Source organism: Oncorhynchus clarkii, chromosome 5 (assembly GCF_045791955.1).
Source record: "Oncorhynchus clarkii lewisi isolate Uvic-CL-2024 chromosome 5, UVic_Ocla_1.0, whole genome shotgun sequence".
Classification (NCBI taxonomy): Eukaryota; Metazoa; Chordata; class Actinopteri; order Salmoniformes; family Salmonidae; genus Oncorhynchus; species Oncorhynchus clarkii.
Window position 1 is genome coordinate 18,328,232 of NC_092151.1, and position 72,089 is coordinate 18,400,320.

General features: G+C 43.2%; 1 protein-coding gene across 3 annotated transcripts; it reads right to left on the reverse strand.

The window, feature by feature from the left end:
* Positions 1–29,609: 29,609 nt before the first annotated feature.
* On the reverse strand, positions 29,610–55,227 carry LOC139408479 (noelin-like). Of its 3 annotated transcripts, none has more exons than XM_071152422.1 (6): positions 54,799–55,227; positions 44,394–44,543; positions 43,906–44,061; positions 40,492–40,711; positions 35,850–35,956; positions 29,610–32,280 (listed from the first exon to the last, which is right to left on the reverse strand). In XM_071152422.1, the coding sequence occupies exons 1-6, from the start codon at positions 54,862–54,864 to the stop codon at positions 31,606–31,608; spliced, it is 1,374 nt and encodes a 457-aa protein (XP_071008523.1). In that variant the 5' UTR covers positions 54,865–55,227; the 3' UTR covers positions 29,610–31,605. The 3 variants fall into 3 exon arrangements, with proteins under 3 accessions (XP_071008523.1, XP_071008522.1, XP_071008521.1); XM_071152421.1 differs by lacking the exon at positions 54,799–55,227 and adding an exon at positions 46,762–47,251; XM_071152420.1 differs by lacking the exon at positions 54,799–55,227 and adding an exon at positions 46,283–46,492.
* Positions 55,228–72,089: the final 16,862 nt, after the last annotated feature.

Sequence of the window (72,089 nt, forward strand, 5' to 3'; positions counted from 1 at the left end):
TGGGATGGCCAGTCCTCTTCTGGCTGTGCCTGGTGGAGATTATAACAGAACATGGCCAAGATGTTCAAATGTTCATAAATGACCAGCATGGTCGAATAATAATAAGGCAGAACAGTTGAAACTGGAGCAGCAGCACAGCCAGGTGGACTGGGGACAGCAAGGAGTCATCATGTCAGGTAGTCCTGGGGCATGGTCCTAGGGCTCAGGTCCTCCGAGAGAGAGAAAGAGAGAAGGAGAGAATTAGAGAACGCACACTTAGATTCACACAGGACACCGAATAGGACAGGAGAAGTACTCCAGATATAACAAACTGACCCTAGCCCCCCGACACATAAACTACTGCAGCATAAATACTGGAGGCTGAGACAGGAGGGGTCAGGAGACACTGTGGCCCACTCCGAGGACACCCCCGGACAGGGCCAAACAGGAAGGATATAACCCCACCCACTTTGCCAAAGCACAGCCCCCACAACACTAGAGGGATATCTTCAACCACCAACTTACCATCCTGAGACAAGGCTGAGTATAGCCCACAAAGACCTCCGCCACGGCACAACCCAAGGGGGGGGGTTCTTCTTCACAAAAAATAAATTTGAGGAGGCAGGTGAAGTGGAGGGCTGAATGTATCCCTGCCCTAAGGATTCAGAGACATATGTTTCCATAGCCTCCGTCTCCTCCTGTGACAGAGGATACACGTGACTTTGGGACGTGCTGCCTCTACCAGGAGATTTATCGCACAATCCCCCCGTCGATGAGGTGGTAATTTAGTCGCCCTCTTCTTACAGAAGGCAAGAGCCAAATCAACATATTCTGAGGGGATGGGCATGGTGGAGACCTGGTCTGGACTTTCCACCGTAGTCGCACCGATGGAAACCCCCACACACCAACCTGAGCACTCTTGTGAACACCCCTTGAGAGCCCTCTGTTGCCACGAAATAGTGGGGTCATGACAGGCCAACCAGGGTAGGCCCAGCACCACAGGAAACACAGGAGAATCAATAAGGAAGAGACTGATTCTCTCCTTATGACCCTCCTGCGTAACCATGTCTAGTGGCGCGGTGGCCTCCCTAATCAGCCCTGACCCTAATGGTCGACTTTCTAGGGCGTGCACAGGGAAGGGCATATCCACAGGAACAAGGGGGATCCCTAAACTATGGGCAAATGAACGGTCAATAAAATTCCCAGCTGCACCTGAATCTAGGAGCGCCTTATGCTGGGAATGCGGGGAAAACTCAGGAAATGAAATAAACACATACATGTGAGCAACAGGGGGTTCTGGGTGAGCCTGGTGCCAACCCACCTGGGGTGACACGATAGTGCCCTGCCTGCTGCCTCGACTCCCTGAGGAACCCCCCCCAGCACTGACCAGCAGTGTGCCCTCTGCGGCCACAGATGGTGCAGGGAATGGTCCCTACTACAGTCGCCCTAAGTGCAGCACCTCCCAGCTCCATGGGCATCGGAGCGGAGGTGCTGGGGGATGGAACTGACAGGCCCTGATCCGGACATCCGTGGGCAGTCAGCAGGTTGTCCAGCCGGATGGACATGTCCACAAGCTGGTCCAATGTGAGGGTGGTGTCTCGGCAGGCCAAATCCCGACGGACGTCCTCGCGCAGACTGCACTGGTAGTGATCGATCAGGGCCCTGTCGTTCCATCCCACGCTGACTGCCAGGGTCCGGAGGTTCAATGCAAAATCCTGCGCACTCCTCGTCCCCTGCCTTAGGTGGAACAGTCGTTCACCCGCTGCTCGACCCTCAGGCGGGTGGTCGAAAACTGCCTGAATGTGGCGGGTGAACTCTGGTTAATGGTCCAAAGCTCTCCCTCACTCCATACGGCGTTGGCCCACTCCAGGGCTTTGCCTGAGATGCAGGAGACGAGGGCGGACACGCTCTCACGTCCAGAAGGAGTCAGGTGGAAGGTTGCCAGGTAGAACTCAAACTGGAGTAGGAACTCCTGGCATCCGGCAGCGGGCCCATCATACTCCCTCTGGAGCGCGATCCGAATCCCGCTGGAACGGGTGAAGGAGGGGTGGACAGTGGGACCTGCTGTAGTGGGGCTGGTGGAGGCGCTGGACGACCTCCTCCTCTCTCCCAATGATCCATCTTCCGCAGCATGCGATCGATGGTGGTGCCCAGATTTTGCAATATGGTCGCGTGCTGCTGGACACGCGCCTCTATCTCCACAGGGAGGGCGTCTGCTCCTGCTGACTGCATTATTTTTGGTGAGTGATTCTGTAATGTAGTCTGTGTGTAGCTGGTGTAGAGGAGTCAGGCGCAGGACAGCAGATATGAGTAAATAAACGTATTTTACTCAAAATAGACAAATGCAATACAAAATAAGCGAGTCCACATAAACGGACCGTATTACATAAAAACAATCACTCACAAACAAACTTGGGGGAACAGAGAGTTAAACAATGAACAAGTAATTGGGAATTGAAACCAGGTGTGTAAGACAAAGATAAAACAAATGGAAAATGAAAAGTGGATCGGCGATGGCTAGAAGGCCGGTGATGTCGACCGCCGAACACCGCCCGAACAAAGAGAGGGACCGACCTCGGAAGTTGTGACAATTCCTACCTTTGGTCGCCTTTCCTTCCAGTTCCAATGACTGGATCGAACTGCAAAAATCTCTGAAGCTGGAGACTCATGTCTCCCTCACTAGCTTTAAGCACCAGCTGTCAGAGCAGCTCACAGATCACTGCACATGTACATAGCCCATCTGTAATATAGCCCATCCAACTACCTCATTCCTATACTGTATGCATTTATTTATCTTGCTTCTTTGCACCCCAGTATCTCTACTTGCACATTCATCTTCTGCACATCAATCACTACAGTGTATAATTGGTATATTGTAATTACTTCGCCACCATGGCCTATTTATTGACTTAGCTCATTTGCACACACTGTATATACATTTTTTTCTACTGTATTATTGACTGTATGTTTGTTTATTCCACGTGTAACTGTGTTGTTGTATGTGTCGAACTGCTTTGCTTTATTCTTGGCCAGGTCTCAGTTGTAAACGAGAACTTGTTCTCAACTAGCCTATCTGGTTAAATAAAGGTGAAATAAATAAAAACAAAACACAATATCTTATCACAGCACTGGCAAACCATGGTTGACCAACTCCCTGACCAAAATGGCTGAGCCTTATCCCATCATAAGAAGGTTCATGTAAGGCAAATACTACATTGAATATATTACCTGAAAGAGGTATGTTAGGACATCTACAGTTGAAGTCGGAAGATTACATACACCTTAGCCAAATATATTTAAGCTCAGTTTTTCACAATTCCCGACATGTCATCCTAGTAAAAATTCCCTGTTTTAGGTCAGTTAGGATCACCACTTTATTTTAAGAATGTGAAATGTCAGAATAATAGTGAAGAGAATTATTTATTTCAGCTTTTATTTCTTTCATCACATTCCCAGTGGGTCAGAAGTTTACACACTCAATTAGTATTTGGTAGCATTGCCTTTAAATTTTTTAAAACCTGTCTAGGACTGGCGTTCCGTATCGCTGATTCATTATGCAAACTAGGGTTTGTGCAGATATCCAAGGGTTTGTGACGTTCAGCAATGAGAACTGATGAGGTAATAATACAATTAATAACATTAATAAAAGACTGTACTCAATAAGATATGAAAATATCGGAAGAGTGGAATCGGGAAATTAACCTTTCTAGGGCGCTAGCGGAACCCCCCGACAACATTCCGCTGAAAAGGCAGTGCGCGAAATTCAACAATATTTTTTATAAATATGTAACTTTCACACATTAACAAGTCCAATACAACAAATGAAAGATAAACATCTTGTTAATCTACCCTTGGTGTCCGATTAAAAAAATTATTTACAGCGAAAACACCACATATGATTATGTTAAGTCATAGTCAAGGGCTTTAGGTCAAGTTAGGTCATAGTCAAAACAAACACAGCCATTTTCCAGCGAAAGAGAGTCACAAAAAGCAGAAATATAGATAAAATGAATCACTAACCTTTGATGATCTTCATCAGATGACACTCATATGACATCATGTTACAAATACATGTATGTTTTGTTCGATAATGTGCATATTTATATCCAACAATTCCAGTTTACACTGGCACGTTACGTGTAGTAATATTTTGATTCCAAAACATCCGGTGATTTTCCCAGAAATACTCATAATAAACATTGATAAAAGATGCAAGTGTTATTCACAAAATTAAAGATAGACTGATCCTCTATGCAACCGCTGTGCCAGATTTCAAACAAACTTTACGGAAAAAGCATAATCTGAGAACGGCGCTCAGTACCTGCTTATAAACAACTAGACAATTCCGCCATCTTGGAGTCAACATTAGTTCGAAAAAACACTACAGTGCCTTGCGAAAGTATTCGGCCCCCTTGAACTTTGCGACCTTTTGCCACATTTCAGGCTTCAAACATAAATATATAAAACTGTATTTTTTTGTGAAGAATCAACAACAAGTGGGACACAATCATGAAGTGGAACGACATTTATTGGATATTTCAAACTTTTTTAACAAATCAAAAACTGAAAAATTGGGCGTGCAAAATTATTCAGCCCCTTTACTTTCAGTGCAGCAAACTCTCTCCAGAAGTTCAGTGAGGATCTCTGAATGATCCAATGTTGACCTAAATGACCAATGATGATAAATACAATCCACCTGTGTGTAATCAAGTCTCCGTATAAATGCACCTGCACTGTGATACATCTACAGGTACACCTCCAGTTGACTCAAAGGATGTAAATTAGCCTATCAGAAGCTTCTAATGTCATGACATCATTTTCTGGAATTTTCCAAGCGGTTTAAAGGTACAGTTGTTGGAAAAACTACTTGTGTCATGTAGAAAATAGATGTCCTAACTGACAAAACCATAGTTTGTTCACAAGAAATTTGTGGAGTGGTTGAAAACGAGTTTGAATGACAACGTAAGTGTATGTAAACTTCTGACTTCAACTGTATACAGTTAATTTGGAAAGTATGCAGACCCATTGACTTTTTTCACATTTTGTGAGATTACAATCTTATTCTAAAATGTATTAAATACATGTTTTTCCTCATCAATCCACACACAATACCCCATAATTACAAAGTAAAAACTGTTTTTTTATTGTCTGCAAAGGTGTTACAAATAGAAACAGAAATACCTTATTTACATAAGTATTCAGCCCCTTTGCTATGAGACTCAACATTTAGCTCAAGTGCATCCTGTTGCCATAGATCATCCTTGAGATGTTTATACAACTTGATTGGAGTCCACTTGTGGTAAATTCAATTGATTGGACATTTGGAAAGGCAGACACCTGTCTATATAAGGTCCCGTAGTTGACAGTGCATGTCAGAGCAAAAACCAAGCCATGAGGCTGAAGGAATTGTCCGTTGAGCTCCGAGACAGGATTGTGTCGAGGCACAGATCTGGGGAAGGGTACCAAAGCATTTCTGCAGCATTGAAGGTCTACAACAAGACAGTAGCCTCCATCATTCTTAAATGGAAGACTCTTCATAGAGCTGGCCACCAGGCCAAACATGATCAATCGGGAGAGAATGGCCTTGGTCAGGGAGGTGACCAAGAACCCTATGGTCATTCTGACAGAGCTCCAGAGTTCCTCTGTGGAGATGGGAAAACCTTCCAGAAGGATAGCCATCTCTGCAGCACTCCACCAATCAGGCCTTTATAGTAGAGTGGCCAGACGGAAGCCACTTCTCAGTAAAAGGCACATGACAGCCCGCTTGGAGCTTGCGAAAAGGCACCTAAAGAACTCTCAGACCATGAGAAACAAGATTATCTGGTCTGATGAAACCAAAATTGAAATCTTTCGCCTGAATGCCAAGCGTCACGTCTGGAGGAAACCTGGCACCATCCCTACGGTAAAGCATGGTGGTGGTAGCATCATGCTGTGGGGATGTTTTTCTTTTCAGTGGCAGTGATTGGGGGACTAGTCAGGATTGAGGGAAAGATGAACAAAGCAAAGCACAGAGCGATCCTTGATGAAAACCTGCTCCAGAGAACTCAGGACCTCAGACTGGGATGAAGGTTCACCTTCCAACTGGATAATTAATCTAAGCACACAGCCAAGACAACACAGGAGTGGCTTCGGGACAAGTCTCTGAATGTCCTTGAGTGGCCCAGCCAGAGCCTGGACTTGAACCCAATTGAACATCTCTGGAGAGACCTGGAAATTGTTGTGCAGCGACACTCCCCATCCAACCTGACAGAGCTAAACTTCACAAATACAGGTGAGCCAAGCTTGTAGCGTCATCCCCAAGAAGACATGAGACTGTAATCTCTAGCTCTTAAATATAATGGAAAAATGTAGATTTCCGCCTAAATAGACATCCCCAAAAATAACTGCTATTCATGTGTAATTACATGATTCTGACATGCAAACACTTGGTATATTTGGGAAGAGGACATCTGGGAGATTATGAGGAAATTATCAGAAGATAGATAGGAGTTACATAGTTCAGAATACACAAGATCAAGCACACACAAAATAACAATTACAAAAAAATTGTATTGTTTTTTATTTATTTTTCTTTCATTAACAAATTATACATGAATTAGTGATGACAGGAGCTGGAAACACATCAGATGGCTTCCACAACAAGTGAACAAAATCATAAAAAGTTTGGGATTGATAGACCTAACAACTAGAAAAGGGCAGATGTTTTAGTAAGTGGTGTCAGGTGTGATCACTGAATGTTTCCAAGTCTCTGAGCCAGGTAGCAATAGTTTGCATTACACATAAAAGGTTCTAGGCCCAGGTCAACTCCATATCCCTTATCTTATTAGCTACAAGACTGTCAAGGTGCCATAGTAGCCAATCCCCTTTGTAATGGATGCCTACAGCGTATAAGCAGGCAATATCACATTTTTTATGTGCAAAGATATAGTCACTCAGTGGACATTCGATGTTGCCATTAAGTCATGCATCATCAGATAACATTGGCAATATGCTAGATTTGTTACCAACCTAATTATTAATTTCCTGTTTGGTGAAAACGTGTAAAATAAACATTTTGACTCTTGGGGCTGGTGATCAATAACGGTAGGTCACAGGCAGACAAATAAGATATCATATCCTCATGATCTGTGGAGTCCCGGCTTTCGGTGTGTATCAATGTATTTCGTGTTTATTTTTTTAATGCTTCACAGCACTAACCGAAATGTAGGTAGCAGCCATCTTGAAATGAGGTCATCTGCTCGGCCTGCCCTTATAAATCCTTATGCCCATATTATGGTAGTAAGTCACACCACAGATTTGAAGGCACCGATCAATAGCCAAGATACTCCGCTTTCCTTAGACACCCTGCTTTTGCAGATAGAGGCTACTGTTCTCATACCAGATTGCATTGAATAACAAAAATCAAATAAGGTCCCCAAATATGGGGACTTAACATTTAAGAGGTTTTAAGAAAGTACTTAACATTTATTTAAATGATATTTCAGGTTTTAATACATTTGAAAATGTACTGTTTTTGCTTTGTCGTTATGGGGTAAATGGTCAATTCAGAATGAAGCCTAACAATATTCGATTGATAGGCTGTTTTCATCTTTACAATAAAAAAATAAGGTGACACCGGAAAGGAAAGCCAGATGGAGAATTCTGTAAATTAGAAGCACCTTCAGTCCTTTATAACTGTAGCATAGGCTCTGCTGCAGAAAATGTAAGCCTACCTGTCACAAGTAGAAAAAGATGCGCTGTCTGTTCCTACCCTGAGCATTGATGATTGGTCATGCAGATCTCAGAGAGAAGGCCGTAGAGAAGCTAGATTTAAACATTGCATATCATTTAACAGTTCAAGTGTTTCTCGCAGTTAGTTAATTCAAAAATGGAGTGGTTTTGGGCGGTAAATGTCAGTAATTCTTGGTAACCGCTATTCAACCCTAGCGTAACTCATAATAACCAACATGGTGATGTGTCATAACTCATTCATAGCTCATGTGTCCATAACTTAATGAAAGACCAAATGTTCAGTTCAGAGTGTTAAATAATCTTCATCGTTGATCCTGTACCATTAAATTACTTGCTTTTATTTCTTCAAGTTAGCAGCACCTGAGATACTAAAAAGAGGGTCAATGGAGCTAACCTGATCTAAAGGGTCAATGGTGCTAACCTTGTCTAAAGGGCCAATGGAGCTAACCTGATCTAAAGGGTCAATGGAGCTAACCTGATCTAAAGGGTCAATGCAGCTAACCTTGTCTAAAGGGTTAATGGAGTTAACCTTGTCTAAAGCCTCAATGGCGCTAACCTTATCTAAAGGGTCAATGGAGCTCACCTTGTCTAAAGGGTTAATGGTGCTAACCTTGTCTAAAGGGTTAATGGTGCTAACCTTGTCTAAAGGGTTAATGGTGCTAACCTTGTCTAAAGGGTCAATGGTACTAACCTTGTCTAAAGGGTCAATGGAGCTAACCTGATCTAAAGCCTCAATGGCGCTAACCTTGTCTAAAGTCTCAATGGTGCTAACCTTGTCTAAACGGTCAATGGAGCTCACCTTGTCTAAAGCCTCAATGGCGCTAACCTTGTCTAAAGTCTCAATGGAGCTAACCTTGTCTAAAGGGTTAATGGTGCTAACCTGATGTAAAGGGTCAATGGAGCTACCTTGTCTAAAGGGTTAATGGTGCTAACCTGATCTAAAGGGTCAATGGCGCTAACCTTGTCTAAAGGGTTAATGGTGCTAACCTTGTCTAAAGGGTTAATGGTGCTAACCTGATCTAAAGGGTCAATGGAGCTAACCTGATCTAAAGGGTCAGTAGTGCTAACCTTTTCTAAAGGGTCAATGCAGCTAACCTTGTCTAAAGCCTCAATGGAGCTAACCTTGTCTAAAGGTTCAATGGAGCTAACCTTGTCTAAAGGGTTAATGGAGCTAACCTGATCTAAAGGGTCAATGGAGCTTACCTGATCTAAAGGGTCAATGGAGCTTACCTGATCTAAAGGGTCAATGGCGCTAACCTTGTCTAAAGGGTCAATGGAGCTCACCTGATCTAAAGGGTCAGTGGTGCTAACCTTGTCTAAAGCCTCAATGGTGCTAACCTTGTCTAAAGGGTCAATGGAGCTAACCTTGTCTAAAGGGTCAATGCAGCTAACCTTGTCTAAAGGGTCAATGCAGCTAACCTTGTCTAAAGTCTCAATGGCGCTAACATTGTCTAAAGTCTCAATGGTAGTAACCTTGTCTAAAGGGTCAATGTAGCTAACCTTGTCTAAATGGTTAATGGTGCTAACCTGATCTAAAGGGTCAGTAGTGCTAACCTTTTCTAAAGGGTCAATGCAGCTAACCTTGTCTAAAGCCTCAATGGTGCTAACCTTGTCTAAAGGGTCAATGGAGCTAACCTTGTCTAAAGGGTCAATGGAGCTAACCTTGTCTAAAGGGTCAATGCAGCTAACCTTGTCTAAAGGGTCAATGCAGCTAACCTTGTCTAAAGCCTCAATGGTGCTAACCTTGTCTAAAGCCTCAATGGCGCTAACCTTGTCTAAAGCCTCAATGGTGCTAACCTTGTCTAAAGGTTCAATGGAGCTAACCTTGTCTAAAGGGTTAATGGAGCTAACCTGATCTAAAGGGTCAATGGAGCTTACCTGATCTAAAGGGTCAATGGAGCTTATCTGATCTAAAGGGTCAATGGCGCTAACCTTGTCTAAAGGGTCAGTGGTGCTAACCTTGTCTAAAGGGTCTATGGAGCTCACCTGATCTAAAGAGTCAGTGGTGCTAATCTTGTCTTAAGTCTCAATGGAGCTAACCCTGTCTAAAGTCTCAATGGTACTAACCTTGTCTAAAGGTTCAATGGAGCTAACCTTGTCTAAAGGGTCAATGGAGCTCACCTGATCTAAAGGGTCAGTGGTGCTAACCTTGTCTAAAGGGTCAATGCAGCTAACCTTGTCTAAAGCCTCAATGGTGCTAACCTTGTCTAAAGCCTCAATGGCGCTAACCTTGTCTAAAGCCTCAATGGTGCTAACCTTGTCTAAAGGTTCAATGGAGCTAACCTTGTCTAAAGGGTTAATGGAGCTAACCTGATCTAAAGGGTCAATGGAGCTTACCTGATCTAAAGGGTCAATGGAGCTTATCTGATCTAAAGGGTCAATGGCGCTAACCTTGTCTAAAGGGTCAGTGGTGCTAACCTTGTCTAAAGGGTCTATGGAGCTCACCTGATCTAAAGAGTCAGTGGTGCTAATCTTGTCTTAAGTCTCAATGGAGCTAACCCTGTCTAAAGTCTCAATGGTACTAACCTTGTCTAAAGGTTCAATGGAGCTAACCTTGTCTAAAGGGTCAATGGAGCTCACCTGATCTAAAGGGTCAGTGGTGCTAACCTTGTCTAAAGGGTCAATGCAGCTAACCTTGTCTAAAGGGTCAATGCAGCTAACCTTGTCTAAAGTCTCAATGGAGCTAACCTTGTCTAAAGTCTCAATGGCGCTAACATTGTCTAAAGTCTCAATGGTACTAACCTTGTCTAAAGGGTCAATGGAGCTAACCTTGTCTCAATGGTTAATGGTGCTAACCTTGTCTAAAGGGTCAATGGAGCTAACCTGATCTAAAGGGTCAATGGAGCTAACCTGATCTAAAGGGTCAATGCAGCTAACCTTGTCTAAAGGGTCAATGGTACTAACCTTGTCTAAAGGTTCAATGGTACTAACCTTGTCTAAAGCCTCAATGGCGCTAACTTTGCTAAAGGGTCAATGGAGCTAACCTTGTCTAAAGGGTTAATGGTGCTAACCTTGTCTAAAGGGTCAATGGTACTAACCTTGTCTAAAGGTTCAATGGTACTAACCTTGTCTAAAGGGTTAATGGAGTTAACCTTGTCTAAAGCCTCAATGGCGCTAACCTTGTCTAAAGGGTCAATGGAGCTCACCTTGTCTAAAGGGTTAATGGTGCTAACCTTGTCTAAAGGGTCAATGGTACTAACCTTGTCTAAAGGGTTAATGGTGCTAACCTTGTCTAAAGGGTCAATATAGCTTACCTGATCTAAAGGGTCAATGGAGCTTACCTGATCTAAAGGGTCAATGGCGCTAACCTTGTCTAAAGGGTCAATGGAGCTCACCTGATCTAAAGGGTCAGTGGTGCTAACCTTGTCTAAAGGGTTAATGGTACTAACCTTGTCTAAAGCCTCAATGGTACTAACCTTGTCAAAAGTCTCAATGGTGCTAACCTTGTCAAAAGTCTCAATGGTGCTAACCTTGTCTAAAGTCTCAATGGTACTAACCTTGTCTAAAGCGTCAATGGAGCTAAGCTTGTCAAAAGTCTCAATGGTTCTAACCTTGTCAAAAGTCTCAATGGTGCTAACCTTGTCTAAAGTCTCAATGGTACTAACCTTGTCTAAAGCCTCAATGGAGCTAACCTTGTATAAAGGTTCAATGGTACTAACCTTGTCTAAAGTCTCAATGGTACTAACCTTGTCTAAAGCCTCAATGGTACTAACCTTGTCTAAAGCCTCAATGGTACTAACCTTGTCTAAAGCCTCAATGGAGCTAACCTTGTCTAAAGTCTCAATGGTACTAACCTTGTCTAAAGTCTCAATGGTACTAACCTTGTCTAATGGGTCAATGCCAAATGTCCTTGCATTTAGCTGGAATTGCCAGCATAAGCTGTAAACTTTATGTAACTCAAACACAAAACATTACTGCTTCCACCAATCTGTTTACTGCAGGTTTCATCATGGTGTGTCATCCACAACAGGCTTTACTGGTTCCTCTGTGGCACTATGTGTTAATTGGTCAAAGTCCACTGGGAATACTGGCACAGTTTAGACGTGGGCAAGAGTGTGAAATCTCCTGTGTGCACAGATGGCATGCATTTTGTCACCACAGCTTGTGTTGTGAGCATGGACGTGTGTACACGCATGCTCACACACACATACACACACACACACACACACAACTTGACCCTTGGTAGAGTGCCATGGAAATTGTCACAGCGGACCGTTGGTTTAGTACAAGCCTGTCTTCTCCACATGTGAGTATTTGAGTGTGAAAGTATGTGTACTGTATGCATGATAAAGCACAGTCATGGCCAATCATATGTACACAACACACACAAGCACCCACGCAGGGGCACACACACACACACATGCACACACACACCAAACACACACAATAAAGTAGACACACATACAAATTGTCTGCAGGCACACACAATCTATGATGCAAAATAGAATATGCAAGAATGGGTAAGACACAAATACACACACACTCCCATGGCCGCGGAAGTAGGGGTGATGTGGGTGCTGCAGCAAATTAGGCTATAAAAATATTTTCCTCAAACTTATATTACTCCTGTCTGAACAGACATAAATAAAATAATTCAAAATACTACACCAGAGAGCATCATTTAGCCACTGAGGATCAATGGCTAAAAAAAATGGCTGTGGATTAAGTTTAATCAGAAGCATTTACAGTTGGAAAGTCAACAATGTGGGCAGTATGTGCGCCAAAAATAGAACAGCTTGTTGCGTTGTGGCCATAGATGTAAACCATAGAAGGACTTTGGAACCTCTAACCCTGGCACTGACTCTAACCCTGGCACTGACTGACTGTTAAACTCATGGGTACATTAGTAATGGCTGCCAGACCTGACTTGAATGGGAACTACCGTCTATGGATTATATTTCTATGGTTTGATTGCGGCTGTCAGTTTGCCTTTGACAAATTTCCCAATTTCCCTACCGTTTGGAAAGCAAATGCCTATTGCCAAAAAGAGAAGACTAATCTGTATGTAGAAGAAAAAATAACACAACTTTTGTTAGATTCTGAGCGAACAGCACTGATTTTCAAAGTTTAGATATTGGCACAAGCACATCAGCCTTCATCAGTGATTAGCCTATGCTGCATCTTCATCATTGGGTGAGTCAGTGTCACTGGAACGTTTATTTTGTAGCCTACAATAGCCTATATTATATATATAGGCCTACTATATACCAGGGTTTCCGTTAGGAAAATTAGGAGCCGGACAAGTGACTGAGAAGATTTTAATTTATTGGACATTTGATAAATGTAATGGTCAAATATACATTGGGTGCAAAAGCCAGTAGGGTGTTCACCCACGCAGCCAGCACCATCAATAAACAAGGGATATTCCTTGTGTTTTGATGTGTAGCATAAGCAATATAAAGCATAAGCTTTATATTCTATTGTTCACTTCACTGTTCAGTTGATTTGAGCAGAGGTGGGACCAAGTCACTATTATTCGAGTCACAAGCAAGTCTCAAGTCACAAGGTCCAAGTCTCCAGTCGAGTCTCAAAAAAATCTATACAGGCAATGAGTTGTTCAATTACAGATCTTTGTCTATGTATTGAGGCTACCAGACAGCCCTTTTCATTATTTTATCTACAACACATTTTTCATTATGTAATCATTTATTTTTACAGAAAGTTCCAAATGCCAACTAAACCAAAAGAACAGTAGGCATATGCTAGTAATTGTTGCTTTATGCCCTGTTGCTGGTGAGCTCGCAAAATAAACGGTTCATATTCTTGATCAACAAGACATTTTGGTAGCTGCACATTCATTTATGGCAATCCTCTCTCGCTACAATTTGACGTTTGTGCTGCACCCGATACTATATCTGTACAGCAAATAAGCAATCTATCCGCTAGCTCAGTGGTTTTCAAACTTTTTGACCTGCGACCTGAGCACGCACATGCACGGGTGCACAGGTGCGCACAATTGTTTCGCAAACGTAGCCTGTCATTACAGCCATAAACGGTGATGCATTTTCCAAACACAAGATACAGAAATAAACTGTGTTTACACCTGCATTTTGAGCTGAAAGTCATTCATCTTGGCAGTAAATATCAATTAGGGTTCACAGGAGGCTGCTGAGGGCAGAACAGCTCATAATAATGGCCGGAAAGGGGCAAATGGAATGGCATTAAAACACATGGAAACCATATGTTTGATGTATTTGATAACATTCCACTTATTCCGCTCCAGCCTTTACCACGAGCAGGTCCTCCCCCTACCAGCCTTTACCACGAGCAGGTCCTCCCACTACCAGCCTTTACCACGAGCAGGTCCTCCCCCTACCAGCCTTTACCAGGAGCAGGTCCTCCCCCTACCAGCTCTCACAGTCTCACGTCAGAAATAGACATTCATCCATGTTTCTCAAACATCAAATTTCAAAGTTGTTCCAAACGTCAAGTGTCAAGTGTTTAAGGTTAAATTAGGCATTAATTCCAAAATGTTAAAGTTAGGGAAAGTTCAGGCATTAAATCCAAATTCTTGAGGTAAAGCAATAACTACGAATGGTTAAGGTTTGGAATAGGCTTAAAACAAAAATATAAAAAACAACTTTCTATTACTGGATTCGAATGTACAACCTTTAGACTCACTGTTGCCCCTAGTGGCTAGTTTCCACGTAATCTCCTGACGTCCTCAGAAGTGGATGGATGTCAAATACTGACTTGTATCATAGGTGACCTGACTGCCTTCCCAATTAAGGTGCAGCTTACCTCCTGTGCTAGGGATATCATGTCATATCATCACTTCTCTGGTGTCCAAAGCCAGCAGGATCATATGGACCACCTGTAGGCAGCGGAGGTTTCAGGATCGGCTGGAAAGTATGATCTGTCGGTAGCCTTTTTCTTCCTCACAAATATATTATTCCATTAGTATTGAAGGTAGTGCATTGAAGGTAGTGCAATGTAACAGTTATCTTTAGACATATAGCCAATACCACCACTGAGGTATGTAATTATAAACCACCCAAACTAGGCCTATCTGAAAATGATCAATGAAATCACCAGGTAGCCTATTGTTGTGGCAAAGGTGTGTCTGTAGTAGATTGCTAAATTGTTCTTTATATGGACAACATTAACTTTGGTAAAACTACTCTGTTTTGCCAGGCAAAACTGGAGAAAATTAAACAAGAGGTTTCTGGTCGCTAATCTGGATATGTGCTGATGACTGGTCATTGGCCAACAGTTAAGACATGCAACTTTTTGGTTATGAAGCACAGATTAGATGTTTTTTAAACAAGAATTTAATGCAATGCGGTAGGCCTATGTTAGTGATCAGATCGAATAAGCAAAAGTATACATATAAAATACAAATGGTAGGCTATATTTAGCCTATTCAAATATATACAGTATGAAAATTTCACAGACGCAACCCCTCAAAACATTTTCACAGCACTAGGTCACACGACCTGTGTTGATTGACAGTTTGCTGGTCCAATCCGAGGACCTAGTGTGCGTTTCACGAAAATATATATATTTTTTAACTCTCTGCCACAAAAGGAGTGACAAAATGTTACAAAACCTGGCCAGATCATTTAAAGTCTCAAAACAAAGTTGAGTCCCGAGTCTTGAGGTTCCAGGTCAAAATCAAGTCTCAAGTTATTATATTTTATTTCAATTCGAGTCTCAAGTCATCAATATTGTGACTGGAGTCAGACTCGAGTCCAAGTCATGTGACTTGAGTACACACCTCTGGATTTGAGCACTAAATGCATCAGGGCATTGCATGCATAGGCTTATAGGCTTAGGCTTCCAATGTACAATATTAATATTTAAAATATAGATATAAAGGAAGATAAGCTTAGGCCTAGCCCCAGAGAGAGAGAGAGATATGCCAGCAGCATGCTACGACACCAACATACACTTCTTTATCCTTGTCAGATTGGCTACTGCTTCTGTAAAAGTGCATTTGGAAAGTTTTCAGACCCCTTCCCTTTTTCCACATTTAGTTACGTTACACCCTCATTCTAAAATTGATTAAATAAATGTTTTTCCCAATAATGACAAAGCAAAAACGTTTTTTATATATATCAAGCTATGTCAGGTTGGATGGGGAGCGTCCCTGCACAGCTATTTTCAGGTCTCTCCAGAGATGTTCGATTGGGTTGAAGTCCAGGCTCTGGACTTCAACCCAAATATATATATATATATTTAAATTGATAATCGGGGCCCTTTGCATTTAGACTCAAAATTGAACTCAGGTGCATTCTGTTTCCATTGATCATCTTGAGATGTTTCTGGAACTTGATTGGAGTCTACCTGTGGTAAATTCAATTGATTGGACATGATTTGGAAAGGCACACACCTGTCTATATAAGGTCCCACAGTTGATAGTGCATGTCAGAGCAAAAACCAAGCCATGAGGTCAAAGGAATTGTCCATAGAGCTCTGAAACAGGATTGTGTTGAAACACAGATAAGGGGAAGGGTACCAAAATATTTCTGCAGAATTTAAGGTCCCCAAGAACATAGTGGCCTCCATCATTCATAAATGGAAGAAGTTTGGAACCGCAAAGACTCTTCATAGAGCTGGACGCCAAACTGACCAATCAGAGGAGAAGGACCTTGGTCCCGGAGGTGACCAAGAACCTGAGGGTAATTCTGACAGAGCTAGAGTTCCTCTGTGGAGATGGGAGAACCTTCCAGAAGGACAACCATCTTTACAGCACTCCACCAATCAGGCCTTTATGGTAGAAGACATATGACAGCCCTCCTGGAGTTTGCAAAAAGGCATCTAAAGGACTCTCAGACCATGAGAAACAAGATTCTCTGGTCTGAAGAAACCAAGTTGGTTCTCTGTAGCCTGAATGCCAAGCGTCACGTCTGGGGGACACCTGGCACCATCCCTACGGTGAAGCATGGTGGTGGCAGTATCATGCAGTGGGGATGTTCCTGACTAATCTCCCAGCAGGGACTGGGAGACTAGTCAGGATCGAGGGAAAGATGAACAGAGCAAAGTACAGAGAGATCCTTGATGAAATCCTGCTCCAGAGCACACAGGACCTCAAACTGGGCGAAAGTTCACCTTCCAACAGGACAACAACCCTAAGCACACAACCAAGACAGCACAGGAGTGGTTACAGGACAAGTCTCTGAATGTCCTTGAGTGGCCCAGCCAGAGCCTGGACTTCAACCCAATCGAACATCTCTGGAGAGACCTGAAAATAGCTGTGCAGGGACGCTCCCCATCCAACCTGACATAGCTTGAGAAGATCTGAAGAGAGTAATGGGAGAAACTCCCCAAATACAGGTGTGCCAAGCTTTTAGTGTCATACCCAAGAAGACTTGAGGCTGTAATCGCCGCCAAAGATGCTTCAACAAAGTACTGAGTAAAGGGTATGAATACTTATGTAAATGTGATATTTAATTTTTTTTATGCTGAATAAGTTTGAAAACATTTCTAAAAATCTGTTTTTGCTTAGTCATTATGGGGTATTTTGTGTAGATGCATGTGAAATGTGAAAAATGTCAAAGGGTCTGAATATTTTCTGAAGGCATTGTATACAGTCATTGGGTTTAAACTATACTTATTTATATAAGTAACAGGAAATGGAATATAACCTAAAATGTGTGTGTCCTATTCGGGACAGTCAAGCTGTTATTGTCACGCCCTGACCTTAGAGAGCCTTTTATTTCTCTTTTTGGTTAGGTCAGGGTGTGATTTGGGGTGGGCATTCTATGTTGTCTATTTCTTTGTTTTTGGCCGAATATGGTTCCCAATCAGAGGCAGCTGTCTATCATTGTCTCTGATTGGGAATCATACTTAGGCAGCTCTTTTTCCCACTTTCTGTTGTGGGAAATTGTTTTTGTTAGTTGCTGGTTTAGCGCAACTATACTTTACGTGTCGTTTTTCTTTCTTGTTTTTTTGGTGTTCATTTACTAAATAAAAAATGTAGGGCTACCACGCTGCATCTTGGTCTCATTCCGACGACAGCCGTAACAGAAAATCCCACCACCAACGGACCAAGCAGCGTGGTCGGGGGGCCTGGACCTGGGAGGAAATCCTGGAGGGAGCAGGACCCTGGACAAGGGCCAGGGAGTATCGTCGTCTGAAGGAGGAGATGGAGGCAGCGAAAACGGAACGGCGACGTTACGAGGAGTTATACAAGCAAAGCAAGCATGAGAGGCAGCCCCCCAAAACAATTTTTTGGGGGGCACACGGGGAGATTGGCAGAGTCAGGGTTCAGACCTGAGCCAACTCCCCATGCTTACCGTGGGGAGCGAGTGACCGGTCAAGCACCGTGTTATCCGGTTATGCACACCATGCCTTCAGTGCGCATCCACAGCCCGGTGAGCTCTGTGCAAGCTCCCCGCAGTTGCCGTGCTAGAGTGGGCATTCAGCCAGGACGGATTTTACCGGCTCAGCATCCTGGCCTCCGGTGCGTCTCTTCGGTCCAGGATATCCTGCTCCAGATCTACGCATGGTATCCCCAGTTCGCCAGCACAACCCAGTGTGGCCTGTTCCAGCTCCCTCACTTGCCGTACTACAGGGGGGATTCAGCCAGGACACTTTGTGCCAGCTCTATGCTCCAGACCTCCAGTGCGCCTCCACGGCCCAGCATATCCTGCGCCGGCTCTACTCACTATGTCTCCAGTGCGCCTTCATAGCCCAGTGCGTCTCGTGCCAGCTCTCCACACTCACCGAGCTAAAGTGGGTATCCAGCCAGGACGTGTTGTGGCAGCTCCACGCACCAGGCTTCCAGTACGTCTCCTCAGTCCGGGCTCCACGTACGAAGCCTCCGGTGATGATCCATGGTCCGAAGCCTCCAATGATGATCCATGGCACGAATCCTCAAGTGATGATCCATGGCCCGGAGCCTGTAGTGATGATCCATGGCAAGGAGCCTGCAGAGACGGTCCCCAGTCCGGAGCCTGCAGCAACGGTCCCCAGTCCGGATCCTGGCAGACATTTGGTTTGGTTTGGGAAGCAGATGTTTAAAGTGGTGACCAGGACACATTCTTAAATAAATCAGTGCAGAGAGAATACCAACAGGGACGCTTGAGTTCTCCTTACTTCCCCTTTTTATGCACCATAATTAAAATGAATTGATTTTTATGGGTGTTTTTCTCCCAGTACTCTAGCGTTACGGCTCTATTAATTTATCATAGACTGTTATTCCAATCCATGCTGGGGTTGTAATAGTTTAGCTCTGGAAGATCCCCACCGAGTACAAATGGAGACATAGAGCTGAAGCCTTTATTATTTCTGCTTTCGTTCTGCTGCTCTAAAATTGATGAAATTCAATAGGAAAGGAAAGTAGCCTTGACAACGGAACTAAACAGTGAAATTGGTTCTCAACCTGTGTGTGTCATCCTTTATTAGCAATGAAAGGAGTCGTAGTATTGGTAGAGAGCTGCTGATGGAGCAACTTTAAGACTGTAGGAATCAAATTACTGTTTTGGTTCTTTTTAAGGCATTAAGATCATTAACCTTTTATAGATGTTACGGTTTTCTTTAGGCGAAGTAGAGTCAGACCAAAACGCAGCGTGGTATTCTTGATACATGTTTAATAAAGAATAAACACGAACAATACAAAAACAACAAACGGACCGTGAAAACCTATACAGCCTATCTGGTGCAAACAAACACAGAGACAGGAACAATCACCCACCAAACACTCAAAGAACATGGCTGCCTAAATATGGTTCCCAATCAGAGACAACGATAAACACCTGCCTCTGATTGAGAACCACTCCAGACAGCCATAGACTTACCTAGAAAACCCTACTAAGCCACAAACCCAATACCTAACAAAAACCCCAAGACAAAACACACCACATAAATAAACCCATGTCACACCCTGGCCTGACCAAAATAATAAAGAAAACACAAAATACTAAGACCAGGGTGTGACAATAGAACTTAAAGAAATTACGGAGTAAGTTTGAAGACTACAAAGCAGGGAAGAGTATGCTGTCAACTCGGCCTGTCAGATTGAAACAGACAAAATAAAAGGAGAGGAGACCCGGGACCTGGGATCCGGGCCTGAACCTGGAGTTGTCTTTCTAGCACCAGAACTCCCTGAACAGCAACCCCTGAGAAGGCTCCAATACCCTTGTTCTTTTTAGGACTGTGTAGACAACGGCCCCTGACAAGCCAGTCCGGAGCCTGCAGCGACGGTCCCCAGTCCGGAGCCTCTAGCGACGGACCCCAGTCCAGAGCCTCCAGCGATGGTCCCCAGTCTGGAGCCTCCAGCGACGGTCCCCAGTCCGGACTCTCCAGTGGCGGTCCCCAGTCCGGGGTCTCCAGCGACGGTCCCCAGTCTGGGGTCTCCAGCGACGGTCCCCAGTCCGGGGTCTCCAGCGACGGTCCGCAGTCCGGAGCCTCCAGCGACGGTCCGCAGTCCGGAGCCTCCAGCAACAGTCTGCAGTCTGGAGCCTCCAGCGGCGGTCTGCAGTCGGGAGTCTTCAGTGACGAGCTGCAGTCCAGAGTCTCCGGCGGGGGTTCCCAGTCCAGAGCCTCTGACGATGATCCACGGTCCGGTTCCTCCGGCAACGATTCATGGTCCGGAGTCTCCGGCGACGATCCAGGGTCCGGTTCCACAGAAGCGGAGGGATAAGCGTAGGGAGCATGGGCTACGTCCCGAACCGGAGCCGCCACCGAAGATAGATGCTCACCCGGACCTTCCCCTATAGGTTCAGGTTTGCGGCCGGTAGTCAGCACATTTGGGGGGGTTTGGGGGGGGTACTGTCATGCCCTGACCTTAGAGAGCCGTTTTATTTATCTATTTGGTTAGGTCAGGGTGTGATTTGGGGTGGGCATTCTATGTTGTCTATTTGTTTGTTTTTGGCCGAGTATGGTTCCCAATCAGAGGCAGCTGTCTATCATTGTCTCTGATTGGGAATCATACTTAGGCAGCCCTTTTTCCCACTTTCTGTTGTGGGATCTTGTTTTTGTGAGTTGCTCGTTTAGTGCTACTTTACTTTACGTGTCGTTTATCTTTCTTGTTTTTTTGGTGTTAATTTAATAAATTCTAAATGGACGCCCACCACGCTGCACCTTGGTCTCATTCCGACGACAGCTGTAACAGTTATTTAGTCTGAAACTATTCCCTCTGTGGATGTGTCTGAGAAAATGTTAATTGGGAGGCAGACATTTTGTTTGGTTTGGGTAGCAGATGTTTGAAGTGCTGACAAGGACACATTCTTAAAGAAATCAGTGCGGAGAATACCAACAGGGACGCTTGAGTTCTCCTTACTTCCCCTTTTTATGCACCATAATTAAAATGAATTGATTTTTATGGGTGTTTTTCTCCCAGTACTCTAGCGTTACGGCTCTATTAATTTATCATAGACTGTTATTCCAATCCATGCTGGGGTTGTAATAGTTTAGCTCTGGAAGATCCCCACCGAGTACAAATGGAGACATAGAGCTGAAGCCTTTATTATTTCTGCTTTCGTTCTGCTGCTCTAAAATTGATGAAATTCAACAGGAAAAGAAAGTAGCCTTGACAACGGAACTAAACAGTGAAATTGGGTCTCAACCTGTGTGTGTCATCCTTTATTAGCAATGAAAGGAGTCGTAGTAATTGGTAGAGAGCTGCTGATGGAGCAGCTTTAAGACTGTAGGAATCAAATTACTGTTTTGGTTCTCTTTACGGCATTAGGATCATTAACCTTTTATAGAACTTAAGGAAATGACGGAGTATGTTTGAAGACTACAAAGCAGGGGAGAGTATGCTGTCAACTCGGCCTGTCAGATTGAAACAGACGAAATAAAAGGAGAGGAGACCCGGGACCTGGGATCCGGGCCTGAACCGGGAGTTGTCTTTCTAGCACCAGAACTCCCTGAACAGCAACCCCTGAGAAGGCTCCAATACCCTTCTTCTTTTTAGCACTGTGTAGACAACAGCCCCTGACAAGCCACTATAGCCGTATGTCCCTTAGTATGTTCAGCACCATGGCCATCAGCCCCTGACAAGCCACTATAGCCGTATGTCCCTTAGAACTAGAAGCTACAGTACGCTCTAGCTAGTGTGTACTAGTTTATATGTACTAGCTAGCTGTACAAGTAACAGTGGTTAACATAATGTGCGTAGCGCACTGACACACTGGAACAAAGCTATTGACTCATGCGATACACGAGACCAACAAACGTCTACAGGTTGCGCGCATATACCATTTGAGAAGCAAAAATACAATCTGAGACTGACGCTAGCTGTAGGTTGCGCTTCAAGGTTCGCAGAAGACCCGGTGTCAGCGTGCATAATCTTCAGCTGGATGCTTCTCTCCGTATGGCCCTCAGTATGTTCAGCACAATGGACAGCTCTCCAAAATAAATCCTAAAAGCTGCTTCTCACTCTGTATAATTTATAGCTGCAGAATGATATATTTGTCCCTGCATGCACACACACACACATGCACGCACACACACACACATGCACGCACACACACACCACTTCTTTATAGATTGCAGTAAATGTCACCACTAAGTGTCTTAGCACTCAGGGGATTATGAAACTTGCTAAACATGGGCAAACAAGCCAGGGTCCTTCTCTCCACTACTTCCTATCAACTCTACTTCCTCTCTCCTCTCCTCTCCTCTCTTTCCTATCCTATCCTCTCCTCTCCTTCCCCTCTCCTTCCACTCTCCTCTCCCCTCTCCTCTCCTCTCGTTCTCCTCTCCTCTCTTTCTCCTCTCTTACTCATTCTCCTCTCCTCTACTTTCCCTATCTTACTCATTCTCCTCTCCTCTCTCTCTCCTCTACTCTCCTTCTCTTCTCACCTCTTCTCCTTCTCCTCTCCTTCCTCTCTCCTCTATTCTCCTCTCCTCTCATCTCTCCTTCTCCTCTCCTCTCCTCTCTCCTTTACTTATCCTCTCCTTCCTCTCCTCTCCCCTCTCCTTTACTTCTCCTCTCTCCTCTCCTTCCTCTCTCATTTTCTTCTCCTCTCCTTCCTCTCTCCTTCCTCTCTCCTTTACTTCTCCTCTCCTTCCTCTTTCCACTCCTCTCTCCTTTACTTCTCCTCTCCTCCCTCTCTCCTCTCCTCTTTACGTCTCATCTCTCCTCTCACTCCTTCCTCTCTCTTCTCCTTCTTCTCCTCTATCTCCCCTCTCCGCTTCACCTCTCCGTCCCCTCTCCTCCTCTCCTCTCCTGCTTCTCTCATCCTTCTCTTCTCTTCTCTTCTCTTCTCTTCTCTTCTCTTCTCTTCTCTTATCTTCTCTTCTTTCCTTCTCCTTTCCTTCCTCTCTCCTCTGCTTTGTTTGACTGTGCTCCTGGTAAAGTCACAACACATATCTGATGCGTCTCATTTGCGGTAGGCTTTTGACTGTTGAAAAATAACTAGCAAGCGGCATAGCTAGAGGAATCTGGCATACCCAGACAATATGATACAGGAATAGATACAGAACACAAACATAACATATAATTATAAAATTACATGCAACTGTCAGAGTGCTAGGGGGTATGTTGTGTGTGAGAGAATGTTGGGGGGTAGATGGAGGGGTGTGATGCGTCTCAGTGTGTCTGCCAATCACATTCTAAAACATGGTAATGTATTCCATTCTTGATTGACAGCACATTGTAACACATACTCAGAGGCCTTGTTCAGAACATGTACTATATATATCTTTCTCCCTCTCGCCATCTTTCTCCATCTCTATATGTGTCCTTGTGGAGACCAAGGCTGCATGTATTGGCCATACACTCACTGAAAATAGAAGCAAATATTTATTTATTCATTGATTGAAACATCAGAGAACCAAGAGAGAGAGAAAGAGAGATAGCGAGTGAGCGAGAGAGGAAGAATGCCTGAAGGATGGGGAGGGAGAAAGAGGGGACAGGAAGAGGGAAGGAGTGACAGTGCAAGGGTTAAACAGGGAGAGAAGAGAGAGGTTTGGAGGCGTAGGACAAAAGGAGAGGGGGATAGAGGAGAGAAATGGAACAAGATTGGGAGAGTGAGAAGAGTTTGATACAATCAGAGAGGGAAAGATAGAGGTAGATAGGTGGATATATAGAAGTCATATCTATTTTTTAAAGGAAATGTTGCAATTAAATTTGCCAATATAAACAGAATATATAAAAGACCAAGTCCATCATTACTTTAAGGCATGAAGGTCAGTCAATACGGAACATTTCAATAACTTTTAAAGTTTATTCAAGTGCAGTCACAAAAACCATCAAGCGCTATGATGAAACTAGCTCTCATGAGGACCGCCACAGGAATGGAAGACCCAGAGCTACTTCTGCTGCCGAGGATAAGTTCAGTAGAGTTACCAGCCTCAGAAATTGCAGCCCAAATAAATGCCCTCTCTGGCGCTCGAGGGTGCCAGGCTACCCTTCTTTACACGCACCTGTCACCATCACTACGCACAGCAGCGCTAATTGGACTCATCTGGACTCCTTCACATTGTTGATTACCCCCTGTATATTTGTCTGTTCCTTGGTGGTGTTCCCTGTGTCCGCATTAATTGTTGTTATGTGTTCCTGTCCAGACGAAGTTCCTGGTCCATTTCATCTCCGTCAGCTATTAAACCTTCACTCCCTGTATCTGATGCTCATCTCCTGGGTCGATCCTTACATGATTGGGACAAATGCTTTAAGAAGAAAGTAAATTCCACAAGTTAACTTTTAACAAGGCACACCTGTTAATTGAAATGCATTCCAGGTGACTGCCTCATGAAGCTGGTTGAGAGAATGCCAAGCGTGTGCAACGCTGCCATCAAGGCAAAGGTTGCCTACTTTGAAGAATCTCAATTATAAAATCAATTTTGATTTGTTTAACACTTTTTGATTACTACCTGATTCCATATGTGTTATTTCATAGTTTTGATGTCTTCACTATTATTCTACAATGTAGAAAATAGTAAAAACAAAGAAAAACCCTTGAATGAGTAGTTGTGTCCAAACTTTTGATTGGCACTGTATATATATATATATATATATATATATACAGTATATATTCACAAAAATATGATTTGATGTGAAAAATAAAAAAAAATCGATGTGAAGGGAAAACGATTAGCTATATTTGCTAAGCTATCCCATCTGATTGAAAAGTTGATCAAATAAAAATGCCATTAGCTATCTAGATTGAAATTGCTGGAGGAAAGTTCGCTAACATTACCATACTCCCACCAACAGTCTGAGTTTACTACCTTAGCTAGCTAAATGACCTGTAGCTAGGTTTCTTGAAAATAACAACTATATAGCTAGCTATTATACTGACTATTGTGAAACTACTTCATGGCCCTGCCTGTTTATTGATGCACTGTTTACAGAAAAGGTTGGCAAGAAAAATACCCGTCTTGATTTCACTGCAAATAGGCTGTTGTTTTGGTACAACTGGAATGAATAGGCTTGTGCACATTTACGTTAGTGTTAACTAAGTTACTGACTGACTAGGCTAATTCTTATTCATGTTTTTGGTGTTGTTGCATTTCAGATGAAGAGGGAGTTAGATCACTAGAAAGCAGCATGCCCGTATTCATAAAGAATCTCAAAGTAGGAGTATTGATTTAGGAGCAGTTGTGCCTTTTATATCACAATGATTGATTACATTGACAAAAGGGAGCTGGTCGTAGATCACTAGTCCTACTCTGAAGAAGCTTTGTGAATACGGGTCCAGAAATAAAACTGTTGCCCAATACCTTGCACAGCAGTCTTCACCACAAGACCCTCGAGGTATTACAGTCCATGCATATGAACTGAATATTGTATGTGAATTTCCACTAACAAAAGTGTTCAATAGTTCAGCAACATGTGCAGTGAACATGGCCCAGGCCACTGCCTGCTGTGACATGGGCTTGGATGGTGACACACATCTTCTTCAAGCTTCCTGACTGATACTGGGGTCTTCAGTGGTTCCAGAAGCACTGTAGTTATGTCCTTCAGCTGTTCTTGTCTTTTAATGTTCTGTATTATGTCATGTTCCATGTGTTCCCCAGGAAGAGTAGCTGCTGCTTCCTCTTGCAGGAACTGCTGACACACTCCAGCCACATGAGGTCTAGCATTGTCTTGCATTAGGAGGAACCCAGGGCCAACCACACCAGCATATGTTCTCACAAGGGGTCTGAGGATCTCATCTCGGTACCTAATGGCAGTCAGGCTACCTCTGGCGAGCACATGGAGGGCTGTGCGGCCCCCCAAAGAAATGCCACCCCACACCATGACTGACCCAAACCGGTCATGCTGGAGGATGTTGCAAGCAGCAGAACGTTCTCCACGGCATCTCCAGACTGTCACCTCTGTCACATGTGCTCAGTGTGAACCTGCTTTCATCTGTGAAGAGCACAGGGTGCCAGTGGCGAATTTGCCAATCTTGGTGTTCTCTGGCAAATGCCAAACGTCCTGCACGGTGTTGGGCTGTAAGCACAACCCCCACCTGTGGACGTCGGGCCCTCATACCCTCATGGAGTCTGTTTCTGACCGTTTGAGCAGACACATGCACATTTGAGGCCTGCTGGAGGTAATTTTGCAGGGCTCTGGCAGTGCTCCTCCTGCTCCTCCTTGCACAAAGGCAGAGGTAGCGGTCCTGCTGCTGGGTTGTTGCCCTCCTACGGCCTCCTCCACGTCTCCTGATGTACTGGCCTGTCTCCTGGTAGCGCCTCCATGCTCTAGACACTACGCTGACAGACACAGCAAACCTTCTTGCCACAGCTCGCATTAAAGTTCCATCCTGGATGAGCTGCACTACCTGAGCCACTTGTGTGGGTTGTAGACTCCGTCTCATGCTACCACTAGAGTGAAAGCACCGCCAGCATTCAAAAGTGACCAAAACATCAGCAAGGCAAGCATAGGAACTGAGAAGTGGTCTGTGGTTATCACCTGCAGAACCACTCCTTTATTGGGGGTGTCTTGCTAATTGCCTATAATTTCCACCTGTTGTCTATTCCATTTGCACAAAAGAATGTGCAATTTATTGTCATTTAAACTCAGTTTTTCAACTGTAAAAGAATTCCCTGTCTTAGGTCAGTTAGAATCACCACTAACTGACCTAATGTGAAATGTCAGAAAAATAGTAGAGAGAAGGATTTATTTCAGCTTTCATTTCTTTCATCACATTCCCAGTGGGTCAGAAGTTTACATTCACTCAATTAGTATTTGGTAGCATTGCCTTTAAATTGTATAACTTGGGTCAAACATTTTGGGTAGCCTTCCACAAGCTTCCCACAATAAGTTGGATGACATTTGGTCCATTCCTCAAGATAGAGCTGGTGTAACTGAGTCAGGTTTATAGGCCTCTTTGCATGCAAACGCTTTCAGTTCTGCCCACACATTTTATTTTGGATTGAGGTCAGATCTTTGTGATGGCCACTCCAATACCTGGGCTTTGTTGTCCTTATGCCATTTTGCCACAATTTTGGAAGTATGCTTGGGGTCATTGTCCCTTTGGAAGACCCATTTGCGACCTAGCTTTAACAGATGTCTTGACATGTTGCTTCAATATATCCACATAATTTTCCAGCCTCATGATGCCATCTATTTTGTAAAGTGCACCAGTCCCTTCTGCAGCAAAGCACCCCACAACATGATGCTGCCACCCCCATGCTTCACGGTTGGGAAGGTGTTATTCGGCTTGCAAGCCTCCCCCTTTCTCCTCCAAACATAATGATGGTCATTATTGCCAAAAAGTTGTCACATCCTGACCATAGAAAGCTTTTATTTCCTATGGTGGAGTAGGTCAGGGCGTAACTGGGGGGTGTTCTAGTTTATTATTTCTATGTGTAGTCTAGTTTTTGTATTTCTATGTTGGCCTGGTATGGTTCCCAATCAGAGGTCAATCAGAGCTATCTATCGTTGTCTCTGATTGGGGATCATATTTACAGTGGGGGAAAAAAGTATTTAGACAGCCACCAATTGTGCAAGTTCTCCCTCTTAAAAAGATGAGAGAGGCCTGTAATTTTCAACATAGGTACACTTCAACTGTGACAGACAAAATGAGGGAAAAAAATCCAGAAAATCACATTGTAGGATTTTTTATGAATTTATTTGCAAATTATGGTGGAAAATAAGTACCATAAATGAATAATGGTAATAAATGGCTTATCGCTAACAGTCATGCGAAAATGTTCATGCATTCCAATGCAAAATGCTAACACTAGCGGGAGCGCGAGCTAGCTATCAAGCTCAACACACAGTAATTGTACACAATAAACCACCAAACTTAGCTCCACATTATATGACACAGATCTCAAGGATGCACGAACAATTGAACATCAGACATACAGGGATTCAGTCCAGAGGAGGAAAAGATCAGCAGGAGGGAAAATTGTGGAAGTGCTCATCATGATGGGGAAAGCAGGTTTCTGACCACACAGCGTGCTGGGGTCATAAACTACCTGAAACTGAAGTCCTGGGAATCAAGGCCACTGACAGGCTGAAGGAGATGTGGTGATAAGTATTTGGCGTGACCATAATTATCCACTAAGACACTAACAAAAGTGTGGGTCCTCTGAATGTGGGGGTCCTGCCTGACTAGAACTAACTAGAAGGGATGGCTAGAATCGGCTGACTGAAGCTGTCTGTTTTAACACTGGTGCTTCATTGTCAAAAGAAACCCACTTGCACACTTCCGTCTGGTGCAGCCAGGCAGTCCAGAAGTGTTCGTCTGAATCTACGTCAAGCCTGGATAACATTCTATTTCATATTTTTATGGTGCGCGTGGAGCCCAGAAGTATATCATTGATTACATCTCCAATTTACAATGTCATATTGAAAAAATAAGTGACATATCAGACTCTTAAATATATGCATGGTTTTAAAGTGAAACATGGGCTTTAAACCAAAGCCAAGCATTGGGATTCTTTAATCTGCAGGAAGAGAACATCCGATTCTACTTGACCCAGGAGGCTCCACAGATGGTACTGAGAAAACATGAACACCGCCAATCCCCATCAGTCTCTCGGAAAGTTTGATCACATAGAAAGAATCACTATAATTCATTGTTGCAACAATAGTAATAATAATTTGAAAGGGAAATGGATTTTGAAGTGTTCTAGAATAGTTGGGAACATACTGTGAGATACATTTTTAAAGATGCTTAAAAGGATGCCTATTTTTAATGGGTTACATTGTTCTCTGTGATGTTTGATTTTAGACATACTTTATTATAACACAATTATGACACATACCGGTAATGATGTGTGGGAGATTAGTATTATAAAGACTTGTGTTTTCCTACTGTGTATTTAATGTCCGGACAGGCAAGCAGATAGTGCATATGAAGAATAATAATCCTCTATTCTGCATCACTTATGCACATACAGGGAGTTATCAACACGAGACAATGTATATGCAGGGAGTTATCAACAGGAGGTAATGTATATCCAGGGAGTTATCAACACGAGGTAATGTATATCCAGGGAGCTATCAACACGAGGTAATGTATATCCAGGGAGCTATCAACAGGAGGTAATGTATATCCAGGGAGCTATCAACATGAGGCAATGTATATCCAGGGAGCTATCAACACGAGGCAATGTATATCCAGGGAGCTATCAACACGAGGCAATGTATATCCAGGGAGCTATCAACACGAGGCAATGGATATCCAGGGAGCTATCAACAGGAGGTAATGTATATCCAGGGAGCCATCAACAGGAGGTAATGTATATCCAAGGAGCCATCAACAGGAGGTAATGTATATCCAGGGAGCTATCAACACGAGGCAATGTATATCCAGGGAGCTATCAACACGAGGCAATGTATACCCAGGGAGCTATCAACACGAGGCAATGTATATCCAGGGAGCTATCAACAGGAGGCAATGTATATCCAGGGAGCTATCAACACGAGGCAATGTATATCCAGGGAGCTATCAACACGAGGCAATGTATATTCAGGGAGCTATCAACACGAGGCAATGTATATCCAGAGAGTAATCTCTCTCTCTCTCTCTCTCTCTCTCTCTCTCTCGGTTTGATATGAAGCAGAATGAACTCATGAAAAGACATGACCCCTCAGTATTATTCTTAGTAATACCCATGATGTGGTATTATGGTCAGTCAAGCACACAAACAAACAAAGACACACACAACAGCCTGATCCTGACAGACACATGCACTGTTACCATAACCAGGGGTCTGCAACCTGTGGTTCTACTGTAGAGCCCCATGGGGCTCTTTAACTGCCCCTTTGTTGCTCCATGACGATCAATAATTCAAGCTGCGCGAGGAATGAGATTAGAACAAAGATTCTCTGTTTATTGACACAAATCATTAACTATCTCATCTCAGGTACAACACACATCCAGCAAAAGCACAAAAAGAGTGAAAAGCCATTGTCCTCTGCAAGTTTTTTAAACATTTAAACAGCATTATCCTCTGCTAGCTGAGTGGGAGGGGGAGATACATTTAACAGTATTACCCTCAACTAAAAGGCATACTTTAGTTAACAGAATAGGGTGATGATAATTCAGTTGAAGAGAGAAGAGCCGTAGGACTGAACCTAGGTCTCCGGGATACATTACTTGATATATTCTATTGTTTTGTATTCTTCTGAAAGAAATGAGCTGGATATGAGATAGGTTCCTCCCACACGGTCCAACTAAACATAGACAGAGAAGCAAAGCCAGTGCCAACAGCAAGGGGGTGATACAAGAACATTTAAAAAAGCCTCCGACTGGAAAAATAAACGTTCTAAAAACAAACAAGTGAAAAAGCAAACATTTTTGCAACCAACCCCCCCACATCCCTCTCTTTTATAGGTACAGCATCATATAGCAAAAGACATTCAGAAGGTAGCAGACCAGAATGGTAAAAAAACACTCATGCAAATCAAGGCTGTTTTACACAGAGTCACAAACAACAGGAAAGTCTTTGGCCGGGATTCAATCCAAGAGGCACGCTGTGGCGCAGTTGACAACACAGCTTTTAATGCCAATGTTCCCGCGTTTGCAGAGATTGCATTCACTGAAAATGCTGCTGATATTGACTCAATTGGAAATTCCCTTTAAAATGTCAAGCGCGCTACTTACACAGCTTTGATTGAATACCGACCTACTTCTCGTACAGTACAACAGTGTGCCCCAACAGTCAGTGCCTTCAGGGAGCGTATTCAAAAATCGTCTCAGGGTAGGAGTGCTGATCTCGGATCCGATTTGCCCTTTAAATCATAATGAATAAGAGGGGGAACCTGATCCTAAATCAGTATTCCTACTCTGAGACTTGTGAACACAGGCCCAGGTCTTCTCATGGATGTTGATGATGTTGTTGTTAACTTGTTTACAGACTTCTTTATTTGCTACTGAAGGGATAAAAGGGATAGAATGTGTGTGTGTGTGTGTGACAGACGGTGGTTGTAGGCTCTGTGGTCTTCTGCACACCATATGCTGGTTCACCCCACCATTCTCCAAATAATGTCCCAGTTCTCCCAATTTTACCCCTTATCTGTCCGAAGGGCGAGGTTCTCCCTCTCTCTGTCCGGGGGCCAATGGGGGGTCCTGGTTGGCAAACAGTTTATAACCAATCCCATAGTCCTTTGCTAGGACCCCAATGATCCCCATAGAGTAAAGTCTATGAGAGAGAAGGGAGGTACTTCCTGACAGTACTTCCAGAGACAGACCCAGAGCCGCAGAGACAATCTTCCATGATGGTTACTAGCCATTATTTAAAAAAGAAAGGCGTGATATTTTTTTGGCATCTGTTGTTTTCAGTCCAATATATAGTTTTGAACTCTAGATGTATCATGTTCCCTTCCTTTTTAGTAAACAGTTCTCTTTTTAATTTCAATCGATGTGCACATTAATTCACGTTGTAGTTCCAGTCATGGTTGATGTAATCTCTCTAAAGACAGTCTTATGATATGACATACTACATATGCTGCTCTTTCCATAAAGTCTTTCTCTTCTAGATATACAGTATATTTAAATATAGGATGATCTCTCTCTCTATTCTCTATATAGTATATTGTAAATAGTACTGTCTCCATGGTTACAATTCCTGTGAGCTGATGACATGGAACAATGTGACATTGTACAGAACCTGGTGTCCATTGTTCCATGCGTAGAGCGCACGGTCCCGAGGGTTGTAGTCAAGCATGGAGATATGGGAGTACTTGTTCTGGAAGGCGATGTCTATGTACTCGTACGTGGAGGAGTTAGTGCTGTAGGCGTAGTACACCTTGGTCCCTCCAGAGTAACCGTTGGTAACATAGAGAGTACCACAGATCATGAAGGCTTCGCCAGCGCTCCTCTTGGGGTGGTTGGTGGTCCAGCTCTTGATGATCTGCAGCGTGCTGGGGTTGAGCTTGCTGATGACGATGTTTCCAGCGTTCTGATTGGTGGCATAGACAGCCCAGAGCCCACCCTCGTCCACCATGAGGTCGATGTCGGAGTGGCCGCCCCAGGCATAGTGATACATGTTGTTGTAGCCGGCGTTGTCCAGCTGGCGTGACTTGCTAATGGCGGAGGTCTTGAAGTCAAACTTGATGATGATGTGACTCTGGAATTTGTTGAAGTAAATGGAGCCGTTGTAGACCACCTGACCCGTCCCGGACCAGGGGTGGGGGAGGCGGTGAGACGTGAAGTTGTCCGTCGTCATGAAGTCCGTCATGGACTTGTACTCCCGCACGAAGCGGTTGTTGTGGTAACCGTCCATGTACCACACCTAACAGACAGAGATACAGACGAGTAGAGAGGAGAGAGTAAATATTAACTCAGAGTCAGTAGCAACTTTATAATACAAAGAAGATAAACCACACCCTGCAGTCCTGTTAAAACCCTCCTATCAAAATCCTCAATGCACCATTATGTAGATGGGCTCTATATACATGTGGATCACGCATAATTTCACACTGTAAATCATATCACGCTGTCAACAGAAAGCCTAATTAAATGGGATGCTTGACTCGGAGCAGAGCAGGGAGCAGTGCTCCTGCCTTCTGCTTCAGAATACAAACAGTCAGGAATGACAGGCAGCTGCAGGTGGAGGCAGGCCGGGGCCCAGCCCCACAGGGATAATGCGAATCATTCCGGATAAAAGGCTGCCTAGACCATTTCCTCATTGTTTTTTCAACTAGGCAAGTCAGTTAAGAACAAATTCTTATTTTCATAGACGGCCTACGAACAAGGGTTAACTGCCTTGTTCTGGGGCAGAACGACAGATGTTTTACCTTGTCAGCTCTGGGATTTGATCTTGCAACCTTTCGGTTACAAGTCCAATGCGCTAACCACTAGGCTACCTGATGCCCCATTTGCTCCATCCCCTCCTGCTCCAACCCTCCAAGTTCTGACACACCTCAACTTTCCCATTCCCCCTCCTGACAATCTGATTAGCTAATGGATCTTTGAGAGCCCGGATGTAAGGGCCTTAAGGGTCCAGGAAACACCATCACCAACCTTTAATGTTCTGCTCTTACAGAGAGAGAGAGAGAGAGACCCACACAAACAGACCCCACAGAGCACCAGTCCTAACCAAATTATGAGAAAGCAAAAAGAGAACTACATGACACTGGAAAGAATCAACCAAGAAACAGAGCAAACAATAATGCTATCTGGCCCTAAACAGAGAGTACACCGTGGCAGAATAACTGACCACCGTGACTGACCCCAAGTTAAGAAAATCCTTGACTATGTACAGACTCAGTGAGCATAGCCTTGCTATTGAGAGAGGCTCTCGCCATGTGCCCACTGCCCACAAAATGAGGTGGAAACTGAGCTACACTTCCTAAACTCCTGACAAATATATGACCATATTAGAGATACATATAAAATTAAACATTGATAAACTCCCATATCTGTTAGGCGAAATACCTCTGTTTGCAAGATTTGTGGCCCGTTGCCATGAGAAAAGGGCAACAAGTGGAGCACAAACAACATTGTAAATACAACCTATATTTATCTGTCTTCCTGGTACCATTAGAACACATTACACATGGTCTCATGGATACATGGCACACATGCATAGCACATATTTTACCATCCAGCTTAGCTACCTTGCCTTTAAATGATTATCTTGCCTTACTGTACACTCTCAGACACTCTCACACTACCTTGTATCTCACAAGCAGCAAGGTCCAACGTTACACAGAGAAACCAGAAGTATAGAGCAATACCAGAGAGACCCACATATGTAACATGTGCAGTTTTCCTTCGATGTACAGATGATATTATGACTATGACGGTCATGTATGTTTATGTTTGCGTGTGCTTTATGTATTTGTGCTATAACCTCTAAACCCCAGATCTGCATACAGATCCATGTGTACGTTTTAAAGTCATAAAAACATTTTGGCTGACAAATAAACATCTTGGCTGACACCATCCTTTCATTAACGACCTTGCTGTCAGGGCTCGGGTGTAAACCATGCATTTATTCTCTGCATTTGCATTTGAATGTGTTTTAGTAATAAAAGCTTTTGTCTGTCTATTCCTCCAACAGATGCCCAGCCCAGGAGAGCTAACTCATGACATGGCCGTTTAGTAGAAGGAACGGAACGGAACGGACCGGACGGACGGACGGACAGACAGACAGACAGACAGACAGACATTAATTAAAGCTTCTATTAAGGTCAGATTCTGAAGAGGCAACTCTATTATGGGTGTGTCAGGACTCTTAACAGCCTGGCCTCTTCAACTGAGTACAATTAGTCATGTCACCTGAGTAATATAGTGTGCATTCCAAAGGGCATTTTGATCTGAGCCCTATGGGCCATGGTCAAAAGTAATGCTCTATATATGAATAGGGTGCCATTTGGGATACAGACAATGAGTGTAATGTAAAGCACTTAGTGTGATCTTCCAGTAGCTACCGCCGTAAAACACAGTGCCAAGGAAATCATTACCTTAATGTAGCTGGGCTTTAGACGCTACCGAGGTCAGGAAATCATTACCTTAATGTAGCTGGGCTTTAGACGCTACCGAGGTCAGGAAATCATTACCTTAATGTAGCTGGGCTTTAGACGCTACTGAGCTCAGGAAATAATTACCTTAATGTAGCTGGGCTTTAGACGCTACCGAGGTCAGGAAATCATTACCTTAATGTAGCTGGGCTTTAGACGCTACCGAGCTCAGAAAATCATTGCCTTAATGTAGCTGGGCTTTAGACGCTACCGAGGTCAGGAAATCATTACCTTAATGTAGCTGGGCTTTAGACGCTACCGAGCTCAGGAAATCATTACCTTAATGTAGCTGGGCTTTAATGTAGCTGGGCTTTAGACGCTACATTACGAGGTCAGGAAATCATTACCTTAATGTAGCTGGGGGCTTTAGACGCCTACCGAGCTCAGGAAATCATTACCTTAATGTAGCTGGGCTTTAGACGCTACCGAGGTCAGGAAATCATTACCTTAATGTAGCTGGGCTTTAGACACTACCGAGCTCAGGAAATCATTACCTTAATGTAGCTGGGCTTTAGACGCTACCGAGCTCAGGAGACGCTACCGAGCTCATCAGACGCTACCGAGCTCAGGAAATAATTACCTTAATGTAGCTGGGCTTTAGACCGAGGTCAGGAAATAATTACCTTAATGTAGCTGGGCTTTAGACGATAAGCTAGGAAATTTACCTTAATGTAGCTGGGCTTTAGACCGAGGTACATTACCTTAATGTAGCTGGGCTTTAGGAAATAACTACCTTAATGTAGCTGGGCTTTAGACACTACCGAGGTCAGGAAATATTACCTTAATGTAGCTGGGCTTTAGACGCTACCGAGCTCAGGAAATAATTACCTTAATGTAGAAATAAGGAAATTACCTTAATGTAGCTGGGCTTTAAACGATACCGAGGTAAGGAAATCATTACCTTAATGTAGCTGGGCTTTAGACGATACCGAGGTCAGGAAATAATTACCTTAATGTAGCTGGGCTTTAGACACTACCGAGGTCAGGAAATAATTACCTTAATGTAGCTGGGCTTTAAACGATACCGAGCTCAGGAAATAATTACCTTAATGTAGCTGGGCTTTAGACACTACCGAGCTCAGGAAATCATTACCTTAATGTAGCTGGGCTTTAGACGCTACCGAGCTCAGGAAATCATTACCTTAATGTAGCTGGGCTTTAGACGCTACCGAGCTCAGGAAATAATTACCTTAATGTAGCTGGGCTTTAGACACTACCGAGCTCAGGAAATAATTACCTTAATGTAGCTGGGCTTTAGACACTACCGAAGTGTTAAAGAGTCGTAATTGTACTTTCTCCATGTTCATGGACGGCTGAAATGTGTGTGTGTGTATACCCTGGTATCTCCTTCTGGTGCCGCAGGGTCAGTCATCCAGGATCCGAACCGGGATCCAGACGTCTTGATGGTGACAGGATCACTGATGCCCGTCAACTTCCCACACGCTGTGAAGGAATAACCAACATAGAAATACCTCTCATAGATACTGCATATCATTCTCATAGATTAAACACTGCATCTGTATGATTCATATTGGCTAACATGCTCTAATAAAGAAATCATATTGTACTTACACATAATAACATAATTTACAAATTCATATTCACTCAGCCTTCATTCACAAAAGAACAATAGCATGTGTGTATTGTTGTTTGTGTCTATGTCTAGGCCTCCATCTGTATGTCATCCTCAGAGAATAAAGGTCTTGGGTATTCTGTGCATTATGTTTGTCTGAGCGATGGAGGGTGAGAGAGAGAGAGAGAGAGAGAGAGAGAGAGAGATGGAGAAATGAGGAGAGAGAGAGAGAGACAGAGCAAGAGAAAGAGATGGAGAGAGAGGGGGAGAGAGATGGAGGGAGGGAGAGAGATTTGATTGTTGTTCCAGGTTATGTAGGATCCACTGAGCTCATGCTGCTGCTGCTACCCGTTCTAGGCTGTTTGAGCTGAGCGCATCGTTAATTAGGCTTGATTGAGGAGTTGATATGAAGTTGACATATCTAGCTCCTGAACGCTTAGCTGCGCCGTGTTCCCTGATGACAGCCAGGTAGTTTGATTAATGGGTTTATCATTATGAACAGATGGTTAACAACCTCGTTCTTGTTGTTAGATCTTAATGTTAACTAACGAACAAACAGCTTCGGTCCCGTCCCCTATTATAGTCTCTCTTCCTCTCTATGCTTTTCTCTCTCTTTGTGCGATTCTCCCCCTTTCTGTCATTATCTCTCTGGCACTAATGTGGTTGGGAAATGCAATTATTCATGTCTATATCTATCTTCACCCCTCACTCTTTCTCTCATCTATCTTCACCCCTCACTCTTTCTCTCATCTATCTTCACCCCTCACTCTTTCTCTCATCTATCTTCACCCCTCACTCTTTCTCTCATCTATCTTCACCCCTCACTCTTTCTCTCATCTATCTTCACCCCTCACTCTTTCTCTCATCTATCTTCACCCCTCACTCTTTCTCTCATGTCTATCTATCTTCAACCCTCACTCTTTCTCTCATCTATCTTCACCCCTCACTTTTTCTCTCATGTCTATCTATCTTCAACCCTCACTCTTTCTCTCATGTCTATCTATCTTCACCCCTCACTCTTTCTCTCATCTATCTTCACCCCTCACTCTTTCTCTCATGTCTATCTATCTTCACCCCTCACTTTTTCTCTCATGTCTATCTATCTTCAACCCTCACTCTTTCTCTCATGTCTATCTATCTTCACCCCTCACTCTTTCTCTCATCTATCTTCACCCCTCACTCTTTCTCTCATGTCTATCTATCTTCAACCCTCACTCTTTCTCTCATGTCTATCTATATTCACTCTTTCTATCAAAAACGGTATTATTCTCTCACATTTTGACAGTTTTGAAAGTTAAAACTACATCATGTGTGTGTTTTGCACACTTTGATTCTGGTTTAAATTAAATTAAATATATCAAGCTGTGACTATGAGACCTCAGCAGGTTAACAGCAGCGAGACAAACACAACATCACATGAGCAAACACCACTACTATCAGCACCTTACATAATACCTCCATGGGATTACAGACTATAGTAATAATCTGTGTTTATTTATTTCCTCTAATCACCATGTTCCTATCTTTGGATTATGGTCGGTCTGGACCTCGGGGAGAGAGTAAGAGACGCACATGAGGTCTAATCTAATCTCCTATTGGCCTGAATATGGCTCCAGCCAACCAGAGCTAGACTACAGGGAAATCTAACCCCAAAACCATCAGTTAGTCATTCTGGAATGGAATGATGAGTTGAGGATTATGGAATCAGTGAATAAATGTAGACTCAGTAGAGAGGGAGCAGCCTGATACTAGTGTGAATGTAGACACATTAGAGAGGGAGCAGCCTGATCCTAGTGTGAATGTAGACTCATTAGAGAGGGAGCAGCCTGATCCTAGTGTGAATGTAGACACATTAGAGAGGGAGCAGCCTGATCCTAGTGTGAATGTAGACACATTAGAGAGGGATCAGCCTGATCCAAGTGTGAATGTAGACACATTAGAGAGGGAGCAGCCTGATACTAGTGTGAATGTAGACACATTAGAGAGGGATCCACCTGATCCTAGTGTGAATGTTGACACATTAGGGAGGGATCAGCCTGATCCTAGTGTGAATGTAGACACATTAGAGAGGGAAGGGGACAGATACATATTTCAGGTGTTACATAGAGAGCTGGGCTCAGAGAGAAGAACTATAGGATAGAGAAGGAGGAATGTCTACTGAGATATAAATAAGAGAAGGAGGGAAAGGGAGATGACAGCAGTGATGAAGTAGAACATAGCAATGACGTGACCATCCTCTCCTTTATCTCATCTGATCTCTAAACTCTGTGAACTCTCCTGCTGGGTGACCTCCGACCGCTCTTTTATCTCATCTGATCTCTAAACTCTGTGAGCTCTCCTTGGGTGACCTCTGACCGCTCCTTTATATCATCTGATCTCTAAACTCTGTGAACTCTCCTGCTGGGTGACCTCTGACCACTCCTTTATCTCATCTGATCTCTAAACTCTGTGAACTCTCCTGCTGGGTGACCTCTGACCACTCCTTTATCTCATCTGATCTCTAAACTCTGTGAACTCTCCTGCTGGGTGACCTCTGACCACTCCTTTATCTCATCTGATCTCTAAACTCTGTGAACTGTCTCCTGCTGGGTGACCTCTGACCGCTCTTTTATCTCATCTGATCTCTAAACTCTGTGAACTCTCCTGCTGGGTGACCTCTGACCACTCCTTTATCTCATCTGATCTCTAAACTCTGTGAACTCTCCTGCTGGGTGACCTCTGACCACTCCTTTATCTCATCTGATCTCTAAACTCTGTGAACTGTCTCCTGCTGGGTGACCTCTGACCGCTCTTTTATCTCATCTGATCTCTAAACTCTGTGAACTCTCCTGCTGGGTGACCTCTGACCACTCCTTTATCTCATCTGATCTCTAAACTCTGTGAACTGTCTCCTGCTGGGTGACCTCTGACCGCTCTTTTATCTCATCTGATCTCTAAACTCTGTGAACTCTCCTGCTGGGTGACCTCTGACCACTCCTTTATCTCATCTGATCTCTAAACTCTGTGAACTGTCTCCTGCTGAGTGACCTCTGACCTCTCCTTTATCGCATCTGATCTCTAAACTCTGTGAACTGTCTCCTGTGTGTTTGTGTGTCTGTGAATTTCTGTGTGTGTGTGTGTGTGTGTGTGGAGTGTGTGTGTGTGTGTGTGTGTGTGTGTGTGTGTGTGTGTGTGTGTGTGTGTGTGTGTGTGTGTGTGTGTGTGTGTGTGTGTGTGTGTGTGTGTGTGTGTGTGTGTGTGTGTGTGTGTGTGGTAGTGGCAGGAGCGGAATATGTGGAATGGTATCAAACACATGGTTTCCATATGTTTAATGGCATTCCATTTACTCCGTTCCAGCCATTATTATGAGCCGTCCTCCCCTCAGCAACCTCCACTGGTATGTGTTAAATGATCAAATTCACCTTTGACACATTGGCTAATTGGCTAAACAGAGACAGGCAAAAATATGGAATCATATTTTTTTGTCAGTGTAAATTGGGATTAAACAAAGGTCGGACTGTATCATATTGAGAAACAGGTGTTTTGAAATAATTGTGAGACATACATGTAATTCATATTTAACTGATAGGCTGTGTAGTATTATGTCTGCTCATGACATCTGGAAAGAAGCTAAGGTGTGTTCCAGTGTGTTGAGAAAGGATTGTGTTTTTCTTTTCAGGTGTTTCATGTGTGTACGTAGTGTATGTTGTGTACATAGTGTATGTAGTGTACATAGTGTATGTAGTGTACGTAGTGTATGTAGTGTCCGTAGTGTATGTAGTGTAGGTAGTGTATGTAGTGTACGTAGTGTATGTAGTGTACATAGTGTATGTAGTGTATGTAGTGTACGTAGTGTATGTAGTGTATGTAGGGTACGTAGTGTACATAGTGTACGTTGTGTATGTAGTATACATAGTGTATGTAGTGTACATAGTGTATGTAGTGTACGTAGTGTATGTAGTGTACGTAGTGTCCGTAGTGTCCGTAGTGTACGTAGTGTATGTAGTATACATAGTGTATGTCGTGTACATAGTGTATGTAGTGTACGTAGTGTATGTAGTGTCCGTAGTGTATGTAGTGTACGTAGTGTACGTAGTGTCCGTAGTGTACGTAGTGTACGTAGTGTCCGTAGTGTACGTAGTGTATGTAGTGTATGTAGTGTACGTAGTGTATGTAGTGTACGTAGTGTATGTAGTGTACGTAGTGTCCGTAGTGTACGTAGTGTATGTAGTGTACCTTGATGTAGAATGTTTCTAAGGTGTGTACTACATGTGCCTGAAGCTTTCACTCTGGTGTGTGTGTATGTGTGTGTGTGTGTGTGTGTGTGTGTGTGTGTGTGTGTGTGTGTGTGTGTGTGTGTCTGTGTGTGTCTGTGTGTGTCTGTGTCTGTGTGTTAGAGTGTGTGTCAGAAACTTTCTCAGCCTACCTAATTTTTGCATGCATGCTCGGAGTCTCTCCTCAAGACCTGACACTCGGTTGTGGAGTTCCTCGTAGTCATAGGCTCCCATCTCCTCCTGGAGCTCGCTTAGAACTGACGTCAGATTCTGGACCTCCTCCTTAAACTGCAATACCAATTTGGCATCGGCTTTGTACTCCTCCAACACTGGTATCAACGGCCTAATCTCCTCCATTTTCGATTTTATGGCCTGAAAGGATTAAAATAAGCTGGGTTCAGTGTCATGCCTGGAGACAAAAAAGAAAAGACTCCCAAAAAGTTTTTTTAAAAGGAGAAAACACCTATCTGGCCCTGACTACTCTAGCCTGGCCTACACTGACATTCTCTCACAGTAACACAATAGCCCTGTGTGTTTGTGTGTGTGTGTGTGTACAGTGTGTTTGTGTGTGTCTGAGCAAACAAATCCTGATGTGTGTTCCACCGTATTGGCGAGCAAGCAGAGGCTCCGTCCTGATGCAGACGAGCCGGTACGTTAAACACAAGCCCTCAGTACACCAGGAAACAATTGGGAAAGCTCTTTATTGGTCATCATCGTTTAAAATGCAACAGAGTTACATGCTTTTACATGTCACACACAACAAAGGGTTTCAGATGTTATTATCACTAATGTTTATAGGTACGTAGTTGTCTTTAGTAACCAAGTATGCATAGACAAAAAACAAAAGTAAAAAATAAGAATAATAACTGTAAACAACTAATTGTTTTCTTTTAAAAAAGCCTTTTGATGGAAATGTTCTACCAGTAACATGCAGAAATAGATCTGTGGTAGGTAGATAGATAGATAGGTAGGTAGGTAGGTAGGTAGGTAGGTAAGATAGGTAGGTAGGTAGGTAAGATAGGTAGGTAGGTAGGTAGGTAAGATAGGTAGGTAGGTACACTCTTAGAAAAAAAGGTGCTATCTAGAACCTTAAAGAGAACTTTGGGTGTCCCCATAGGAGAACCCTTTGAATAACCATTTTTGGTTGCAGGTAGAACCCTTTTGGTTCCAGGTAAAATGCTTTGGGGTTCAATGTAGAACCATTTCTACAGAGGCTTCCCTTTAGGAACTCTTTTTTCTAAGAATGTAGGTAGGTAGGTAAGGTAGATAAGGTAGGGAAGGTAGGGAAGGTAGGTAGGGTTGGCTGGTTGGTTGGTTATTTGGGAAAGGGGTAGGTGGGGGTTCAGGTAGGTAGAGTGGGCTGGTTGGTTATTTGAGAAAGGGGTGGGTGGGGTTTCAGGTAGGTAGAGTGGGCTGGTTGGTTATTTGAGAAAGGGGTGGGTGGGGTTTCAGGTAGGTAGAGTGGGCTGGTTGGTTATTTGAGAAAGGGGTGGGTGGGGTTTCAGGTAGGTAGAGTGGGCTGGTTGGTTATTTGAGAAAGGGGTGGGTGGGGTTTCAGGTAGGTAGAGTGGGCTGGTTGGTTATTTGAGAAAGGGGTGGGTGGGGTTTCAGGAATGGTAGAGTGGGCTGGTTGGTTATTTGAGAAAGGGGTAAGTGGGGTTTCAGGTAGGTAGAGCTGGCTGGTTGGTTATTTGGGAAAGGGGTGCGTGGAGTTTCTTAGTAGTAGTAGTACTAATGGTGCGAAAGGTAAATCATGAACGCTCGTAAATCTCGCAGTACTGTGGTAGCCCAGTTCAGGTGGAACATGAGATTGACCTGCCTCTTCTTCTCTCTTTACATGTCCTAAAGTTAGCCCTGCAAGCAAGAAAATAACATACTGTTGACATCTAGCTCACTAACCTATCTAAGAGACACAGAACAACACACACTGGATTAGAGAGTATGTTAAGCATGCTTTGAATTTGCACTCATGATATGAATGTGGGAGGCATGCATTGGAAATGTAGACACTCAGTCAGGGATGCAGGGGGTGGAAATAGTTGTTTTGTGATTGATACTGCTGTTAATGCTGAGACTACAATACATGGTGAAGTTTAGTCTATCATCATTAGACAGGTAACTGGAGAGGAGTGGGAAAATGGAGTGCCAGGAAACTTACATCAATGTGCATGTAGCTTCTGACTATGGGTATGCTCGTAAATTGAATCTGGATTGCCAGAGTGCGCTCAGAGTGCGCTCTGGGCGTTCGTAAGTTCAGAGAGTTGTCAGATTGTACATTAGTAAATTCAGAGCGGTTCGCTCTCGGAGCGTTCAGAGCGCACACTGGATGCTCTGGTCGAGGAGTAGGGTTGATCCGAGCGATCTGACCTCACAACGGCAGTCAAGCACCCAAGCTAACTGGCTAACGTTGGATAGCTTGATAGCTACTTCCAGACACAAACTAGTCAACACCTCACTCTGACCATTTTACTCGCCCTCGCAGAGCTGTTTAGGCTGTTTACATGTTATCTAGAGTATTTGTGACTGTAACTGTGCGGCTGGCATCAATTTAATGATGCTTTTTTGCCGACGTTTACTGACGCCGCCATATTCAACGGGTGTTGAGCGTTCGGAAATTCATCAGTTTTTCTGCGCACTGGCGAGGTGCTCTAAATCGGAGTAGATAGCCAGAGTGAATTTACGAACTATGTGGTTTTAAAAGTTAGTTGTGACTTACTGGTGAATCTACTACCCTCTCTCATTGATTAGTTCAATCAATCAACCAATCAACCGATCAACCAATCAATCAATCAAAGAATGTGTGGTGCTAAATTGGCATTGGTGATAATAATTTTAAAGGCAGGAGAGGGGAGGAAAGGAGGAAGGAAGGTGAGCCAAGCAATGAATGAATATCTGGTTGATGATAGTATTTGCATGTGCCCACTGAATTGTCCAGTATCCCTCCAGCTCGTACCCCAGAATGAATTATGGTTACTAGTGTTATTAGTAGTAGTACTAGATTTAGTGGAAATGGTAGTTGCGGTTGTAATAACGGTTACAAGCCAATTGTGTTGTGGAGGAAGAAGACTGTTTATTTAGATATTGAATCCACAACCTTCCTATCAAAAGTCCTAAGTCCCGGGTCTTTAGTTAATTTTGATACAGTCCTGATACATTACAACTCAGAGCTGTTCCTAGGGACTATAGAAAACACTCTAGGTGAGGTTGGTGATGCTGAACCATAGAAAAGGAAATATGCAGCACACCTATGGTTCAATCTCAACACTCATTCATTAACCAGTAATTAAATATAGATAATAGATAAGTATTGAAATTGCATTTTTTGAGTGCTCTCTGTTGATAATCTGCGAGGATCCAGCATCTAAGTATCTTTTCAAACAACTTTAGAATAAGAATGTTGTTGATTATCATCTGATGCTGGACCATATCCTGAGTGGGCCGTGGGCACACACAAAAACCCATCCATGGAGGGTGGAGGTGGTTGTGTCTGATGAGTGGCAGTGGTCATGGTGATAGCCCCATAGCCCCAGCAGGGTGGGTTTAGGTGTGCTGGGCTGCTGCTGTACCTTGTATTGCTTGGCGATGTTCTGCTTGTGGTTCTCCTCCACCTGTCTGAACTTGGTCTCCAGACCTCTCAGCTGCACCTCCATCTTCTCCACGTACTGCAGGTCTCTCTGGGTCCGCTGGTCCAGCACCTGGATGGACTGGGTCATGTTCTGGACCTATCACAGGGGAGATCAGGGAGACTTAGAAATGGGCATGAGTACACTCAATATGGCCACCGATTCATCCATCACAGAACATTGGCTTGAATGGGGATGCCCATTCTAGAAATTATATTTCTATAGCATGGGCTCATAGTCTGTGATGTTGAACTGGTTGAGGCAGGGTGCTGCTCCCGTAGCTTGTCTGGGGATGCTCTCCATGTGTCTGTGTTTGTGTGAGTGCATGCTTGGGCTGCTGTCAAGGATGGGGGGGGGGGGGGGTCGCGGTCTGTGAGGTAAGACATGACAGGTCATTAGTGTTGCTGTGGACATTATGTCACCATAGTTACCTTCTCCAGTAGCTGCCTCAGCTGTTTGGTGCGGGCGTCTCGTGAACACATGGACTGCTGCGGTGCCACCACAGTGCACACACACCTCCCCTCACTGTCCTGGGCAGAACTGTACACCTGCCATGACTCCTCTGGGTTCGCTGGCAACACCTGGAAGAGAGAGATGGAGGGAAGGATGGACAGAGAAAGGGAAAAAGGGAGCGAGAGATTCAGAAGCAAGAAAGAAAGTGATGTTCCATAAAGTGGGAAAGAAGAGGACGAAAGAGAGAGAAAACAGGAGAGTGTTTGAGAGAGGTGAGAGGTGAGGAAGGGATAGAAAGAGATGAGGGGATGAAAGGAAAAAAATAAGAGAAAACAGATGAGACAAGAGAATAACAAAAGCATTCATCCTATAATCCAATTGTCAGGGATTTGTTGAATAAAGTATTGTACCCCATCCCTCCTCGCCTGCTCTCTGACTGAATAGGCTTATCTTAGCAGTACGTTTCAATCACACGGTGTATGCTTGTGGTGACGTGTCGCACCCGTTGGAGTGGTGGAGTCGTGCGTTAAACCCTCACTACTACATAGATACAGCCAGAGCTTACATAATGTCAGTCTGACTGTGGGATGCACACGCACGCAGGATTGCGCACGACGCCATCTGGCCATGATGAGAACCGTTAAACTCCTCCTGCCCTGCTCCAGCAAATTATAACATGCCATCAGAGGGGATTGGCAGCCTATCGAACTGGTCGAGACTTGTCCAAAAACTCATCTATGTACATTATCAAAGTTATTGGTGGCCAATTATAAAACAACACAAATAGAAGGTGTGACATTGTCAAAACTAAACAATCAACACAGTCCAATCAGTCCACATTGAGACTGGGCTAGCGCCAACAGCATCCTGATCCTGAATCGACACACTCATCCACAATCTATTGTTTCACTGTAGCCTACATCATGACCATCCTATTTCAATAGTGAACATTGATCTAAGTGCATTATGATGTTTTTGGCGCACTACTGTCATAGGATATAGTGCTTGGATACTGTTTTAGTCATCCCTGTACATACTATCCTATAAATTCACCAAAAATGTCACCAATAATGTACTTAAAATGTGGTAAATTAATTGAAAATAAAACTATGTGAATGTTTAAAACCAACTGGAAACCTTTCCATATTCACTTCACAGGGGCATTGAGTGAATATAGTGACAAGGTGGATAGTGGATTACTAGGTACTGTAGCACTCTACTACACTAGCTTATCCAGACATTAGGACTATATCACCATGAAAGGCAAGTTCGTTTGGAGGAATCTTTTATCAATAATCCCGCGGGAGTACAGATTAGAGAAAGCAAAGCACTCCACCCGACTGATCTTTATTACGATGTAATAACGCAACATTTTGTCCATCTGATCATCAAGTATTAAACTAAAATGACTATGTAGGCACGGGGATCTTTATTCGTTACAGTACAGCCTTTACATTGAAGTAGATAGTACTGTTCATTTTTAAATGACTCTATTGAAATAGTGTATGTCGTGATCCAATAGCTTTTTGCCAAAAATGTAACCCATGAAGGCGTGGGTTTTATGAATGGTTTCATAGTCAACCTTAATACGTAAAATATCTCACAAAGTATGAGACGATTTATATTTCATTATAATCATAACAATTTACTTTGATTAACCAAAAAGTCAGATTGTGCTTGACAAAGACACAAGAAGACAAGAAGCCCCGCGTAATAAAATGACCTTTTTTTTCTCTGGTGCGCCCTTCATTCGATAATCAGAGACCCCGCTGAACGGAGGTTGCCTGGCTGCCGGGGACAAAGAGGAACCCAGCTGACTTCACTGGAAAGGTCTGGATGCGAAATTTCATTTTCACAAAATGTTTACCTTGCAGCGTTTTATCAATGGCAGCATCCAAACAAACTCATTGTCGCTCTCGGTCTCCACCGCGCGCCCTTGTTCTCCTCCACCTCTCACAATGCAGCGCGCTCCCACGCCCCTCCTCGAACATACAATAAGATACAACGAGACTATCTCGCTCTCCGTCTCTATATCTATCCCGCGAGTGATCAACATGAGAGAGGCGATATTAATCATGCCTCTGAAATTCGATTTTCTCTAAGATCTGACAAGCATCCAGGCGCTGAAAACATAAGCAGCACAACATAAATACTAGTGACCCTGTCAAGCAACAAATATGAGATTTTGGTGGAGGCAATAGCCTAGTAGGCCTAAATAAACTTTTAATAATTCATTAACCAACCAAATAAAATCCTCCAGCCAGGTAAAAATTGGTAGCAAAACCAGTAATTTTTTATGCAGACAAAATGAACCCGCGGGAAGCGTAAAGTAGCGGTGCCACTTACTCCGGTGCTCCTGTCCGGGTAGCCTGCCCTCTCCGCGGTGAGCTTGGTGGTGTTGAGCCCAACTAGAGAGGGCAGAGTCTGCGACATCCAGTTCGTGATCATCGCCATGGTGCTCAGCACAACGCCGATCTTCAGCAACGGCACCGACATCTCTGCACTCTGCGTTTAACCCAAACCAGCTTCATTCTATTGGAGCACAATCCGTCGAGAAACGAGCAAGGCAATCCATGTTGCCTAGCGAAGCCATAGCCTTCTGGAGTACCACCCGTATCCCCGGTTTGGTCGGTTGTTCCTTGGACATCACTGGTGAAAGGCTAAAGGGTTCGGAGTTTGGAAAAATCCCGCAGGTTTGCAGGTTTGGATCAGATTAATGATAATAAACCCTCGATATCGAATCTGACAGTCCCGAAAGCCGGGAGAAAGTGTGATTGAGGAGCGGTTTAGAGAGAAAATAAAATGTATCTGGATGGGTATCTCTTTCTCTCTCTGTGCTGTCCCGCGCTCTGGTGGTTTTCCCGTTCTCCGTTCCTCTTTAGTTCACGCCCTCCGTCCGCCTCCTGCCTCGCGCGCTCCTTGATTAAGTGCAGTGAATACACACAGGCTGTTCCAAAAGGCTGAGGGAGGGAGGAGATGCCTACCGATCTATGGCAGCACGAGCAACGCGTAACGGTGATGTAAGCCAGGTTCGTCTTGCCTGCTGCTCGAGACGCCCTTCCCGGTGTCACCGGGGGTCGGTGGCTGCCTGGCTGGTATTATCTCGGATTGCGAGTTATTATCCCCGGGGGGATTAGGCAAAGAGCAGTTTCGGGTAAGGTCGCGCCACCCTCGAGTGCTTAATTTTCCAGGCCGGGCAGGTGATATTTTTCTCACCCCACCCCCGTGGAGCGCGAGCTGTTGGGGTACGGAGAATAACTCAACTTGACGTTAATTTAATGATCAACCCCATGTAGTCCGTTATTATTCTATTTAATGAAGGTGAGCTAGGCAATAAGGATCATATATAGATATATATGGGGCGGTAGGTAGCCTGGTGGTCAGCCTAGTGGTTAGAGCGTTGGGCCAGTAACCGAAAGGTTGGTGCATCGAATCCCCGAACGGACAAGGCAAACATCTGTCCTTCTGCCCCTGAATACGGAAGTTAACCTACTGTTCCTGCTGTAGGCCGTCATTGTATATAAGAATTTGTTCTTCACTGGTTTGCTTTGTTAAATAAAAAATATACACGCATAACAGGGCATGCAATATGGATAACGGCAACGTATAATCCCAAATGCATTAATACACGTCAACAATTGTATGTCTTTATTTAAACAATCCCGACAGCGCGCAACTGTCATCATCAGCACTGCATTCGAGTATAAAATAAAATTGAAGAGATGTATGGCCTATGCGAAAGACTCTGGCGCCATCGTGTGGCTGCTTTCGGTATTGCTTGTAAACCAAAGGGACAGTAGTCATAATATTGTTCGTTAAATAGCCGCGCGATATCACATGAATGTCACAACCCAATTTAAGTGTGTATGAATAAATGCGCCACCAAAGGCTTTCTGACGGTGTTAAACGCAAACATAACAACATTCATGTTCTGCTGGATTATGGATCTTTCTCTCTCTCAACCCACCCATGAGTTTCTGTATTATACTCTGTTAGGAGGATATCTACTGGATGAACACCAGAGAGTGAGAGAGAGACCATGAGAGACTGGAAGAAAGAAGATCAAGAAGAAAAATCACAAGTGAACCCTTTAAGAAATCTACCACACCAGAATTGCCACAACACCAATATGACACACCAGGGCCCATATTCCCAAAGCACTCAGAGTATGAGTGCTGATCCAAGATGACATGGACAAGGATACCTGGCCCTAGGTCAGCACTCATACTGTGAGACGCTTTATGAATACGGGCCCAATACCTGTCCACTTCTTTTCTCCCATCACCTTGTGAATATTTTGAATCCTCCCTTTAATAATTAGAATCATTTTACTCAATACATTTTTGAATTACAAAGCAAAGCAAATCTGTCTCATGTAAAAATTGTGAAGAATCAGAGCACTGAGCAGAGCACCAAGCAGAGCACAGAACAGAGCACCAAGCAGAGCACCGAACAGAGCACCAAGCAGAGCACCGAACAGAGCACCGAACAGAGCACCAAGCAGAGCACCAAGCAGAGCACCAAGCAGAGCACAGAACAGAGCACCGAACAGAGCACCAAGCAGAGCACCGAACAGAGCACCAAGCAGAGCACCAAGCAGAGCACCAAGCAGAGCACAGAACAGAGCACCAAGCAGAGCACCGAACAGAGCACCGAACAGAGCACCAAGCAGAGCACCGAACAGAGCACCAAGCAGAGCACCAAGCAGAGCACCAAACAGAGCACCAAGCAGAGCACCGAACAGAGCACCAAGCAGAGCACCAAGCAGAGCACCTAACAGAGCACCAAGCAGAGCACCAAACAGAGCACCAAGCAGAGCACCGAACAGAGCATTAGAATACTTGTTTAGTTCTCCACCTATAGGCTTAGATGTAATACTGCAAGTTATTACATCAAGACCCCAAATATCCACAGTGCTATATGGGCTACTTCTGTCCTCACAGTAATGCAATATGCTGATATAAATAAAAGACTCACTCTCCCATTCTCTCTCACCTTCACTCTATTTCCCCTTCCCTTTCCCGCTCTCCCCCTCTGTATCTGTCTCTTTCTCTCTCTTACTCTCACTCTCTCTGAGTTTCTCTCTCCGTCCCCCTTCTCTCGCGACCTTTCTCAGTGTACAGAACACAGCAGTTGTGACTCTGCAGGACAATTTGAGGTATCAGAGGGGGTCAGTTCACCGCTGTGCCCTGCCCTGTCCATCCCAGCTAAATCCAACCCATCCCTTTCCTGCCCTGACCTCTTCTCCCCTGCCCAGCTCTGCTCACCCCAGCCCAGGGCCATCTCAACTCTACCAGTCAGTTAGCATATCAGTACTAAGCACTAATACTCTACACTAACACTCTCTGGGACGATTTCCCCAACAGAAATTATCCTAGACCTTGAGCATGGTTTTTAGTCCATGACTAAGCTTAATCTGTGTCCGGGAAGCCCTCCCCCTGACCCTCCCCATGGACAGATCAGCTAATAGGGGATAAATCAGTGGACCAGATCGGTCAGTGGAGGACTGCTCAGTCTTGTCATGCTTGGCTGACTATTTCACAGAGAGAGACATGTTTATAGGATAAATGTAAAAGGACAATATAGCCATTTCAGATCGTCTACGTGTACAACTGAGAAAGTACAGTTTAACATATGTACACTAGTACAACTCTGTGATGATAACTAACTTTCAGAGTTTCACTTGCATTGATTTATGAATAAATCAAATCCAAGTCGTCAATCACAGTATAATGTAATGCAGCTGCAGACACTCCATCTTTCTCTCTTTCACAATAACTGAATTGATTATATTGTAAACTTTTCATTATAAACACCTATTTCTCTCTCTCTCTTCTAGCGGGTGTAGCGGGCTTGAAGCCTTCAGGGAGCTGCCACGGGAACAGCTGGCCCTTCTCTGCATACCTGACAACATACACCAACAACAACAACAAACACTCACTATAGTATTTCTGCTTCAAAAACATGTTCATTAAGAAACACAACAAATACTTCCCACACTAGCTATGCTTCAAACATGAAGGAATTCTGGAATTAATACTGCCCAGATCCTCAATAAGGTCTGACTGCGGCCCAAGACCAGGATAACTCCAGGGATGAACCGCCCAGGGAAACCAATCCCCCTTGTCGCCGTCAGACCCTTCTCCACATACTAGCTATGCTCTGAATACATGTTCATTTAAAAACTCTGGCACACATACTGCTCTAGGGGTCTGACGTGTATGCCAATATAATGACGTGTATGCCAATATAATGACGTGTATGCTAATATAATGACGTGTATGCTAATATAATGATGTGTATGCTAATATAATGGCGTGTATGCTAATATAATGACGTGTATGCTAATATAATGACGTGTATGCCAATATAATGACGTGTATGCTAATATAATGACGTGTATGCTAATATAATGACGTGTATGCCAATATAATGACGTGTATGCTAATATAATGATGTGTATGCCAATATAATGACGAAAAGGATGTGGTGGATCATCTGATGTGTTAAGGTAGAACATCTGTCAAGATGTGAGGACGGATGTTGGTTATATTGCCTGAAGAATTGACAGCCAGTGTGTGTGTGTGTGTGTGTGTGTGTGTGTGTGTGTGTGTGTGTGTGTGTGTGTGTGTGTGTGTGTGTGTGTGTGTGTGTGTGTGTGTGTGCCTGTCTGTTTGTGCCTGTCTGTCTGTGCCTTTGTGTGTGTGTCTTTGTGTGTCTGAGAGAAAGTGAGTGTGTACATGAGTGTGTGATGGAGAGAAACAGAGAGAGAGATAAAACGACAGAGACAGAAAGATGATGTCCATCATTGTGACTTGTTGTTGTTGTGCTCCAGACCACAGCAACTGGCACAAATCATCCTCCACGGTTTACAGTAGAAATAATACATTTCATTTCAGTGCATACTGCAGACCATGTCTCTCCAACCTGTTCCTGCAGAGCTACAGTCCTGTTGGTTTTCACCTCAACCCTAATCTAGTGCATCTGATTCTAATAATTAGCTGGTTGATGAGCTGAATCAGGATACAACTGGGGGTTTGAGGGAAAATCTACAGGAGGGTATCTCTCCAGGAAGAGGGTTAGAGAGTCCTGCTGTAGACTAAGGACAGTGAAATAACACAGATTGATATGTACACTGGCCACCTCAGTGACATCTCCTAAATACTTGTACGTTCCTCTAAAATAAAACAATAGCCTGCAGTGGCAATGTTTTCAGAAAGACATCTGTATCTGTCCAGGCTGTAGGGGTAAAAGGGAAGTGGGGAGACATAAATCATCACCTCTAGAGCAAGTTATGTTGAAACAGAATCTGTTCAATAAATGTGAGTCTGGCTTTGATCACAAAGAAATGTGCTGCACTTTCTATCTCTGCTCTGCTCTGTTCTGTTCTCTTTCTATCTCTGCTCCTTTCTCCCCCCCCTCTCTCTCTCTCTTTTGCTCTCTCTCTTTCTTACTCTTTTTTCTTTCTCTCGCTCTCTCTCTCTGTCCCTCTCACACACTCTCTCTGTCTAACTCCAACCCTTATTTCTCTGTCTTTCTCCCCAATCTCTCTCACGCCGACTCTTTCCAAAACACCCAATTTCCCTCTACCTCGGCATCCTTGAGTGTGATGTGTGTGGTGTTTGATGTTGTAAGGGTTCTGTTGTCGGTTAAGCTATAAATAGTGCTCCACGGTGAGTATTATAGTGGTTCTGATAATGCTGGAGGCCAGTGGGGGTTGAGGCTGTAGCCACGGTGAGTAGTATAGTGGTTCTGATAATGCTGGAGGCCAGTGGGGGTTGAGGCTGTAGCCACGGTGAGTATTATAGTGGTTCTGATAATGCTGGAGGCCAGTGGGGGTTAAGGCTGTAGCCACGGTGAGTAGTATAGTGGTTCTGATAATGCTGGAGGCCGGTGGGGGTTAAGACTGTGGCCACAGTGAGTATTATAGTGGTTCTGATAATGCTGGAGGCCAGTGGGGGTTAAGGCTGTGGCCACGGTGAGTATTATAGTGGTTCTGATAATGCTGGAGGCCGGTGGGGGTTGAGGCTGTAGCCACGGTGAGTATTATAGTGGTTCTGATAATGCTGGAGGCCAGTGGGGGTTGAGGCTGTAGCCACAGTGAGTATTATAGTGGTTCTGATAATGCTGGAGGCTGGTTGGGGTTGAGGCTATAGCCACGGTGAGTAGTATAGTGGTTCTGATAATGCTGGAGGCCAGAGGGGGTTGAGGCTATAGCCACAGTGAGTATTATAGTGGTTCTGATAATGCTGGAGGCCGGTGGGGGTTAAGGCTGTGGCCGCGGTGAGTATTATAGTGGTTCTGATAATGCTGGAGCCCGGAGGGGGTTGAGGCTGTAGCCACAGTGAGTATTATAGTGGTTCTGATAATGCTGGAGGCCAGAGGGGGTTGAGGCTATAGCCACAGTGAGTATTATAGTGGTTCTGATAATGCTGGAGGCTGGTTGGGGTTGAGGCTGTGGCCACAGTGAGTATTATAGTGGTTCTGATAATGCTGGAGGCTGGTTGGGGTTGAGGCTGTAGCCACAGTGAGTATTATAGTGGTTCTGATAATGCTGGAGGCCAGAGGGGGTTGAGGCTATAGCCACAGTGAGTATTATAGTGGTTCTGATAATGCTGGAGGCTGGTTGGGGTTGAGGCTGTGGCCAGATATTGACTGACCTTGTTACAAATTACATCCATCCAAAATGCTCACGCACAGTCACACACTCAAACACACACATGCAATCATATAAACACACACACACACACATGCATGTACACACACACACCAATGCCATCCAGGGCCACAAACTACAGTGTCAACACAGCCCCTTACAGACAACATGCAGCACCCAAACTGTATAATGCAGGATGACGTCCAACCTCGTATGCCTTTTCCTCTTCAATCAAGGAGATCAGAAGGGCAACATGCACAACAGAGTCAGCATTACTGAGAGCTCAGCGCAGTGTTTGTGTCACAGTGTTATAGGGCGACTACAGTGATGTGTTGGTCATGGTGAAAGATGCATGGGAGAGATGAGGGCAGCAGAGTGTCTATGTGTTTTGTGGGGTCAGCTATTTCTCTCTGAGGCTGTGTGATGTAGAAAACACACACCTCACTTGGCACCAACGTCAGTCCAACAACATCCTCTGAGTGATATTTGACAGAGCTGTCCATTAACATTAATCCAATCTGAAACAAAGTAAATGTTGAGGCCTGGGGTTGAATTTGTATTAAAAGGGTTTAAAAGAAATAGATAGAATATTGTGTGGTTGATGATTGTACATTGGGAAATAGATTTCCACATAATGGACATGTTGACCGAATGATTATGTTGAACTAATGCCAATTTGTTTTGGTAGCCTGATGTTAGCTTGTTTATGCACAAGGGGACAGGAATGAACAGTATGTCTGTGGGAATGAACAGATACACCTGTAGTTTGGTGAGACCATTTTAAATATATATATATCTCTTTTTTAATTTTAAAAATATCTGAGCAACCCTTTACGTAAACATTTGTGCTATACTTTTGGGAATTAACTTTGAACTGTAGGGTTAACTGTGCACACCATCGTTTCACAGATTGACAAACGCTGTGCTGGTGATTAAGACATTTTACAATAGAACAGCACTTGACTATATTCTTCAATTACATTATCAACCATTACGGCCTTGGATACTTCTTAGGTGATTGGATTGATATTTCGGGGTGGATAATCGTTCATGCCAGACCAATAACATTTCATTTGGTTGGTTAGAACAAAGACCTCCTTTCTCGTCTCCATAGTCAGGTTCTCAAGCTCCACAGCAACTTCTCCTTTGGTCTCATTCAAAGGACCATGCTGTGTGCTGTGCTACTTGAAATGCAATAACATTTGACTGCTTGTTATTCGGAACAAACGACACATGCAGAATACCGATACATATATCAGACACATCATAATGATTCGATTTAGAATGAAAAACAATAACCATTCTGACATAATCCTAACCCTCACACAGATGATTTGGTTGGATGGGTTGATTTGTTATTCATTCATTACATTTGCTTATAATTTATACGTGTGTAATATATGTGTATATTTACACATTTGTGTGCATGTAGTATTTTGTACATCTCTATCCCTGCGCATTACACAGAGCCCCGTTAGAGTTAGGCTATGTGACATTCATTGGGCGCTGCTGGCGCTATCTGCGCCCGTGTAGCATAATGTATCCACATCATCGCCATGTAATCCCACCCGTTAATCTCTTTAAACGCGGAAACTGGCTAATTCACTTTAGCTCTGTCTAGGCTACCGAGAAGACACCGGGTACTAATATTTTATCTCGTGCCAAGTAACTGCTCACCACAGCGTAGCTCTAATACAGTGGGGAAAATGGCGTGTGTTTAAACCTACTTGAGTGAGTTCTGTGCCCATCAACACGAGGACGATAAGACTCAGGATCTTGCTCGAGGGCTGCATCTCTTTCCTCCGGGTGTGTGGAACCAACGCTCTCACATGCAGATCAGACCTTTTGCGTCCCCCGCACGGAAGTCCTCTCCTCTCCGCTCCCTCGTAGCGCTGAGGTCGCTCGCTCGCTCTTATCCCTCAGCAACCAAATAGTAGAAAGCGAGAAATCGGTATTACGGAATCAGAGTCTCTTAGCATATTTATTTCATCTCGGCTCCTCGGTCTTGGTGTTTCTGTTCTTTCTTCTTTTATTTCTTCCTCTCTAATCGCCACAACGGGTTCTGATAAACATTTGCGAAGGGAAACGTTGGTTTAAAATACGGGAATCAGCACTGGTTACTCAGATATTGCCAAAACTTTGCCTCCCTGCCTGGAGTCGCCGAATAAGCGATGGGTGTAAAATGAGAGAGCGCGGAGCTGTCCACGGTGCTGAAACAGGAAGTGATGTGGCAGAGCGTGGGAAATTCAAGCAAGACAACATGGAGCGCGCCAGAGAGATAGGAATACTATTTTATGATTCTTATGATTGAAAAAAACATGACCCTTTTTCAATTCTAGTATTTATAATGAACAAAAATATAAACGCAACACGTCAAAGTGGTCCCATGTTTCATGAACTGAAATAAAAGATCTAAGAAATGTTTCATATGCACAAAAAGCTTATTTCTCTCAAATGTTGTGCACAAATGTGTTTACATCCCTGTTCGTGAGCATTTCTCCTTTGCCAAGATAATTCATCCACATGACATGTGTGGCATATAAAGAAACTGATTAAACAGCATGATCATTACATGGACTATTTACATTGACCCCCCCCCCCCCCATCAGTGTTTTTACACTGATGCTACTGGCTGTTTATTATCTATGCATAGTCACTTTACAAATTACCTCGACTAACATGTAGACACACACATTGACTCAGTACTGGTACCCCCTGTATATAGCCTCATTGTTGTTGTTAAGTAATGTTCTTGTTACTTTTTTAAAAATTGTATAAATGTTTTTTATTTTAGTTTATTTAGTAAATATTTCCTTAACTCTATTTAAGGGCTTGTAAAGTAAGCATTTCACAGTAAGGTCTACACACATATTGCATTCGGCACATGTGACAAATAACATTTGATTTGAGATGCGCCTTGTACTGGGGACAATAAAAGGCCACTCTAAAGTTTGTCACACAACACAATGCCACAGATATCTCAAGTTTTGGCATGCTGACTGAAGGAATGTCCACCAGAGCTGTTGCTGGAGCATTGAATTTTCATTTCTCTACCATAAGCCAACATAGTTTTAGAGAATTTGGCAGTAGGTCCGACCAACCTCATAACCACAGACTACATGTAACCACGCCAGCCCAGGAGGACCTCCACACCCGGTTTAGTCTGAGACCAGCCACACAGACAGCTCAGGAAACTGTGTTTGCACAGCTGAATAATTTTTGCACAAACTGTCAGAAATCATCTCAGGAAAGCTCATCTGTGTGTTCTTTGTCCTCACCAGGGTTTTGACCTGACTACAGTTCGAAACTTCAGTGGGCAAATGCTCAACTTCGATAGCCACTAGCACGCTGGATGAATCCTGGTTTCAACTGTACGGGGCAGATGGCAGACAGCGTGTATGGCGTCATGTGGGTGAGCGGTTTGTTGATGTCAACGTTGTGAACATGGTGCTGGTGGGGTTATGGTATGGGCAGGCATAAGCTACAGACAACAAACACAATTGCATTTTATCTATGCCAATTTAAATGCACAGAGATACCGTGACGAGATCCTGATGCCCATTGTTTTGCCAGTCATCCGCTGCCATCACCTCATGTTTCAGCATGATAATGCACAATTGTCTAAAAAAAATGTGGCAAGGATCTGTCATGCTTCCTGGGAGAAAACATGTCCCAGTTCTTCCATAGCCTGCATACTCACCAGTCATGTCACCTATTGAGCATGTTTGGGATGCTCTCGATCGATGTGTACGATAGCATGTTCCAGTTCCCATCAATTTCCAACAACATCGCACAGCCACGTAGAAAACGGAGGAAGGGAAACGCTGCTAAGATACACAACAGTAGTTTGGTAGACAGAAGGTGCTCTTTGGTAAAAGGGGTACATTGGCCATCAAAAAGAAAGGAGGACCAAGGCACTCTTCATATAATTAATGAACATGCCATTATTTGTATGGCATGTTCAATGGGAACAAAGTTTAAAAACTCTGATGCGTTTCGGCTGCATGGCCTTCGTCAGGGAGTAACATCGCACAGCCATTGAAGGAGTGGTACAACATTCCACAGGCCGCAATCAACAGCCTGGTCAACTCTATGCAAAGGAGATGTGTCGTGCTGCATGAGGCAAATGGTGGTCACACCAGATACTGACTGGTTTTCTGATCCACCCCCTACCTTTTTTTTTTAAAGGTATCTGTCACCAAAAAGATACATATCTGCATTCCCAGTCATGCGAAATCCATATTAGAGCCTAATTTATTTGTTTCAATTGCCTGATTTCCTTATATGAACTGTAACTCAGTAAAATCTTTAAATTGGGTCATGTTGGGTTAAAACATGTGTTTAGTGTAATTTATATGTTGGTCACAGCCCTATTAAAATACATCTGGCCTGTTTGTGGTCTAGACTAGAGAGCCTATTTAGTCCATTATGTTCTTTGATTTGACTCAAATTCCACAATTATTGTACTGTATTTATTTGACATTCACATACACCTCTGTTCATTGACGATAAAATAATACATGATATGTGATGATCAATAAGGCTGGAATGGTGTAGTGGTTTCCAAATGGAGAAATTGATCAGCCAATAATGGCAGTAACAGTGGCTTCATCCTGTGTGGTATATACTGTACTTAAGCAATAAGGCCTGAGGAGGTGTGGTATATGGCCTGGACACAGCCGTGGTATATTGGCCATATATTGCAAATATTGCAAGGTGCCTTAATGCTATTATAAACTGGTTACCAACATAATTCAAGCAGAAAAGTAAATGTTTTGTCATACCCATAGTATATGGTCTGATATACCACGTCTGTCAGCTAGTCAGCATTCAGGGCTCAAACTACCCAGTTTATAATTAGCTACAACTACAGCCTGTTCTTGATATGCTTTACCCCACTGCACAATACAGGGATATCTACGTTTATGAAGTTGACAGCAACCTTAGTTGGGTTTGAAAGTGCACATTTTTCATTTGAGTGTCCTCCTCTCCCTGCCCACATGTGCTATACAGTGATATACAGTGATATAAAGTGCTACACAGTGCTATACAGTGATATACAGTGCTACACAGTGCTTTACAGTGCTATACAGTGATATGCAGTGCTACACAGTGCTATACAGTGATATACAGTGCTACACAGTGCTATACAGTGCTACACAGTGATATACAGTGCTACACAGTGCTATACAGTGATATACAGTGCTACACAGTGCTTTACAGTGCTATACAGTGATATACAGTGATATACGGTGCTATACAGTGATATACGGTGCTATACGGTGCTACACGGTGCTATACAGTGCTTTACAGTGCTATACAGTGATATAGAATGCTATACAGTGCTATACAGTGATATACGTGATATACAGTGCTATACAGTGATATACAGTGATATACAGTGATATCATGTACAGTGATATACAGTGCTATACAGTGCTTTACAGTGATATACAGTGCTATACAGTACTTTACAGTGATATACAGTGCTGTACATGGCTTTACAGTGATATACAGTGATATGCAGTGCTATTCAGTGCTATACAGTGCTATACAGTGCTATACAGTGATATCATGTACAGTGATATACAGTGCTTTACAGTGATATACAGTGATATACAGTGTTATAGTGCTGTATAAAACATACAGTATATGGTAGCTTGGAAAGGGTTGCACAGCTGAAGGCCAGACAGAAGCCTATCTGAAGTAAAAGGCAAATGACAGCCCCTTTGGAGTTTGCTAAAAGGCACTTAAAGGACTCTCAGACCATGAGAAACAAGATTCTCTGGTCTGATGAAACCAAGATTGAACTCTTTGGCCTGAATTCCAAGCGTCACGTCTGGAGGAAACCTGGCACCATCCCTACAATGAAGCGTGGTGGTGGCAGCATCATGCTGTGGGAATTTTTTCAGCAGTAGAGACTGGGAGACTAGTCAGGCCCGGGGGAAAGTTGAATGGAGCAAAGTACAGAGAGATCCTTGATGAAAAACTGCTCCAGAGCGCTCAGGACCTCGGACTGGGGGGCGAAGGTTCACCTTCCAACTGGACAATGATACTAACCACACTGCCAAAACAACACAGGAGTGGCTTCGGGACAAGTCTCTGACTCTCCTTGAGTGGCCCAGCCAGAGCCCGGTCTTGAACCCGATCAAACATCTCTGGAAAGACCTAAACATAGCTGTGCAGCAACACTCCCCATCCAACGTGATGGAGCTTGAGAGGATCTGCAGAGAAGAATGGGAAAATCTCCCCAAATAAAGGTGTGCCAAGCTTATGGTGTCATACCCAAGAAGACTCATGGCTGTAATCACTGCCATAGGTCCTTCAACAAAGTACTGAGTAAAGGGTCTGAATACGTACAGTACCAGTCAAACGTTCGGACAAACCTTCTCATTCAAGGGCTTTTGTTTATTTGTACTATTTTCTACATTGTACAACTATGAAATAACACATATGGAATCATGTAGTAACCAAAAAAGTGTAAACAAATCAAAATATATTTTATATTGGTTGGAAAAGCATTCCAGGGGAAACTGGTTGAGAGAATTCCAAGAATGTGCAAAGCTGTCATCAAGGCAAAGGGTGGCTACTTTGAAGAATCTCAAATCTCAAATATATTTTTTATTTGTTTAACACTTTTTTGGTTACTACATGTGTTCATGTGTTGTTTCATAGTTTTGATGTCTTGGGGGGATGTGTTTGGGGGCCTGTGTGACTAACTCCATGTACTTTATCACTTTATTGGAACATTGAACATTCTCTCTCTGTGCCGTGCCCATTTAATTGTGTGCCTCTGTAATGGCCTCTTTTCTCTTTTCCAAAAGTAATGCGTCTATCAATTGGGTGCCCGAGAAGTCTTTGATGCGATTCCATGGCCGCCAGGCTGCCTGTCTCGACTGAATTGTATTATACACTAATAGCTTAAAGGCATGAAGCCTCAGACACACGCTCCTTAAACAGGCAAACAGCTCACAGAGGGACCCAGCTAGCTGTAGCTGGCTAAACATATACACTCAAATCCACTCTGGTTACAAAGCACTGAGCCAAAGAAATGCATAGTCTCCGTCCAAATGGCACCCTATTCAGTTTATACTCTACTTTTGATCAGGTTCTGGCACTAAATAGGGAATAGGGTGCCATCTGAGATGCACACAGAGAGATATTGTACTGTAATTTAATGTGAAGAACAGGCTGCATAGACTGATGATTGTTGTCAATTTTACTACCTGGTAAGGTGGTGAAGTCAGGTTAAGATCTTATTATACTTTAACCCTCTATTGACTTGTGGACAAAATGTTTATTTTTACTGGTGTGCTTTTGAACGGAAACTCTAGCTACAGATGGTGCCCTCAAATTAGCTAAGAGGTTAATGGGAAAACCCTTGAATAAACTGCAGCCTAAAATATATTATTGTTCACAACCAGCAGAACATTTCTGCCGGCATACCAAATGGTACCCTATTCCCTGTAGTGCACTACATTTGACAAGGGCCCATATGGCTGTTGTCAAAAGTTGTGCTCTATATAGGGAATAGGGTGCCATTTGTGATGCCCCCACTGTCTGTTCAGAGTGGTTGAGCTGCTCCACTATCATTCTCTTAAAAACAGCAATATAATACAGTCAGTCAATCCCTACAGTCTAGATATACTGAACACATTAAATGGACCTCTCACTGTCATGGGACTTGAATAACAGAAAATAGATATTACCAATTTTGCTTCCATTATGTTGTATGAGTGGTGTGGTGTGTGGGTGTGTGTGTGTGTGTGTGTGTGTGTGTGTGTGTGTGTGTGTGTGTGTGTGTGTGTGTGTGTGTGTGTGTGTGTGTGTGTGTGTGTGTGTGGCCTACAGTATACTGTACTGGATCAGAATGTGATTATGAAGTGTTGAAATGATGATTCTGTAAGTGATGGTAGATCAATGTGCACTAAGAGGATGTCCCAATTGCTTTACAGAGTTTGTTAATGCTCTCCAGTCCACTTGCTTTAGTCTAGCAACCGGTCCAAGACTAATCCCACTGTTACAGGGTGACTAGACATGATGCATTATTAAAAACCACAGTCATAGCTAGCCACAACGTCCCCCAGTCCTTTACGACTGTGTGACGAAGATCCAGCCTGGTTAATATGATCCATTATTGAGCAGTTACGCCACAGTCTATTGACGTGAGAAGCGTTTAAGTGTGTGTGTGTGTGTGTAGATATGATCCATTATTAACAGCAGAGATCTCCTTGCGGCACCACAGAGATTCATTAGGACAGATTATTTTTATCCCAGAGTTAAAACACCTCAACCGGTGACGGTTGTGATTAGCGTGAGCTAGTGATCCAGATAGAGTTAGCGACCTGTCTCTTCACAGTCGGTGTCACGGACAAGAATCCACAGCAGGGGGAGGAAGAGAAGGAGGAGAAAGACTATGAAAGTGAAGTAGAGGAAGATGAGGAGGAAGATAAAATAAGAGGAGGAGGAAGAGGAAGGTGAGGAGGAAAAGGAGGAAGATGAGGAGGAGGAAGAGGAAGAAAGGAGAAACTGAATAATGGGACCACTTCCATGGGAAATTAATAATAAAACCTACAGGCTTTGACGGAGTTGGGGAAGACTTGGAGTGAGTTAAGTGATGGGTTCGATGTCTCTTGAGACAGACCATATACGTAGGCACCAGCGACTCCTGTGGCGGGCCGGGTGCAGTGCACGCTAACCAAGGTCGCCAGGTGCAAGGTGTTTCCTCCAACACATTGGTGCAGCTGGCTTCCGGGTTGGATGCGCGCTGTGTTAAGAAGCAGTGCGGCTTGGTTGGGTTGTGTTTTGGAGGACGCATGGCTTTCGACCGTCGTCTTTCCCAAGCCCGTACGGGAGTTGTAGCGATGAGACAAGATAGTAGCTACTAACAATTGGATACCACGAAATTGGGGAGAAAAGGGGGTAAAATTTTAAAAAATTATATATTTTTTTGTTTGAGCTATAGAAAAAGGGAGACACAAAAAGACATGGCTACCCAAAGAGGAGCGTCTATGTGGTCACTGCACCACAGGGCAGGCAGAGACAGAGATGCACTTTTTCCTCTACTGTGAGAAATACTCCCAAATAAGATCAGATTTTAGCAAGGAAATTGTCACGTATACTCCCTCTCTGTCCTCCAGGTCACCAGACTGCTGATTATTACACACACCTATCACCATCGTCACGTGCACCAGCGCTTATTGACACTCACCTAGACTCCATCACCTCCTTGATTACCTTCCCTATATATGTCACTCCCTTTGGTTCCTTCCCTATATCTGTCACTCCCTTTGGTTCCTTCCCTATTTATGTCACTCCCTTGGTTCCTTCCCTATATATGTCACTTCCTTTGGTTCCTTCCCTATATATGTCACTCCCTTTGGTTCCTTCCCTATATATGTCACTCCCTTTGGTTCCTTCCCTATATATGTCACTCCCTTTGGTTCCTTCCCTATTTATGACACTCCCTTTGGTTCCTTCCCTATTTATGTCACTCCCTTTGGTTCCTTCCCTATTTATGTCACTCTCTTTGGTTCCTTCCCTATTTATGTCACTCCCTGTGGTTCCTTCCCTATATATGTCACTCCCTTTGGTTCCTTCCCTATTTATGTCACTCCCTTTGGTTCCTTCCCCAGGCATCATTGTTTCTGTTTCAGTGTCATGTCTGTGCGTTGTTCGTGTTTCTTGTTTTCTATTATGTTTTGTTCATTTTTCAAATTATTTACTCCCTGAAGAATTGCTTCCCGACTCCTGACTTCCCGACGTTACAGAAATATCTCAATCAACTTCCAACTTCTGTTCATTGACTAATAACATAAGCTGGTAATTATTCTGGGTGAGGGAGAAATCGCAAATATTACTGCCAGACATGACCATTCATTTCTTGAAGTAATTACATTGTACATAACTGACAGTAATACATAGTGGAACCATCATCATGTACATGTTGTTGTTTACTTATTAGCCATTCTTTCTTTTCATAATCATATTTTTATTTCATTAAATGTATCGACTGAATATTACACAATACAACAGCAGTAGTGTTGTACCTGTATTCATGATTATATGCACTGTTATTGCTACTACTAAAATGAACTGTATTTCATTATCCTCATTGCATTTTACTGTATTTACTGAAATGCTGTACCATTATACTGCTTTGGCAATATCTATACATTTCATTTCATGCCAATAAAGCAATCTGAATTTGAATTAGAGAACCTTTGTAATTCACGTCCCTCCCTCCCGGGACGTCGGCCATTACTTTACCCTCCATCACCAACACCTCTCGGAGCTTGGCAGCCCTCTCCACGGAGATACAGCGACAGATATTCAAAATATGATTCTCAGCTCTTTTATGTCTCTGAGACGTCCCATTCATGTGCTCCTGGTTTTGAGGACGCCCGTCACTTAGGCTCATGATTAATCCTGGGCTGGCAAAGTACGAGAGAGAGGAGAGAGGGAGGAAGAGAGAAAGAAAGAGAGAGGGAGAGAGAAAAGATGGAGAGAAAGTGTGTGTGTGGCAGACAGACAGACAGACAGACAGACAGACAGACAGACAGACAGACAGACAGACAGACAGACAGAGAGAAAGGGCGAGGGAGAGAGAGAGAGAGAGAGAGAGAGAGAGAGAGAGAGAAATGGAGAGAGAGAGAGTGAGAGTGAGAGAAATGGAGAGAGAGAGAGAGAGAGAGAGAGAGAAAGATGGAGAGAGGAAGAGAGAGCGAAAGGGAGGGAGGGAGATAGAGATATTAATAAAATAGAGGGAGAGGGAGAGAGAGAACTCCAGCTCCATAAAAGTGGAATTGAACAACGGGACTGGACAGAGGGCCCACAGGGAAAGGGCATCTCATGTCTCAGTCCTAATGACTCCGCTAATCATTCTCATTTTAGCTGGGATTCAGAACTCATGGGCGAGAGGATGAAGGAAATAAGGAAGGGGAAAGAGGAATGGGTTTTATGTCTTTGTTTTTGGCACTGGGTTGTCTCTATTTTTCTGTCCGTTGGGCAAGTTTAATAGGCTTGTTGTTGTTGGATTTTTACACAGTACAGGACATTGGGGGAAATGAGAGCTCACTAGGTCATAGGACAGAAGTGTTGTTGACAGAGATGTTTATGAGGCTGATTATGTTATGCTCTGGGCTGTTTGTAGAGGTGTTGATGACAGAGATGTTTATGAGGCTGGTTATGTTGTCCTCTGGGCTGTTTGTAGAGGTGTTGATGACAGAGATGTTTATGAGGCTGGTTATGTTGTCCTCTGGGCTGTTTGTAGAGGTGTTGATGACAGAGATGTTTATGAGGCTGGTTATGTTATGCTCTGGGCTGTTTGCAGAGGTGTTGATGATAGAGATGTTCATGAGGCTGGTTATGTTGTGCTCTAGGCTGATTGTAGAGTTGTGGTCACACTAAAAATGGAAGAGGCATTTACTCTCAGACAGAAGCATCTCTCTCTCTATCTATGTATCTCACTCACTATCGCTCTCTCTCACACACGCATGCACGCATACACAGCTACACACACACACACACACACACACACACGCTCTAGCAGTCATTGACAATGATAGCGGTGCTGTTTCTCTCTTTCACTGTGCGTGGTGCTTGCTGTCGTCTGTGCTGAACACAAATGGCTTATTTACAAACAAACACAAAGTTTAGTCTTGCAAGTCAGACAATGAAATGTAAAATATTACATGTACCCCAAGGCAGCGTGAGTAAGTAAGACTGGTATTGAGGCTACACATGGTTAGTAGTCATTATAAACTGGGTGGTTTGAGCCCTGAATGCTGATTGTCTGACAGCTGTGGAATATCAGATCGTATACCAGGGATATAACAAAACGTTTATTTTTAATGCTCTAATTAGGTTGGTAACCAGTTTATAATAGCAATAAGGCACCTCAGGGGTTGTGTCGTGCCTAAGAACAGACCTTAGCCGTGGTATGTTGATCATATACAACATCGTCTTGGGCCTTATTGCTTAATTAACACACACATGGTTGGTATTCATTAACACACACATGGTTGGTAGCCATTAACACACACATGGTTTGTAATCATTAATACACACATGGTTGGTAGTCATTAACACACACATGGTTTGTAATAACTAATACAGACATGGTTGGTATTCATTAATACACATATGGTTTGTAATCATTAACACACACATGGTTTGTAATCATTAATACACACATGGTTGGTAGTCATTAATACACAGATGGTTGGTAGTCATTAATACACAGATGGTTTGTAATCATTAACACACATGGTTGGTAGTCATTAATACACAGATGGTTGGTAGTCATTAATACACAGATGGTTTGTAATCATTAACACACATGGTTGGTAGTCATTCATAAACAGATGGTTGGTAGTCATTAATACACAGATGGTTTGTAATCATTAACACACATGGTTGGTAGTCATTAACACACACATGGTTGGTAGTCATTAATACACAGGTGATTTGTGATCATTAATACACACATGGTTGGTAGTCATTAATACACAGATGGTTGGTAGTCATTAATACACAGATGGTTTTTAATCATTAACACACATGGTTGGTAGTTATTAATACACAGATGGTTGGTAGTCATTAATACACAGATGGTTTGTAATCATTAACACACATGGTTGGTATTCATTAACACACACATGGTTGGTAGTCATTAATACACAGATGGTTGGTAGTCATTAATACACAGATGGTTTGTAATCATTAACACACACATGGTTTGTAATCATTAATACACAGATGGTTGGTAGTCATTAAAACACAGATGGTTGGTAGTCGTTAATACACAGATGGTTGGTAGTCATTAAAACACAGATGGTTGGTAGTCGTTAATACACAGATGGTTTTTAATCATTAACACACACATGGTTGGTAGTCATTAATACACAGATGGTTGGTAGTCATTAATACACACATGGTTTGTAATCATTAACACACAGATGGTTGTTAGTCATTAATACCCAGATGGTTGGTAGTCATTAATACACAGATGGTTTGTAATCATTAACACACACATGGTTGGTTGTCATTAATACACAGATGGTTGGTAGTCATTAAAACACAGATGGTTGGTAGTCATTAATACACAGATGGTTTGTAATCAACACACACATGGTTGTTAGTCATTAATACCCAGATGGTTGGTAGTCATTAATACACAGATGGTTAAATATCATTAACACACACATGGTTGGTAGTCATTAATACACAGATGGTTGGTAGTCATTAATACACAGATGGTTGGTAGTCATTAAAACACAGATGGTTGGTAGTCATTAATACACAGATGGTTTGTAATCAACACACACATGGTTGGTAGTCATTAACACACTCATCCATTAGCAGCAGACTCTTCCCATGGTGGTCGTGTCTGTAGGCCAGCCCTCAGGCCCTGTTCAACTGCCTAACTGCTGTGATTTACTCTAACTAATGCAGGCATTTATACTAATGCACTCAACCACTGACCAACAGAGTCATACACACACACACACACACACACACACACACACACACACACACACACACACACACACACACACACACACACACACACACACACGCTCTAGCAGTCATTGACAATGATAGCGGTGCTCTTTCACTGTGCTCTTTCACTGTGCGTGGTGCTTGCTGTCGTCTGTGCTGAACACAAATGGCTTATTTACAAACAAACACAAAGTTTAGTCTTGCAAGTCAGACAATGAAATGTAAAATATTACATGTACCCCAAGGCAGCGTGAGTAAGTAAGACTGGTATTGAGGCTACACATGGTTAGTAGTCATTATAAACTGGGTGGTTCGAGCCCTGAATGCTGATTGTCTGACAGCTGTGGAATATCAGATCGTATACCAGGGATATAACAAAACGTTTATTTTTAATGCTCTAATTAGGTTGGTAACCAGTTTATAATAGCAATAAGGCACCTCAGGGGTTGTGTCGTGCCTAAGAACAGACCTTAGCCGTGGTATGTTGATCATATACAACATCGTCTTGGGCCTTATTGCTTAATTAACACACACATGGTTGGTATTCATTAACACACACATGGTTGGTAGCCATTAACACACACATGGTTTGTAATCATTAATACACACATGGTTGGTAGTCATTAACACACACATGGTTTGTAATAACTAATACAGACATGGTTGGTATTCATTAATACACATATGGTTTGTAATCATTAACACACACATGGTTTGTAATCATTAATACACACATGGTTGGTAGTCATTAATACACAGATGGTTGGTAGTCATTAATACACAGATGGTTTGTAATCATTAACACACATGGTTGGTAGTCATTAATACACAGATGGTTGGTAGTCATTAATACACAGATGGTTTGTAATCATTAACACACATGGTTGGTAGTCATTAATACACAGATGGTTGGTAGTCATTAATACACAGATGGTTTTTAACACACATGGTTGGTAGTCATTAACACACACATGGTTGGTAGTCATTAATACACAGATGATTTGTGATCATTAATACACACATGGTTGGTAGTCATTAATACACAGATGGTTGGTAGTCATTAATACACAGATGGTTTTTAATCATTAACACACATGGTTGGTAGTCATTAATACACAGATGGTTTGTAATCAACACACACATGGTTGGTAGTCATTAATACACAGATGGTTGGTAGTCATTAATACACAGATGGTTTGTAATCATTAACACACATGGTTGGTAGTCATTAACACACACATGGTTGGTAGTCATTAATACACAGATGATTTGTGATCATTAATACACACATGGTTGGTAGTCATTAATACACAGATGGTTGGTAGTCATTAATACACAGATGGTTTTTAATCATTAACACACATGGTTGGTAGTTATTAATACACAGATGGTTGGTAGTCATTAATACACAGATGGTTTGTAATCATTAACACACATGGTTGGTATTCATTAACACACACATGGTTGGTAGTCATTAATACACAGATGGTTGGTAGTCATTAATACACAGATGGTTTGTAATCATTAACACACACATGGTTTGTAATCATTAATACACAGATGGTTGGTAGTCACTAAAACACAGATGGTTGGTAGTCGTTAATACACAGATGGTTGGTAGTCATTAAAACACAGATGGTTGGTAGTCGTTAATACACAGATGGTTTTTAATCATTAACACACACATGGTTGGTAGTCATTAATACACAGATGGTTGGTAGTCATTAATACACACATGGTTTGTAATCATTAACACACACATGGTTGTTAGTCATTAATACTCAGATGGTTGGTAGTCATTAATACACAGATGGTTTGTAATCATTAACACACACATGGTTGGTTGTCATTAATACACAGATGGTTGGTAGTCATTAAAACACAGATGGTTGGTAGTCATTAATACACAGATGGTTTGTAATCAACACACACGTGGTTGTTAGTCATTAATACCCAGATGGTTGGTAGTCATTAATACACAGATGGTTAAATATCATTAACACACACATGGTTGGTAGTCATTAATACACAGATGGTTGGTAGTCATTAATACACAGATGGTTGGTAGTCATTAAAACACAGATGGTTGGTAGTCATTAATACACAGATGGTTTGTAATCAACACACACATGGTTGGTAGTCATTAACACACTCATCCATTAGCAGCAGACTCTTCCCATGGTGGTCGTGTCTGTAGGCCAGCCCTCAGGCCCTGTTCAACTGCCTAACTGCTGTGATTTACTCTAACTAATGCAGGCATTTATACTAATGCACTCAACCACTGACCAACAGAGTCATACACACACACACACACACACACACACACACACACACACACACACACACACACACACACACACACACACACGCTCTAGCAGTCATTGACAATGATAGCGGTGCTGTTTCTCTCTTTCACTGTGCGTGGTGCTTGCTGTCGTCTGTGCTGAACACAAATGGCTTATTTACAAACAAACACAAAGTTTAGTCTTGCAAGTCAGACAATGAAATGTAAAATATTACATGTACCCCAAGGCAGCGTGAGTAAGTAAGACTGGTATTGAGGCTACACATGGTTAGTAGTCATTATAAACTGGGTGGTTCGAGCCCTGAATGCTGATTGTCTGACAGCTGTGGAATATCAGATCGTATACCAGGGATATAACAAAACGTTTATTTTTAATGCTCTAATTAGGTTGGTAACCAGTTTATAATAGCAATAAGGCACCTCAGGGGTTGTGTCGTGCCTAAGAACAGACCTTAGCCGTGGTATGTTGATCATATACAACATCGTCTTGGGCCTTATTGCTTAATTAACACACACATGGTTGGTATTCATTAACACACACATGGTTGGTAGCCATTAACACACACATGGTTTGTAATCATTAATACACACATGGTTGGTAGTCATTAACACACACATGGTTTGTAATAACTAATACAGACATGGTTGGTATTCATTAATACACATATGGTTTGTAATCATTAACACACACATGGTTTGTAATCATTAATACACACATGGTTGGTAGTCATTAATACACAGATGGTTGGTAGTCATTAATACACAGATGGTTTGTAATCATTAACACACATGGTTGGTAGTCATTAATACACAGATGGTTGGTAGTCATTAATACACAGATGGTTTGTAATCATTAACACACATGGTTGGTAGTCATTAATACACAGATGGTTGGTAGTCATTAATACACAGATGGTTTTTAACACACATGGTTGGTAGTCATTAACACACACATGGTTGGTAGTCATTAATACACAGATGATTTGTGATCATTAATACACACATGGTTGGTAGTCATTAATACACAGATGGTTGGTAGTCATTAATACACAGATGGTTTTTAATCATTAACACACATGGTTGGTAGTCATTAATACACAGATGGTTTGTAATCAACACACACATGGTTGGTAGTCATTAATACACAGATGGTTGGTAGTCATTAATACACAGATGGTTTGTAATCAACACACACATGGTTGTTAGTCATTAATACCCAGATGGTTGGTAGTCATTAATACACAGATGGTTAAATATCATTAATGACTACCAACCATCTGTGTTTTAATGACTACCAACCATCTGTGTATTAATGACTACCAACCATCTGTGTATTAATGACTACCAACCATGTGTGTGTTAATACACAGATGGTTTGTAATCAACACACACATGGTTGGTAGTCATTAACACACTCATCCATTAGCAGCAGACTCTTCCCATGGTGGTCGTGTCTGTAGGCCAGCCCTCAGGCCCTGTTCAACTGCCTAACTGCTGTGATTTACTCTAACTAATGCAGGCATTTATACTAATGCACTCAACCACTCACCAACAGAGTCATACACACACACACACACACACACACACACACACACACACACACACACACACACACACACACACACACACACACACACACACACACACACACACACACACACACGCACACACACATTGTCATAAATACTTTTCTTTGTCATAAAAAAAGCAGAGCCAGTCATGTTCAATGGCAGTCACACAAACACCAACACAGACCCAGAAAAGCAGCCCAAAGCCTCCCCTCTAATCCTCTGAATGGCCATTATGTGGCCACTACTGTCATAAATGGTCTCTGTGTTGGGATAATTTGGTCATTTATGAAGGACTATAACCCATCTGACTGGTGTTAGAGTAGCAGCTTAACATGCTGTTTGTTAACTGAAGCTTGCACCTTCACTCACTCTCTCTCTCTCTTTCTCTCGCTCTCTCTCTCTCACTCTGTATCCCCTCGTGACGATCCATTCCACTCCACTCCCCTTCCATTTTATTATTTTTCTATCCATACATTTGATCTCCTCTTTGCTAGACATGCTTAAGACCATTTCTCCAGACCATTCTGTTTGTCTGCGAACATTTATAATTTGTGTTTGAACAGGGATCTGTGTGTGTCTTTGTATGGATGACGTACTGTGTGTGTGTGTGTGTATGTGTGTGTGTGTGTGTGTGTGTGTGTGTGTGTGTGTGTGTGTGTGTGTGTGTGTCTATTTCTGTGTGTTTGTTAACCAGCATCCAGGAAGTGAGTAGCAGTGAGAAGCCAGGGGACCTCCCTCACATACAGATCACTGCATAATCATCCAGATATATGCAATATTGATGAGATGGGGGTATGTAGGTCAGAATAGAATAATGCAGAAAACAAACAAAAATATAGAGAGAGAAACAGACACAGATAGAAAATGAGAGAATGAGAAAGAGAAAGAAAATGACTAGAATAGACAGAGGCATAAACAGAGGAAATAAAGTAGATGTGTGTGTGAGAGAGAGAGAGAGAGAGAGAGAGAGAGAGAGAGAGAGAGAGAGAGAGAGAGAGAGAGAGAGAGAGAGAGAGAGTGGTTTGGTGATGCTGGCTCTCTCTCTCCTTCTCTCTCTCTCTCTTGTCTTTGTGTCAAAACTGATTACATATCTGTATCTGTGGTTGGGAGACATCTCTATCATTTAGAGGCGAGAGCTGCTCTTTCTTTGCCTATGGACTTACAACCCCCCTGCGTTGCCAGATATGCACATTTATTAATCATGGCCCATGAGCTCTGAGCTCTGCCACTCTGCCTGCATTTCCTGCTCAACCCATTGGGTTGCCAGATTCTCAGATCTCTTAATTACTCCTGCATAGCACAGGACACAGACACAGACGGCTCTTATCATAGAACTGAATGTGTTCCATTTAAAGTGTTGGTGTAATATCAGGTGCTGTTTATGTTGCTTACTGGTTTGGACATTTTTTGCAGTCTTGCTTGGTGAAGTCTTGGTTGCTGTCCATACTGCTCATTTAGTACAGTATGTGTTCCATGTGATGGGTTTCAAAGTCATTACATTCCCTATGTGTTTTCTATTGCATGTGTTGGCTTTACAAACATTGAAGTTGTGGCAGTGCTCCCCCTTCTTGCCTTTATACAATGCCAGCCTGCTACTTAGACACACAAGATAATGCATTACTTGTCATGACAAACAAAT

What these genes read in the sequence shown, in the direction of transcription:
- LOC139408479 (XM_071152420.1), bottom strand. Translation starts at nt 46,492, where the DNA reads ATGATTAATATCGCCTCTCTCATGTTGATCACTCGCGGGATAGATATA. An exon ending in TGAGGCAGCTACTGGAGAAG is followed by an intron (nt 44,062 to 44,393) that starts GTAACTATGGTG and finishes CCCCTGTGATAG; the next exon opens with GTCCAGAACATGACCCAGTC. An exon ending in ACATCGCCAAGCAATACAAG is followed by an intron (nt 40,712 to 43,905) that starts GTACAGCAGCAG and finishes TAATCCTTTCAG; the next exon opens with GCCATAAAATCGAAAATGGA.